The sequence below is a fragment of the Etheostoma spectabile genome, unplaced genomic scaffold (genome assembly GCF_008692095.1).
Source record: "Etheostoma spectabile isolate EspeVRDwgs_2016 unplaced genomic scaffold, UIUC_Espe_1.0 scaffold00018558, whole genome shotgun sequence".
NCBI lineage: Eukaryota > Metazoa > Chordata > Actinopteri > Perciformes > Percidae > Etheostoma > Etheostoma spectabile.
This window is the reverse complement of record NW_022604323.1, coordinates 23,661-95,749: the sequence shown is the minus strand read 5'-3', so window position 1 is coordinate 95,749 and position 72,089 is coordinate 23,661. Positions and strand designations below refer to the sequence as shown.

The 72,089-nt window shown below is 43.9% G+C and overlaps 5 non-coding genes and 2 pseudogenes across 5 annotated transcripts; 2 read left to right on the top strand and 5 right to left on the bottom strand.

The window, feature by feature from the left end:
* Nucleotides 1-30,243: 30,243 nt before the first annotated feature.
* Nucleotides 30,244-30,362, bottom strand: LOC116681082 (uncharacterized; annotated as a pseudogene).
* A 6,931-nt stretch (nucleotides 30,363-37,293) lies between these two features.
* Nucleotides 37,294-37,477, bottom strand: LOC116681084 (U2 spliceosomal RNA). The gene has a single exon (XR_004329958.1). It is a non-coding gene; the product is annotated as a U2 spliceosomal RNA (small nuclear RNA).
* Nucleotides 37,478-45,414: 7,937 nt separating this feature from the next.
* Nucleotides 45,415-45,530, bottom strand: LOC116681085 (U5 spliceosomal RNA). Its single transcript, XR_004329959.1, has one exon. It is a non-coding gene; the product is annotated as a U5 spliceosomal RNA (small nuclear RNA).
* Nucleotides 45,531-45,904: 374 nt separating this feature from the next.
* Nucleotides 45,905-46,083, bottom strand: LOC116681083 (uncharacterized; annotated as a pseudogene).
* A 12,007-nt stretch (nucleotides 46,084-58,090) lies between these two features.
* On the top strand, nucleotides 58,091-58,163 carry trnar-ccu (transfer RNA arginine (anticodon CCU)). Its single transcript has one exon. It is a non-coding gene; the product is annotated as a tRNA-Arg (tRNA).
* Nucleotides 58,164-59,924: 1,761 nt separating this feature from the next.
* Nucleotides 59,925-59,996, bottom strand: trnaq-uug (transfer RNA glutamine (anticodon UUG)). Its single transcript has one exon. It is a non-coding gene; the product is annotated as a tRNA-Gln (tRNA).
* Nucleotides 59,997-60,934: 938 nt separating this feature from the next.
* trnas-aga (transfer RNA serine (anticodon AGA)) lies at nucleotides 60,935-61,016 on the top strand. Its single transcript has one exon. It is a non-coding gene; the product is annotated as a tRNA-Ser (tRNA).
* The last annotated feature ends 11,073 nt before the right edge of the window (nucleotides 61,017-72,089 follow it).

Genomic DNA, 72,089 nt, shown 5'->3' with positions numbered 1-72,089 from the left:
GCCCCAATTGAACCTCTACCAAATATGGTCCCACAAATGGTAAACCAAGGTCACAAGATAGGATCTCCCCCTGACCCTGTATCTGTCGCAACCCGGTCTGTCGTAACATTCCCCCGCTCACGCCAAGTCACCCTGATGGACATTATCAAACTGGAAGAAGAAAAGGATAACCCGAATCAGACAGAAAACACCACACCGACGTCAGATACGCACAGATACATGAGTTTCCCCTCTCCCCCGATCTCCGACCAATTATTGAACCTCTGGTTTGGCATCCCAACCAAAAAGAGCCCATCCCCAAGCTCCAAGAGAGGATCCATCCAGACCAGTCCCCACACTCCTCAGACAAAACTTGCTGAGTCCAAAAATACCCCCAAAAAACCCTCCACAACTACAGATACCTTCGAAAGATGCCAAGAAATCGTTGACCTTACCATGTCGGACCAAACCCACAGCAAATCCCAGACCCACAACACACTCCCCAACCACTCACCATTCCCCAAAAAATTGTCCACTCCCCGAAAGAAAACTCTAGGACTACAGGCCAAACGTACCATCTTCCCCAAAGCGGTAATCACCCCTGAAGTCCAAACTAAACTACAAACTAAAATCTAACTGACGCCACGATCACACCTCAAAAAATCTACTGGAACCTCCCATCCCTTATTCATAAATCCCCCTTGGGATTATACACAGGACCTGCAAAGGATTCCAGGAAGGAAACCCATCCCCAAAAACCTCAACTAAAACAGGGACAACTAAAGAACCATAGAGCTCCGGAACATCTAACACCAAACCAACAAATATCCCCCACCACTCCTCCTGGCCCCTCCAGACCACTAACCATAGCCGATTTCGACCTCCCCCTCTCCCCTCCAAGTACAAAATTCACCCGCCATCCCCACAAAGGTAACAAGTACCAGTATTGGACGCTTAAACCAACTAGAAGAATTTTGATAATTGGGGATTCAAACCTCTCTAAACTCCCATTGATCCACAACAAGAAAGTCCAGGTAGACTGCTAGCCTGGTGCCAACTTCTCTCACGCCATAAATATCCTTAAGAACAAAACTCCAACAATTGACACGGTTGACAAGGTCATTCTGTCCTTCGGCATCAACGAAAGGTCACGTAGGGATACTTTCCTCATGGACCGGCCCCTTAACAACCTGATCCGGGCAGCAAAAGCAACCTTCCCTCATTCAAAAATACTTATCCCGGTCATCAACTTCTCCTACCTCTTACCCAAGGAAGAGAGAGACACAATCAAAAAACTGAATATACTGATCCGTCAACTCCCATACAACATCCCCTGCCTTCCAAGAGATTTACAAACAGAAAAGGATGGCATCCATTGGACAAGACCCACGGCCAACACCATGTGGCAACACTGGGCAACTTTTTTAGGGAGGATCAACTAAATCCACCTGATCCTTCCGAAAAAACAATCATTAAACTTTCAGAGACCTATGTTCTAACCAAAGCACAAAAACAACTGCTGCAAAAAGGCCTTTCCTTTGCCCCTACCCCATCCTCAACAAAAAACTACAGACAAAGTCTCTGGACGGACTTAACAACCTACCACCGTAGACTAAAACTCCATAGCTACTTTGGCCCAAACACCAGTGTCGTGCCAACACCATTTCAACCAAAGTCCAACCAGACCTGCAAACTCTCCCAGAAGAACTAATTTGATTAATATAAATGGATCAACAAACCATGGTAAATCTTGGCCCCTACCCCGAACGCCCTAATCTCACCAAAACAGAGGTGCAAGCCCTAAAAGATCTCCAGGAAACCACTTCTATCGTAATTAAACCAGCGGACAAAGGTAGTGCAATTGTGGTCATGGACCGTACACAATATGTTCAAGAAGCCCTGAGGCAGCTAAATGACATCAGGTATTACATCCCCTTAACAGAACCCATTCATGAAGAAACATCTTGTTGAATAAAAATTATCCTGGACACAATGACACAGACCGGACTCGTTACAAAAAAACAAAACGAGTACTTAAAAGGACAGAACCCACGGAGAAGACTCTTCTACCTCTTACCCAAGATACACAAACCCCCGGACAATTGGCCAATCCCTTACAAAATCCCACCAGGACGACCGATTGTCTCAGACTGCGAGAGTGAAAGCTACAAGATAGCCAAATTCATTGATTTCTACTTAACTCCCCTCTCCAACAGACATGTCAGCTACGTAAAGAACACTTATGATTTAATTCAAAAAGCCAGGAGTCAGACAGTTAAACGTGACTCAATCCTCTTTTCCATGGACGTGGAAAATCTTTATACGAATATTGAAACACATCAAGGCCTTAAAGCAGTGAGGGCCACAATGGATAATTACCCAGACCCATCAAGACCGGACTCTTACATTCTTGAACTCCTCCACCTTAGCCTGACAAAGTACGATTTCGACTTTGACAATAGACACTACCTCCAAATTAAAGGCACAGCCATGGGTAAAAAATTTGAACCAGCATATGCTAATATCTACATGGCCAATTGGGAGGAATCCATCCTCCCAAAATGTATCAAGCAACCAACTTGCTACTTCCGCTACCTGGATGACATTTGGGGCATTTGGCATCATATGCAGGAAGAAATCGGACAATTCATTGACAAGCTAAATTCACACCATTCTACAATTAGCCTTAAGAAAACCACCAGCCACACAAGTATGGACTTCCTGGACGTAACCACTTTTAAAGACCCGGACTTCGCCAATACAGGACACCTGGACACTAAGGTCTACTTCAAACCAACTGACTCCACCACACGTGCTTCCACCCAAGACATACATTCAAAGGCATTTTAAAATTGCAACTAATAAGATTCCGCTGAATCTGCTCCAGGAAGGAAGACTACAATGTGGCAAAAATGATACTTCTGAAGGCCCTCCAAAAACGGAATTACCCCAGATCACTGTTCCGAACAGTTCTTAAGGAAGTACAACAGCTACCACCAACACCCACTCAACCAGTAAACATCCCCCCAAAAGTGGTCCCTTTCTTTCACAACCTACTCCTCCTATACGGCCCGGGCCTCCAAATTGGCAAAACATAACTTCAATCACTAATTGAACAACACGGAACTCGGACAGCAACTCAGAATTATCTCAGCTCATCGTAAGAATCTCAACCTAAGGGACCTACTAACTTGTGCAAAGTTACCAAAACCCGGAAAACGACCTCCTTCCCCAGGCCGATACCGCACCGCAACCAACCCCACTACAAAACCATGTACTCCCTGCCAAGACACATTTCACTTAAACACAACAACTGTGTTTATTTGATACGTTGCAGGAAATGCGGCAAGATGTATGTTGGAGAAACTCGCAACTCTTTATCTTCCCGCCTTTCAACCCGCCACTACAATATCAGAACAAACAAGAAACCAAATACATACCTGGCGAAACTTTTTGGACCAAAAAACACGACCCCGGTTGGACAACACAAGAAAGACGGAAAGCTGAAAGACATTGGATGTGGAAATTAGAGACCCTGCATCCTAAGAAACTGAACAAAACCTACTATGGAGAGTAATGATAAATAATTGTAAATAGTTAATAACACCTTATGTAAATAGTTTTAATGTTCATCTTAAACTTCCTTCATTGTTCTTGCCGTTGTTGGCCTTGCAAATGATTGTATGTATTCACTTACCGATTCATTAAAGAAAAATAAATAAATAAAGAAAAATAAAAAAAGGAAAATATGGGACTCATGACGATCAAAAGCTATCTACTCATATAGACATGTGAGATGCTTACTCTGAATATCCCATCATCCCTTCAAAAACAAACATAATTTAACAGAGTTGCATGCTCCTACAACGGCAGGAACAAGTGAACAATTACTCTCCGAATAATTCATGGAAGATGGACTCAACCTTTTGCCAACCTTTTATGGACTTTCTTACACCTTCTCCCTCCCAACCCCCCGTTAAGGGTGGGCGGGGGGCTTGGGAAAAAAAAACCTCATGCGAATAAAGCTGGTGAAACTGTTGATGCTTCATTAAGATCAACGTGCAACCTAGCTAACAGGTGAAGAACACACCAAAACCACTAGCTAACTTACTGTGAGGCGCATGTCCGCACTGTTCTCCGACATGACAACCTCTTGTACAAAACTAAAGTAACAAGCCAATTTTGTAAAATGTAAGGAGTAGAAAGAGCCGATATTTGTGTTAAAATGTAAGGAGTAGACGTAAAATGTCGCCACAAAATAAATAGTAAAGTAAAAACATCAGAAAAATCTACTTGAGTACAATAAAGAAGTATTTGTACTTTGTTACTTCCCATCTCTGGTTACAACAGACTTATAGCTAGCTACCTACCTACGTTAGCCACGTTAGCTCTATTAGCCCCGCTGCTAAACTCTGGGTAATGTTAGCTAGCCAAGAAACGGTAGTAGCCTTAGCTTACCAACTTGACATTAGCTACATAACAACAAGAGGTAACGCACTCCGTTTCAGTCAGAGCTCAGTTGACTTTATTTGCTGAGCAAATTATAAATATACGTTAGCTACATACATTCATGTTGTGTTGCAAAGAAAATACCTTAGCATGCTAAATGTTCTGTATTTATATAGCGCTTTTCTAGTCTTAACGACTACTCAAAGCGCTTTTACATCATACATACATCATTCAAACACTGTGGCCGAGGCTGCCGTACAAGGTGCCACCTGCTCATCAGATAAACACTCACACTCCGAGGCGCAGCACCGGGGGTAACTCGGGGTTCAGTGTCCTGCCCAAGGACACTTTGACGTGGGACTGCAGGGCCAGAAATCGAACCACCAACCTTCCGATTGGCCGGCAACCGCTCCACCACTGAGCCACAGCCGCTAACAACGTCAATCAGCTGGCAAACAAACTTACTTTTAGTGCGGGCAAGAAGTCCTTCGATGTTTCTCTCTCTGTCTCTATATAATTAATTTATTTATTATTCTGTGCATTTTTCTGCTGATGCTGTCATCACTTGGCAACTTAACCCTTGTGTTGTCCTCGGGTCAAATTTGACCGGTTTACAAAAACGTTTTATGTCAGAAAGAATGTCTCAAAAAGTGACAAATTTTGAAAAACTACAAAAAAGCAGGGAAAAAAGTAACAAAAACATTCATTTTTCAAACGCTAAAGAAGTGACCAGAGAAAATCAGAAAAAGCGACAAAAACCCCCTCAAAAACAACGGAAAAAGGGGCAAAGAAATTATTAAAATAAATTGACTAAAACATAATTTAAAAAAAGTCAAAAAAGTGACAAAAAATAGGAATAAAATTGACAAAAACAGTGAGAAAAGCACACAAAAAAACAATGAGAAAAACACAATGTTCAACCCAGAAATACATAAAGTTGCAGGTCAATGGGAAGACAACACAAGGGTTAAAAGAAGAGAACAAAAGTTGATTCTTTACTGTGATGGGGAGAGAGCGCCCCCAAAATCTCTTTTGTGGAGAAAGATTGAATTACTCCCTTCTTTCATTTGGATGAACCGGACCGAACAGAAGTAAGTAAGCATGTCTAGGTATTACATTTTTAACAAATGTTATTTTTTTTCATTCTGGTGTTAAACATGTGGCTTAGCATTTGCTGGTGTAGTTGCAGCCTTTCAGAAAGACCATTATAGATAGCCTATAGGCCTATATAGTTATTTTTTTTATACATCAAGGTATGACTTAGCTAGCTAATCCAAACGCACATGGTAGGTTAGCATAATTGCTTTGAAAGTAGGCAATTTAGTGACTACCTTGGATGCCGTTCTGGTTCTAATTGTGATGTGCCTTGATTAGGCTAAATATTAGTGTAAATGTTGCATGCTGAAATGTATGATTTTTCTTTTTTGCTCAATTTGTTCAGATGGCATCACCAATGAAATTACCATCCGTCCAGGACCCAGATGTGGAGAGGGCGCGGCAGGCCCTGCAACTGTGTGCGGTAGGTTGAATGGTTTTAGTGTGCTTTGATTTTTAATAACGTCTGCATGCCATGAGCATGTCAGCTGCGTGGCGTGACCGTTTTATTTTGGCTCCCATGTGAAGAGCTTGTACACGTCCTGCGTGACACATGCATATTTTAGAAATAGCAACAATTCCAAAATTTGCAGTACAGTGAAAAGGTTCACAAATAATTGCAATTGACATAGTCTCTTTCAGTCAATTTATTTAGTACTTTTTCAAGAAATATAAAAGTTTAATTGAATCCCATCTTTAACTTACATTGCTGTCATGTAACACAGATAATGTAATAACACAGGTACACAGCAGCCTGACTTAAACCACACATCTTAATTATCATAACTCAATTATCACAATTATCATAACATTTGAAATAACAATACAAATATAATCACTTATATAAATGCATTTTTGCATGTCTAAACAAGGGGCATATAGTAAGATATGTGCAATGTAGTAGCAGTGATATATACTGGTAATAATAAGATATATATATATATATATCATATATAAGAATAGTAAGAAGTATGTGCAGGCTAAATAGTATGAAGAGCAGTAGAATATGGCTATGTATAGAGTTATCTCACCAGGTCTCTAAAAGTTCATTTACAATTTAAAAAAGGACATAGAATAATGACAAGTAAACCTCAATATAGCAAAAATATTTTAAGCTAAAGAATAAGAGGAAGGATGACAGTACTTTGATAATCAAATATTATAAAGATAACAAATCTGATTAAACCATAAAACAAACAAATATAAACACATCCAACGAAGAAAAATATAAATAATTCAATAAATTGTTCCATGTGTTAATCTTAATTGTATAAAGTGCTTGACCATGCAGTTGTATGACAAGCTTTTTTTTTTGGAATTATAGTACGCTTGCAACGACCCAGGTGTTCCCCGGTACTCCCCATTCCCCCAGTTGATGGATGCCATAACTGGGGTGATGACAGTGGTGTGCCGGGAACACCGTCAAAGGAAGGCGGCTGAAAGCCAGCAGAAATGGCTGCGGAGGAGGCTGGAGAGCCTCCAAAGGGACAAAGAAAAAGCTGAAACAAAGGTGCAACAACTCCAGCAGGAGCTGTTGCAAGTTATTGCAAATCACCTCTGCGTTCGATAGAGATGGTAAGTTTTTAGTTGCGCTGCATATTGTCACAGCTACAACTGTGATAGTATGGGTATACAGTACTATCTGTTAAAAAAAAAAAACTAGAGTAATGTAAGTGGGTGGCCAGACCAATAACAAAAAAATAAGATAATATAGACCATTAATACCACACTGGGAAAACATCCCTTGTTACAGTTGCTCAAAACAAAATCACGCACATCAAAATAATAATATGTAAAGTATTATAATACTTTTTTATTTAACCAGGTAGACCACTGTGAACGGTTTCTCATTTGCAGCGGCGACCTGGCTAAGGAAAATATGAGAGTGCAAGACAACATATAGTTTCACATACAATAAAATCCAATATTACAGATTACAATAGGACTCGTAAAGTAGAGATTTATTTGGTATTACAAGGCCAGAGCAAAGTGAAGTGTAAGAAAGTCAATGGATATGGAAAAGTTATAAAGTAATAACAGAATAAACATGAATAGACAATCTATATCACTAGTGACATAATACACTGTAGTAAGAGTCAGCGTACAGTTCATGTGCATTGTGGTCTGTAATTCATAAATAAACATGCATTTTGCTGCATGTTCTCAAGTGATAGCTCATGTTACATGGCTGTTACTCTTTTAATAAAAGGATAGGCTATTATGCTATGTTGCTCAAAATCAACTTAACAAATGTTTCTAGCAGCAATACAAACATTTACCGTCCAGAAACTGACATTATAAACACCACTAAACAGGATCTGGAACTCATCGACAATTTAGCACATGGATTGTGTGAAATATAATGTTTTGTTAATAGGGTTATTAGAAGATTATTGTGATACATAAAGCATACTTTTATATTTATCCTTTTTTTTGCAGATGCAGCAATGCAGGCAGAGGGAGAGCAAGGAGAGCAGGCAGAACCGGGAGACCAGATCCGGGAGAGTAATGAGACCTGGAGGACATCTACTTTTTTTTTTTTCTATTTCGTTTTTCCCTTCTTTTTTTTAAATAAAGGTTTTATTGATAATGAGTTTCACATGGTATTGCTTTGGTTGAAGTTGAGGTTTCCCAAACCTAGCATCATACTGTGTATTGAATTAACTACAAACCTTTTTCTTAGACAAAATACAAACACTTTTTTTATTATTAACAAATAAAATTACAAACATTCAGACATCGCAATTCAAAACATAAAGTTATAATAAGGGAAATTGCAACTTATATAACATAAGATCAGGTATCAACGGTAAAAAAAACAATATAAACAAAACCATGAGGTAGACAGCGCAGTAATAATAAAAAGAGATATAAAGGAAATAAATCATTTTAATATAATTATCTTTTAGAAATATCTCACTAATTTAAAAATATACAGCATAAATATATCAAACTGCACCATCTGTCTAGACCCTTTGGAAGTGACGTCACACTCTAACCGTAAGTACACACCGCCACCGACTTGAGCTTCAAAAAAGCTCTAGCCGCCCCGCCAAGGACGCTTGTCAAAAAGTATGTGGAAACGTTGGCCGCTCTGACGTGGCGGCGTTCTCTGTCCAACCGGGAGAAGCACACGCAGCCACGGCCAATACACTGACACTAGAAACCTTTATAAATTATATACTGACAGAAGTTGTATTGTTAATTGGTCACAGCGGGGTCTGTTAGCAGTTAGCTCGCAGAGTAGCCGCCAGACTAAGATAGTGACTCGTGCAGAATTCACTGTGAGCGGACCATTAGAGACGATGTGACCGGCAGGTAACGTTAACTGGTCCCTATGTACAAACAACATTATATCATAAACAATAGGTAACCCAGCAACGGAGATTAAGAGCTTGTCCTCGGATTGAATGTTTTGGTAGGAACAAAAGTTTACATCGTATGTTTCTCCGGGATCAGCCAGCGCGAAGGACGTCTATAATCCAACTGGCGGCTGGCGTTAGCCGCTGCTTGCCGCTGAAACGCGTCATAGCTCATTACCATAAAGTTGAAAAATTTCAATTTTTAGATTGACACTCAACACGCTCAAAACGCCCAAAACGCGACGCGGACAGATCTGCCGCTCCTTGCAGCCAAGAGAAGCCGGCTTCCATTGAAAATGAATGACTTCCGGTAACTTTAGACTCTCAAGTCGGTGGTGGTGTGTATGTACGGTAATCGCACAAATTATGAACGCAATGACGGGCTGCAGAAGAGCTACGCTGTGGGCAGACGGCAAGCCAAATGCATACATGTTGATTCATAAACTATCTGCAGAGCAAGCATGTGTATCGACTGCATTTCTGGTTTAAATGACTGATAAATAATAAAAACATCCACCAGACACCATTTAAAAAAAAAACAGTACTTTTGGCGTGTATAGAGTAAACATATGTTCATATGTAAATGAGTAACGCATGTGTTTATTTCCACTAACACTAGAGTTGTGATGGTTAGAAAAGTGTAGAGAAGACCAAAAACAGCTTTTCATAGTTTTATTTGGTTTCTGTCCAGTTTGAATGAAGTGTGTAATACGATGCTAAAATGAATGTTTATTACATGGAGTCTGGTGGGTTGGCGATGCAAGCCTTAGAATATATATATATATAACACCCCAGTTTTGCTAAATTTTAATTTTAGTTTAATGGTGATGTCACGTGCCGTGTTGTGTGTGTGTGTGTGTGATACTCTTCAGGTGTGTGTGTGATTCTCTGCAGGTGTGCTGCTGTGGGTCGCGCAGCTGAGGCGGGTCAGCTGATTGGTGCCCGAAGGGAGAGAAGGAGCGGCTGTGTGAACTGCTCAGAGGTCTTCCAAGGAGAGGGGAGGCGGCTGTGTGGGAGCTGTTCAGAGCTAGGCCTTGCTGCCATGTGCCAGTCGCCGTCATATATATAGCCTGTGGTTGCCTGTTGTGGTGTGGACACAAATAAATCTGCCGTATTAAACCGATTGCTTTCGTCCCGGGTTTTATATTATAAGCTGTCTACGACCCCCGCCTAGGCTACTTTGCTACTTCGGGTCGTAACAGATATGGGGCTCGCCCGGGATCCTTTTGGGCCAGTTATCACTGTCTGATGCGGTAAGTTGTTCTGTTTGATGTTTATGTAGCCCTGTGTGCTGTCGCTCCGTGGCTTTGCTGGTGTGTGATTGTGAAGCTGCTTCCTCAGTCTAGATAGGGTGGTGTCCAGCTGGGCCTCATCGGCCTTTCCTTCGGACACTTGTTTATTGTTTTGCCTTTTTTGTTTTCGGGGTCAATCCTAGGCGGGGACTGCATTCTCCAACGGGGGCTGGCGTTTCAGGGTTTCGGCCGCTGATGTGTTGCTGTAAGTCGCCTCGAGCCTAGCACGGCCTCAGAAGATATTCAGGGTTTAGTATTGGATAGGCAGGTTCTGGGGAAGATTTGTTTCCGTGTGTGCAAAGTTGGAGGCTTGTTGTATGGGCATATCATTAATATCAAACATTACTCTTACCGTGTTCGGCATGATTGTAGGCTATTAGTAGTGGTGATGGCCGCTTTTCAATTTGATGAGTTTGTGGCGGACCCTACTTTAGGTGCATTTGACAAGTGTACAAAAAAGGATTTGCATGTGATTGCTGTACATTATGGTATGTCTGTGTCCGTTTCCCTCTGTAAGGCTGAGCTGAAAGCGTTTGTGTTTGACGGTCTTGTTAGTCAGGGGGTTTCTCCGTGTCTACCTGTGTGCGTCTCTGGCCTGCAGGTGAATGCCCTGATGCGACGGATCTGCCCGTTACTCCTGTTAATGAACATGAGGGGGGCGGTCAACCGCCTGTTACTTTACCAAAATTCGATCCATGTCGGTGGAATCGTCTCCGGGTTCTAAGCTGGATGCCAGGTTGAGGGTGCGATTAATGCGTCTTCAGGTAGAGAGGGAGGAGAAAGAGAGGGATTTTCAGCTCCGCAGAGAGCTAGAGTTGAAGAAATTGGAATTGGAAGCGGAGACTGCTTTGAGGATGCGTCAGATGGAGATACATGCTGGGGTGGGGGTTTCCGTAACACATCCACTGCTGGCGCGCATTCTCGCAGTTCTGTCAGTTTTGACGTGAGTAAGCACATTTCGCTGGTCCCTGTTTTCCGTGAGTCCGAGGTGGAAGCGTACTTTGGTGCGTTTGAGCGTATTGCTGCTGCCTTACAGTGGCCTAAAGATGTGTGGGCTATCTTATTGCAGTGCAAGTTAGTGGGTAAAGCTCAAGAGGCCTGTTCCTCTTTGTCTGTAGAGGACGGGCTGGCTTATGAAAAGGTAAAGAGTACTATCCTGCAAGCATATGAGCTGGTGCCTGAGGCCTATAGACAGCGTTTTCGCAGTCTTAGGAGAAGCCAGAGCCAGTCATATGTTGACTTTGCTAGAGAGAAAGGGATTCTTTTTGACAGGTGGTGTGCGGCGTGTAAGGTCGCCGATCTGTCTGCGTTGCGGGAGCTGATGTTGTTAGAAGAGTTTAAGAACTGCCTACCGGAGCGCACTACCGTGTATTTAAATGAGCAGAAAGTGTCCACCCTGCAGCAAGCTGCCACCCTAGCTGATGAGTTTACACTTACTCATAAGGTTGTTTTCTAGCAAACGTGATACTTTCCAGCGTGAAGTTATCCATGGTGCAGATCTTCCAGTGCCTTATGACAGCGTTCCTTTACGTCCAAGGTCTGACAACTATGCTTCTTTTGTTGGACTCCAGTGTTGATTTTAATGTGTCTGTTCCTGTGCATTCTGCTGTGTTTGAGGAATTTAAGCCTGTTTCTCTGTCGCTGCTCACTGAGGTTGTACAACACTTGAAACCTACCAATTGTGCTTTAGACATCATTCCTGCCAGGATGGTGAAGGAGGTTTTAGCACCATTGGGTCGAGTCTACTTACCTTTTTTAACTGTTGTCTAAGTTCTGGTTCTGTCCCAGAAGCTTTTAAACATGCTTTGGTTAGGCCACTACTTAAAAAGCCTAATCTTGATCCCAATGTGTTGTCCAATTTTAGACCAGTCTCACATCTGCCCTTTCTTTCGAAGGTGTTGGAAAAAATTGTTTTTAATCAGTTACAGGTCTTTTTACAACAGAACTCAGTGTTAGAAAAATTTCAGTCTGGTTTTAAAACGCGCCATAGCACTGAGTCGGCGCTTCTAAGAGTTCACAGTGACATAGCTTTGTCTGTAGATGCTGGGGATCCTACTGTGCTAGTGATGTTGGACTTGACCGCAGCTTTTGATACGGTGGACCATGTAGTCCTTCTTGCACGCCTTGAGCATTTTGTAGGCATTCAAGGAACTGCACTTAAATGGTTTAGCTCTTATTTGACAAGTAGGACTTTCTCTGTCACAATGGGTGATTTCTCCTCCTCATGTGCTCCTCTTTATTGTGGGGTGCCCCAGGGTTCAATTCTTGGCCCTATCTTGTTCTCTTTATATATGTTGCCATTAGGAGCTATAATCGAAAAGCACAACCTGTCATATCATTGTTATGCAGATGACCTGCAAATTTATCTGCCTATACAACCCAATGACAGTGTTGCACTAAACTGCCTCCTAAATGGCATTAATGATATCAAGTTGTGGCTATCTCGCAATTTCCTGACCCTGAATGAGGACAAGACCGAATGTATTATCTTCAGTACTAAATACATGTCAAACAATCAAACTTTAAGTCTGGGAGCTCTGACTTCATGCGCCAAGCAAACTGTAAAAAATCTGGGTGTGACATTTGATTGTAGCATGAAATTTGACAAACAGATAAGCAATGTTGTCAAAACAAGCTTTTTCCAACTTCGTCTCCTGGCTAAAGTAAAGCCTTTTCTTAACAGGCACGATTTGGAAAAGGCTATTCATGCCTTTATTAGTTCACGTCTCGATTATTGCAACGCTCTTTATGGTGGCCTCAATCAAAAATCCAGTGCACACATCACTCCCGTTCTTTTTACTCTACACTGGCTTCCGGTGCGTTTTAGAATTGATTTTAAAATTGCATTGTTTGTTTTTAAAGCCCTAAATGGCCTTGCCCCAAAGTATTTGTCCGAGCTTTTAACTTTGGGTGGGCAAAATCGGTTGTTGCGGTCTTCCAATCTGCGGACTCTAGAAGTCCCGAGGTCGAGGTACAAGCAGTGGGGCGATCGGGCTTTCGCTGTTGCTGGCCCAAAACTCTGGAACAAGCTCCCGCCAGACATTCGCATTATAACGGATGTTGTTCATTTTAAATCAAAACTTAAAACTTATTTATTTAGAATGGCTTTTAATACACAGTAGTGGTGTAACAAATTCTTCTTCTGATGATTATAGGTTACTTAATCTGTCTGTTTTTTATGCTTTGTCTGTTTGTTTTGTTTGTTTGTGTCTCACGTGAATGTTGTGTTTGTTTTCTTGATGATGTAAAGCACTTTGGACACCTGCTGGTGCTGTAAAGTGCTATATAAATAAATGTTGATTGATTGATTGATTGATTGATTTTGTCGCAGGTCCGGTCATCTGGTTGCTAACTGCAACGCTTGGAAGCGGAAGCAGCAGGGGTCATATCAAAAACAGCCGAAGGGTGTGGGATTGATTAAATCTTCTCCCAGAGTCCAATCCTTGGAATCCGTGGCTCCTGTGATGCCTGATGACTGTTTTAAACCATTTATCTTTAACGGATTTGTGTCTCTTTCAGGAAAACCTGAGGATCAGCATCCGGTGAAAATATTGCGGGACACTGCTTGTTCACAGTCACTGATCCTGTCTGATGTTCTGCCGCTGGGACCCAGCTTAAGCGCGTGTGCAGTTGTGAGGGGCATTGAGATGGGGTTTGTGCCGGCACCGCTATATCAGGTTCATGTACAGTCTGACCTAGTGACAGGGTTTTTTACAGTAGGCGCTCGGTCAGGATTCCCTATAGAAGGTGTTGACTTTATCATGGGGAATGATATTGCAGGGGGGAAAGTTTATCCTGTTCCTGAGGTGGTGTGCACTCCACTACCTGAGTCAGAACACGATGAGCTAGTTCGGGAACATCCTCATGTGTTTGTAGCTAGTGTTACTACTAGAGCGCAGGCTCATAAGCAGACTCAGGAGGTCAGCTTGTCTGACTCCCTGTTTGCTTCTGTATTTTCTGGGGAAGGTATGACCTCTAGTGGTTCGTTTGGCAGTACTTCAGGTGAGCCTGGTGAAAAGGATGATGCCACTGCATCTTTACCGCTTACTCGGGAGGCTCTTGTTACAGCTCAGAAAAATGATCCCTCGCTGGATAAGTGTTGGAAATCAGTGGTCAATATGACTGAGTGTAGTGGTCAACTGCCTTTTTTTGTGGAAAATGGGGTGTTGATGCGGAGGTGGACCTCACGGAAAGGGTGGGTGTCGACAGATTCTGAGGAGGACTGGGGGGTGGTTTTTCAGGTAGTAATCCCTGTTGACTGTCGACAGCATGTTTTAGCACTGGCTCACGAGCACCTATGGTCAGGTCACTTGGGCATCAGCAAAACCTATGATCGTGTTCTTAGGCAGTTCTTTTGGCCAGGAATGAAGGCAGACGTAGTGCGCTTTTGTAAAACCTGTGGTACTTGCCAGATGGTAGGAAAGCCTAATCAGCCTGTGCCCCCCGCGCCGCTGCGGCCTATTCCGGCTGTTGGTGAACCTTTTGAGCATGTTTTAGTCGACTGCGTAGGCCCATTGCCAAAAGCTAAGTCCGGGAATCAATTTTTGTTCACCATGATGTGTGTCACTACCCGTTTCCCTGAGGCCATTCCTTTGCGCAAGATAACCGCTAAAGCAGTCACTACCGCCTTGCTTAAGTTTTTTACGACTTATGGTTTACCAAAGACCATACAATCAGATCAGGGACAAATTTCTTGTCCAGAATCTTTAAGGAGACCCTCCATTCCCTCGGTATTTCCCACTCAGTGTCCAGTGCTTATCATCCTGAGTCGCAGGGTGCGCTTGAGCGCTGGCACCAGACTTTTAAATCCATGCTGAGTAAGTACTGTTATGAGACTGGGAATGACTGGGACGAGGGTGTGCCTTTTGTTCTCTTTGCTGTGCGTGATGCAAAGCAGGAATCGCTAGGGTTTAGTCCTGCAGAGCTGGTGTTCGGTCACAATGTGCGTGGCCCATTGAAAGTATTAAGGGAGAAATTAGTGGGTGATAGCTCTGGTGGAAAGAATGTGCTGGATTTTGTATCTTGCTGTAGAGAACGTCTGCATCATGCTACACGTTTGGCCAAGGAGTCGCTTTTGTCATTTCAGGGTAACATGAAGAGACGTTTTGATAAGAAGGCGGTCGAGCGACAGTTTGCTGCCGGGGACCAGGTGTTGGTCTTGCTGCCTACCACAGGCTCTGCCCTTGCTGCCCGGTTTTCAGGTCCGTATGTGGTGGAGGCTAAAATCTCCTCTACCGACTATGTTATCCGTACGCCTGAGCGTAGACGGAAGACCCGCTTATGCCATATTAACATGCTGAAATCTTTTCACCACAGAGGGGCTGACCTGTCAGGGCCAGAGACGACCCAAAATGTGGCTGTGGTAGGGGTTTCATCTTTTGTTGGTAGTTCTCAACCGGGACTGGAGGCAGACCTGATGACCCCTGTGAAAGCCATCTGTGTGGTAGGCTAGCCAACTCGGAGTTCTTGTCCAATCTTGACCAGCAGCTGTCCTATCTCCCCATACCTCATAAACAGGATGTGATTGGCCTGCTCGGCAGGTATACTAGTATATTACAGGATGTACCCTCACGTACAGGTGTGCTGGAGCATGACATTAATGTGGGTAATGCTGCCCCCATTAAACAGCATGCATACCGCTGTCCGCTTGCTAAAAGGGAGGCCATGAGGAAAGAGGTTAGCTACTTGGTAGAGAATGGTCTTGCCAAGCCTAGCTGTAGTCCATGGAGTTCTCCCTGCTTGTTGGCGCCTAAACCCGATGGCAGTCCTCGCTTCTGTACAGATTTTCGTAAAGTGAACGCTGTTACTGTATCGGATTCTTTTCCTTTGCCCCTTATGGATGATTGTGTAGACAGGGTTGGGCCAGCTGTGTGTATAACAAAGCTTGATCTTCTCAAAGGATACTGGCAGGTTCCTTTGACGCGGCGGGCCTCTGAGATCTCGGCTTTTGTCACTCCTGATGCTTTTATGCAGTATACGGTGATGCCGTTTGGCATGAAAAACGCCCCTGCCACTTTTCAGCGCCTTATGCAACATGTGTTAGGGGATGTACCTAACTGCAGTGTGTATCTGGACGACGTGGTGGTCTACTCCAGTGAGTGGGGTAGTCACATGTCCAGTCTGGAAACTGTTTGCCAACGGTTGGCGGACGCCTCCCTTACTCTTAACTTGGCTAAGTGTGAGTTCGGTAAGGCCACTGTCACTTACCTTGGTAAGCAGGTTGGCCAGGGTCAGGTTCGGCCTGTGGATGCTAAGGTAGCCGCGGTTATCTCTCTACCAGTGCCTAGCACTAGGCGTGAGCTAAGGCGTTTCCTTGGGATGACAGGTTACTATCGCTGTTTCTGTAAGAACTTTTCGGTAGTGGTTGCTCCTCTGACCAGGTTGTGTAGTCCTGTGGTTCCGTTCGTGTGGAATGATGAGTGCAGCCATGCTTTTAACTCTGCTAAGTCTCTCCTCTGTAGTGCTCCAGTGCTGGCTGCTCCTGACCTGGTTCGACCTTTTCAGCTTGAGGTGGATGCCAGTGCCACGGGAGCTGGTGCTGTGCTGTTGCAGGAAGGTGATGGGGACGTGTGTCATCCTGTCTGTTTCTTTTCCACCAAGTTCAAGCGTCATCAGTTGAACTACTCAACTATTGAGAAGGAGACCCTGGCGATGCTCCTTGCCCTACAGCACTTTAATGTTTATGTAGGATGCAGTCCGTTTGCTGTCACTGTTTACACTGACCATAACCCCCTTGTCTTTCTGGCCCAGATGTATAACAGCAATCAGCGTCTAATGCGCTGGGCACTTATGGCCCAGGGTTACAACATCTGCATCAAACACAAGAAGGGTGCAGATAACATTGTCGCTGATGCACTGTCCCGTGGGTGAGACTGGGTTTTGGGGGTCTTAAGTGTGTTTTAACGGATTAGGGTGTATTTTGTGATGATGCTCCAGGGGTGTGAAGAGGGGGGGGTTCTCTCTTATGGGAGGGGGTGTCACGTGCCGTGTTGTGTGTGTGTGTGTGTGATACTCTGCAGGTGTGTGTGTGATTCTCTGCAGGTGTGCTGCTGTGGGTCGCGCAGCTGAGGCGGGTCAGCTGATTGGTGCCCGAAGGGAGAGAAGGAGCGGCTGTGTGAACTGCTCAGAGGGTCTTCCAAGGAGAGGGGAGGCGGCTGTGTGGGAGCTGTTCAGAGCTAGGCCTTGCTGCCCATGTGCCAGTCGCCGTCATATATATAGCCTGTGTTTGCCTGTTGTGGTGTGGACACAAATAAATCTGCCGTATTTAACCGATTGCTTTTCGTCCCGGGGTTTTATTATTATAAGCTGTCTACGACCCCCGCCCTAGGCTACTTTGCTACTTCGGGTCGTAACAGGTGAAGTGTTAAGTGTCTTATCCCTCCAGAGAAAGACCTATTTATAACCTATTTAAGACCTTTCTGTTTCCAAGAAACATCTATGACGAACCTAGCACTAAACCAACCAGACTCCATCTAAAAAAAACAGTACTTTTAGTGTGTATAAAGCCAACATATTTTCACGTAGAAATTGGTAAAGTGTGTGTTGATTTCTACCAACACTAGAGTTGTGATGGTTGGAAAGGTGTGATTTTGGAGAAACCGTGCTTGATATCTGAATAGATAGATAGATAAATATTTATTGCCCATTCAGCCCAATAAACACCAAAGTCTTGTCTTCGGTTTCAACTTGTAATTATGTTTCTACGTTATAGTATGGCGATGCAGCATGGCCCCAAAGAGGTCTTGTTTTAAGCGATGTTGCTAACGTTAATTTACTGCAAATCAAAGTTTACTTTTCTGAATTTAAATTAGCGTCAGCGAAATACAAAACGGGGATTGTCGTATGTTTATCATTACCTAAAACTAACTGTTAGCACATGTATAACGCCAATAATGTCGTGCTACTGTTTGGCCCGTCAGTTTATAGTGGGCACATTTAGCCTTGACATGCACGTTGAAGTGTTTCAACTGATTTTGTCTTTACTAGGGATGAGCGAGTACAGCATTATCTGTATCTGTATCTGTTTACCACATGAATTATCTGTATCTTTACTCGGCCTGGGCGGGGCTTTAACAGGTATGTTATTTTAAGCATGCAATTGATATGGGTTGATCAGATATTGTTATATTTATTGCCGATTAGAAAACTATTTACATGACAGCATCAGCATTGAGCTTTAGATCAGTGGTGTTGTCATGGTAACAAACGAACTATATACAGTACAAGTTTTGCAACAATGAATACAACACCCGCGGTTGCAATTAGGAAGTAAAATGTATTCTACGGATCAAATATTGAATAAATTGGAGTCAGCAGACGGTAAAAAAAATAATAATAATCTGCGACAGAGAGAGACGCAACGTTTTCTACCAAGCACCACGTCTGAACAAACCCCACGTTTACAAGAAGTCTACTGGTTACTAAGTAAGTACTACAAACCTAAGTAATAAACAAACCTGAAGCTGAAGAAACCCTAAACGGTAACGGAAAAGACCCGAGTGACTGAAGGAGAGGGAGAGAGATCACTGTTCTCAGTGTTCTGTGTGTGAGTGAGAGTGAGCAGAGCGGAGCAACACAAGAAATCTGTATGTGTGTAGGGGAGGGGCACTGAGACTAGCCTATCACAGGACGCAGACACAGTCGGCTAGCCAATTAGGAGTTTTATTCAATCCGAGCACAGATATTGACTGTTTTACTCGTATAATACTTCTACTCGGCAAAAGTGCTTTATCCGTACCAGATACTCGTTTCAGCCGAGTATCTGGCTCATCTCTAATGAGTGTACTGTTTTCTTGCCCATGTAGATAAAATATATAAGGTGTCGTACCAGAGGCCTGGTATAGTATCACAGATTGTTTATGGTCTGAATTTTGTGTATTATTTCCTTTCCGGGGTCTGAAGCCAGCTGACCGGAGAAAAGTTAAACTAAAAAGGAAACACAAGGAGAGTAAGTACATAGAATACACATGGGAACACGAGGAATTGCACCCATGTAGCTGAAACAATGATCAGGTGAAGAGTGGGTGAAGAGCCGGGGTAGACATACGGAGGTTGATGATGATGGCAGGCAGGTGTGGCTACGAGGATCCGTGATTGCAGATGGGAGGCAGGTGTGAGTAATCAGCTGGCTTCAGACCGGAGAAGGGAAAGAAAACCAAACAAAGGACAGGGCAGGACGACAGAAGTAAAATAATAAAACAAAAATTCACGGCCAGCTAGACCCCAACCATGACAGTGATCATCAGACCTGATGAAGTGTCTCATGCTATTGAGAAATTGGCTGTGAACAATGCCTGTGATCTAGACCTAATAACAGCTGAACATCTGAAGTATGCAAGCCATAGAATGTCAATGTTACTTGCTATATGTTTCTCTGGATTATTGGTGCATGGCATATTACCTGACTATCTGTACTATTAGTCCCTGTTATTAAAGACAAAACCTGTGGGGTTTCAAGTATAGAAAACTACAGGTTTATCGCTTTAGCAAGCATACTCTCTAAAGTGTTAGAACAAATTCTATTTGGTAGACTACAATAATATACTAATATAAGAATATCCTACTGACAATAAGTTTGGTTTTAAAAAGAAACATAGCACCGATTTGTGTATGTATGCACTGGAAGAAGTATTCACCAAGTGTAAAAGCCATGTTTTCATGTTTCCTTGATGGATCCAAAGCTGTGCTAAAGCCTTGTTAAAGCTTTCAGCCCTGTCAGGTTTCATAAAAGAAAGGGTTTAATATGTATTCTTTTTTAATTAAAATGTGTTTCGATTATATCCTTAATTAAATTAAACAACAAGCCCCGCTCTCCTATTCGTTGATGAATTTAACGTTACTGTATTCTTTTGTGAGAGAAAGGTGGCAGATTGAGAAGATGTTGGCTCCGGCGTGTCTCCAATTCTCTCCCCCACACCAGACCCTAGACACCGTGGACGCAGACTTCACCACCGTGGCCTCAGACAACACCAAAGAGGGAGGTTGCCAATCATAGAGACTATGGCCAATTCCTTCATGCCAATTTCCACCTGTCCATACACTGCACCAGCCTCACCAATCCCCACTGCCTTAGGTATATGTTTGACATTGATGGCGTCATGATTCAGATGCGTCACACGAGGGGCATAGCTGCAGAGATCTGCTATTTGAACCTGTCCCGTGTGGTTGCCAGCAGGCTCAAAAGGCAGTACAGCTACCTCAAAAAACAAGTGTGCCTGCCACGCTGAACCCCAGAAGGCGTGGCGGCACTTAGAAATTGCCTTGGCCACAAAATTTCAAACGTGGCAAATGGCTACGTTCTGACGCTCTGCGCTGTCCCAAGCAGCCGGACTTCAGGCTGAAATATCCAAGCTTCTATTGCACACTTGTGGTTGAACTGCTATATGAGGTAACGGAAGAGTTTTTCCAACTCCTCAACCACCCGCCAGAGAAGGACATGTCCCGCCCCATTGTCTAGAAGCAAGGTACCACCAACCCCGCGTCCTACCGAGTACTCAAGGTGGATCAAATATTTATCCTGGGCCTCCTGGACCGGGCTGTGGAGAAGGCCAACAGCTGCAATTTTTTGCAGGTCATTGCCACCCTCGGGCAGTTTAGCCAGTGGGATCCTGACGTCCTACAGCTCAGCAATTTGGTCCTCCCCGATTCCGTGGAGTCCACATCGGTCCACCTTGCCTCAAAGGTGCTGGCAGTGGGGGAGGACACGCACCTCCTCCTCTCACGTTACGGCCTGCCGTCCCTGATTGGTGTGAGGGGGTCGCTGTTTTCCACTCTTGAAATGTAAGAGACATACAATTTAACGAGCAGGTGGTGCGGTTCGAGGGCGACGACGTTCCCTTCAACTTTGACCCAAGAGACTTTTTTGACCTCTTTGCCGCGGTCTGCTGTCCACATTGCAACCACCTGGCTGGCGTCCTCGGAGAGTCCTTTTGAGACAGCAAGGGCATGGGCCGATTCGACCGCTCATGGAAGTTATTCCAGGCGGAGCTGGCTCTGGAAGAGCTTTTCTTTGGGCATTTGCACTCAACAACACCCTGAGAACCAGCACGGTGATTGAACGGAGCGTTACACATGAGAGGGGTTTCATCGGGATGTCACCCCACAACAGCGCCAGCCTATAAGAATCTCCACCACCCCTCCATCACTGGACCAGGGACCCACTGCAAAAAACACGCATCGAAAGGCTATGGCCACTCTGTCAGTGTTTGGAAGCTTGACCGTCCGGGCTCGGCGCTGCACTGATAAGGGTTTTAATGATAGACCACTATGTGGAATGATCAGCTTCCCTTTACGGCCCTAAAGTCAGACACACCCCCTGGCAGGCTGACCTGAGCGATTGACGTGAAGAAATTTGCTGCAGACCTGGCCACCACACACAGCTTCCCTGTTCCTCACACGTTTAGCAGAGCGCGCACACTGGTGAGAGACGGAGGCTGAGATGTGGAGGAATGCCTCGTCCAAAGCTTCACGGCAGAGGCCTTTGAGGTCACAGACCTCCGGAGTACCAGAAGGATCTGGTGGAATTTCAAGGACCGGGCACAGTTCAGCCATGGGGACCAATTCATCTAACAAATTTCTGACGTGGCCTCCAAGACTCTCCAAGTCATTTCCGAGATCAAGCGGCGCTCCCTCTGCCAAAAAGCAAACACCTGGAGGTGTACAGAGAGCACAGCATGCCTGGATGGCAACAGCCTTACAGAGGCTCTCAAAGGAGATGAAAGGAGGTTTACTCATCAACACGCTGTCCTTCATATCCTGTGTGGCCTTGATACAGAATGGAGCCTACATAGACTATGTGCACCTTAAAAATCTTTGCCACCAAATGTGCCCTGGGGGGGTGTCGCAAGCCAGACTGCAGCAGCTGCTAATCCAGGAGAGTTCACCCTGGACAAAGTGACGAATGCGAGGATTTGGAGACTGCATGCGACAGTCCCCTACAAGGTTTGTTTTTATATGTTCATGTATTTTATTTTTTTGTTGCTTTTTCCCAAGCACTCTTTGTGTTTTTTTAAAGGTGCTGTGCAAATTAAGCTTTTCTAATTACTATTGCTATGATAACAATAGCTATTGCTATTAATTTTCATCATTATTCTATTGGTATAAATTGCAGAAACAAGTGGCCGTCATCCCATCCCTGTTACCAGCACCCAGCAAGTCGAAGGACTTTTTCCAGCACCTGGAAGATGTCCAAGCTGTAGAAGGCAGTGTCCCACATTGTCCCTCAGGAACATACCCCTTGTCCCCCCTTGGGCTTATTAGCAGGTGGTCACCCTACCTGTATATGAAGCCAGAATCTTACTGGCTGGCCTGGATTACAACAACCATGTTCACAGACCCCCCAAGAGAAGGCCTGATGGCTCCATAGAGTATGTGTAACATAGTTAAAAAGGTTCAGTTTAAATCCTACTAAATGGGACTACTCTGCCACCTGCTGTTGAAAAGTTGTATCTGCAGCAAACTCTATTAATGACAAAGGATTATGGGTAGTCCTCAAAGCAACGGAGGATTTGCCCCTAGGTAACGTGTCTGTGAATGTCTGTGGACAAAACAATGCTAACTTATTTGAAAAGCATGTAAAAGTTCAGCTAGATGTTTTTAGGTGAATATTATATGTGTCTATTTAATTTCGCCATGTTTTTATGAAGTTAACTGTCCGTTTGTGTTTTATCGCCAGTTGAAAATCTCCAGTATAGCTAGCTAACTTTAACACAATGCCGTCTTTCCAAACAAAGCATGCGCTGTTTGTTCACGTGAGATGACATTCTACACTATTGTCCTTTGTCATGAAGGCAGGTATGTTACCGTATGTTGTTGTAATATTTAACTTAAGGTTGAGGTATTTTCTACTGTTAATTTGCCTCCTGTGTGTTGAAATGTAATGACGTTGCATTATTGTTTTCATATAATTGTTAATATAAATTGGAAAAATGTAAAGGTAACAGTAGGGAATTTTGTGTAATTACATTGTTACATGTTTTGTTTTACTTTCATGTTTTGTCTTACTTGCAAAAGTAAGAGGGACAAGTTGTTGTTTCATTTATTTAGTTTGAGTTTAAGTCCACTATACGATCAATGTGAGTTTCAAGAGTAGTGCATAGTGTATGGTCATCCTAAAAAAGCTACGGAGGATTTGCCCCTAGAGCATGCGCTGTTTGTCCACATGAGATGACATTCTACACTATTGTCCTTTGTCGTGAATGCAGATGAGGAATAAACCTGCGGTTACAACAAACCTGACGGGCTCCGAGAGATTCAGTTGGGGATAGGAGACATCAGAGGTTACATATGCATAATGTCTTATCAGGCGTGTTCAGTAGGAAATGTGATTTGCACGTTGTATTGCAGACGTCTGCATTACAATCACTATGTAATGTCAGAACATAATCTGGAGTTATTAGCCTAGATTTATAGCCTTCTATTATCATCTGTATTTTTAAATACTAATAGACTCACACCACTACATCAAAGTGTGTGTGGGGGGTGTCAAGTTAATATTTATTTTTCTTATTACTTTACCATATCACAAAAGGCATAGAATATAGATATTTTCATCTGTTGTCTGTCAAATATCTGATTTCAGATATCGCAAACTCTATAATCCGAAGTCCAGAAAGTGGAGTCTGTATGTCATAAAAGAGGAAAAGGACTACCATTACATACAGAAATTCAGAGGGCGACTGTAAGGAAACGGGTGTCATCAGGACGTGGACTCCCTTGACTTACAACCATGAGACCAAATTCCTCGTCAGCATGGTGTGCCAGCTCCCGCCACGCAAGAGCTTTTGGAGACCCAAGTCAGCAGGGGCCAAGGTAAGAAGTAAATGTTTTGTCTCAAACCATCACTGCTACCGGTTACCTTCCTAATGAAAACTGGAAATTTATTTAATTAAAATAAGCCAGGCCACGTTTGGCAAGGCAGGATTCTATTTTTGATTATTTTTAAACATACGTTTTCTTCCCCTCAGGATGTAATTTGGAAATCAAATGTCTGACACATCAAATTCTTTATGCTCCTCCAACAGGTCAGACATGGCCCCAGACATAGAGGCACATGAAGGAATCGTCTTTTAGTCCAAATCAAAATGTTCACATCTTTCCTTGTGCAGGAGCATTTTGCAAAAAAACCTGATTTATTTGACCCATATGCAAAATAAAATATTTGTAAGAAATATTTCTAAGATGTTGATATTCCTTGGCTTAGTGAGCTTCCTCAACATTGCATGGCTAGTATTGACCCAGTAATTCATCATCATCATCATCATCATCATCATCATCATCATCATCATCATCATCATCATACTGCAAGTTTAGTGTTTTAAATTGATCCAAAGGGGAATTCAGTAATGTACAGTGCTGTTTTTGTTCTCACAAATGAGCAATTATGTACAAGTTGTAAACCCTTTATTGAAAAATATTTTAAAAACCTTTAATAGAAATAAGTAAGCAAGTGTTTTACATAAAGTATTTAAAGTTTTAAAAGCACAGCACACAGTAGCTATAAGTGGATGGGTTGCAGCTGTGCAGCTGGGAGCAGGTGAATCAGCTTGGCAGCAATCAAGAGTTGGGAGAGTGACGTTTATCTCACTTATGGAATGGCTCTTCGCCTGACTTTAATAAAATAACATCTGTGAGAATAAACCTTGTGACATTCACTCTGAATAATGACGATCCACAGGTGAATATGGTCTGGTATTATCACATTACATCAAATGCTCTTTCACTGATTCACTAATTTCAAACATATCTGGTGTTTGGGATCTGCAGAGATGCAATTAGTTGACATGTCTTGTCCTCCACAAGGAAATCATATGGCAGCTGCCTCACCCCTCAACAGGACAGGAAAAAGTGTGCCAACTTAAACAGGAAATACCAGGTGAGATATTATTCATCAGGAGATCAGTTCACATGTAAAGTATGTAAAGGGCCTGTTGTGTTACGCCTTACCATGCATGACATGTCTAGTGGTTTAAGTGTTTTCACACCTTTACTATAAATTTGTATGTTTATATTTCCCAGGAGCTTAAGTATCTACCCACTGGGATGGGGACAGGCAGGGGGGGAGGCCACTACAGCAATGAAGTCACCCTGTCCTCTAAAGAAATAAAGCCCCCAGAAAGAAAGGCACAGACACCCTGGTGCAAGGACTGCTTCAGTCTGACTATGAGAGCTCTGTCTCCCAGCCTTCCTTTTGTACAGGAGGCGGGGCCACCCACTAATGGCTCAATCAGGAACACCTGAGATAGGCAGAGAGGGCGAAGAAGATCAAGGGGAGAGCATAACACTGCAAACTAGAAAATTCTAACAACGGTTTGATGTGGCAGGGCACCTTTAATTAATAATACCATGGATCACCTGTGGATCTTCATTATTCAGAGTGAATGTCATAAGGTTTATTCTCACAGATGTAATTTTATTAAAGTCAGGTGAAGAGCCCTTACTTAATAAAAGTTAGATACACGTCACTCTCCCGACTCCTGATTGCTGCCAAGCTGATTCACCTGCTCCCAGCAGCACAGCTGCAACTCATCCACTAATCAACTCTGCACCATAGCAGCCACTCTCTGCTGGCCACATCCTCAGCTCAGCTTAGTCACTTGAACTGTGCCTTCATGTTTATGTCCTCATGTATTTTGCTTCTAACCTGCTTTTCCTCTGCCGTAGATTCTGTCTGCTTGCTCATCATAACCTTTTTCCATCAGATAATTCAATTTCTTGGATGGAATAGTGAGAAAGTATGTGTGTGTATATATATATATATATATATATATATATATATATATATATACACACACACACACAGTACAGGCCAAAAGTTTGGAACCACCTTCTCATTCAATACATTTTTTTTTATTGTCATGACTATTTACATTGTAGATTATCACTGAAGGCATCAAAACTATGAATGAACACATGAATTATGTACTTTAACCACAGAGAAAAAAGTGTGAAATAACTGAAAACATGTCTTATATTCTAGTTTCTTAGCCAATAGATCACAATTGCATCCTCATCAGCTAGCTCAAAAACAAAAGGAGTAGCCATTGATGTCAAATGGAATCTCCCACTTAAAGGGTTGTCCTCTTGGTCAGATGATACAGGAAGGATTGGGATCTCTACAACAGAATTTCGTGGCAGAAAAATTGCATTTGTGTCAGCTTATGCGCCTAAGTTTTTGATGGCAATTCCTATAATACGCTCACCAATCAAATGCTGGAGTTAACAGACTGTTCTTGCTGTGTGAGACCCAAATATTGATCGGTCGAATGCAAAGGCTACTAGGAACCAGGATCAGAATACAAATGTTTTGAAATCATGGGCCAGCAGCGTGGGGCTTATAGATATTTGGTGTTCAGTTAATCTCACCTGTAAGGATTATTCCTTTTTCTCAGGTAGACAACTCTCAATTCTTTTCCAGGATAGATTTCCTTTCTTCTCTTGAACCTGAGTTTACCAGATTTGACTCATTGTTACAATCAAGTTTTACTGACCGGGTAGCTTTAGCCGCTTTAGCCTCATCCACAGAGAAAGTGTTGGAGCTCAAATCCTGCTCCGGTCTCAGGGTCCAGATAAATACACTCAGAAACTAAGATGTTGATGAATGATCATTTATTCAATTGAATATTCCAGAGACAAGTCATGAAACTCAGCATGCAACAGTCACAGAGTTGTCTGACCCTCCTCACTAAGTCTTACACTCTTTATGTACTCCAGGGGAAAGGCTCATTAAACCTTGTGCCTGTTCTCCTTGTCTCCAAAGATAAGATGTGGCCTTCACTCCCATCCTGCAATTATCTCTCCCTAGGACATCCTGACCTGCTTTAGCAACAATAGTTACACTAAGAATTCAATTAGTTGCACAAGCAGTGTCCACTTCTCACATGTCATTAATAAAGCATTGGAGCCTTATAAGCATACATAATTATTCATGGTAAATATGTGGTTAATCATACTTCAATATATGGTTTAAACAAATATATTTCCAACAGGGTCCAAGAGCCAAAGAGACAGACAAAGGAAGGGGAGAGCTGTGACAGCTTGATCCAGGTAACTTTGTCTCAGGATATCTTATGCAGAGGTGGGTAGAGTAGCCAAAAATTGTACTCAAGTAAAAGTACTGTTACTTCAGAATAATATGACTCAAGTAAAAGTAAAAGTAGTCGTCCAAATAATTACTTGAGTAAGAGTAAAAAAGTGCTTGATGAAAAAACTACTCAAGTAGTGAGTAACTGTTGAGTAACGTCTGATTTATTTCTCAACACAAGCATCAACCAGACCGACAAAATACAAAATAATCTTTAGGCAAAATATAGTTCATCCAATCAATAAAAATAAATTAAAATTAATTTATTAATTACAAAATAGCTTACTTGAGAGACTTGTCACATCAAATAGGATGGATACTGCATGTGGAAAACATACTTTATGTAACCTAAAAGACAAAGATCCACCTCTCCACAGCAAAAACTAAAACTACCGCTACATTTCCTCAGATCAGATGTTGAGTTGTTGAACGCTCACATGTCCGTTTGTTTTGGTCGACACTAAACGCCGCATAATGTAGCTGCTGTTTCACACTTTTCCTAAAAGGTAACCACGCTTTCACTATGAGGCGGGGGGTGTCCTCCTGGTCTGCGTTGCCTTGGCGACGTATGATTCTGACGTCTTTGCTTTGCTACGACTGTAAAGTTAACCTGTCGCGCTGCTGAAACGAGTACGGTCACGTGACTGAACAACAACGTGTGATTGGTTAAGCACAGTCACGTGGTAGAGCCTTCAGCGGAAGACTCTCTCTCTGTCAAAATAAAACATTAAAATGAGGCGTACGCAGGGGTAAAAACAATGAAGCGTAGTAACAAGTAACGAGCTCATTGTAGCCTAATGTAGCGGAGTAAGAGTACAGTTTATTTTTCACTAATCTACTCAAGTAAAAGTAAAAGTATAGTGAATTAAAACTACTCCTAGAAGTACAATTTTTCAAAAACGCACTCAAGTAAATGTAACGGAGTAAATGTAACTCGTTACTACCCACCTCTGATATTATGTAATAAAAAGGATTCACACATCAACAACATTTTGACTACTAATTGTCTGAACCCTGAGAATGGAGCAGGATTTAGCTCAAACATAGAAAAATGCGCCATGTGTCTCACGGCCAATGCGTGAGAGTTGGCAGCCCTGTTTTAAATTGTAAAAATCACAGGTAAGTAAGTAAATTGATTGCATGCATAAATACAAGGAGAAAATGATCTATAATCCATTTTTAGTCATAATTTAGAACTATGACAAAGGATCACATGCATTGCCTGCAGTATTAACACATCGCCATACCATAAAAAATATGTTAGAGTATTCATTAATAAAAAAGATAAATAAGGACATGTATCATACTGTAAAAAATATTAAGACTAAATAGTTCAATAAACAATTATTTCCTTAATGTTGAACAGTGCTAACCCCACTTCAGTGTACTCTGCATTGCATTTGAAAATGACACGTTTTCTAACGTTAGTGTTTCTCTACTATAATTCTGTTTCTAGTGACATGGACGAAGAAGCAGAAGACATGGACGAAATATCCAGCACTCTTCTGTTCTTCATGAACTCAGAGACCACTGAGGATCTTGCGGATCTTGATGAGCTGATGAAGTGTGATGGTGTTTTAGAGGACCGAGAGTCACCTGGCTGAGGACCCATTCAATCATATATGACACTTCTTCTTGGTGTTCCTCCCCTGATTCAGACATCTCACATACGATCACACCCTTTGATCAGAATACTGATGAGGAGATTAAACAAGCATGCCAAAACGTCTTTAACCTAGAGAACCTGGGGACAGAGGCCACTGATTTTGGAGAAAAAGAGGAAGTTGGCTATTGGCCAGTTGGGTGAGCACAACCTTGACAATATTATAATTGTTTTTATTTTATTTTAAATTATATGGGAAGAATTCCATTAATTTAGTATATTTTCATATTAAAACAAGTTATTATTTTTTGGGACACAAGGTTTTTGCTTTAAATTTTACTAAATTTCTTAAAATCTGAACCAAGATCAGCCCCATATCATTTAGTTGTGAATTATTAATCTGTTGTTGACATGTGCTCCATAGTTTATGAGCAGAAACATGAGCTGTTTCTCAATGTCTCCTCGGTAGGACTAGTCTTTCCAAGTCACGTCCTTCAGAGGCAGGTCAGAGTCCTCCGTAGCATTCGGAGAAAAAAAAGGAACAGGCTAGCAAGTCCACGTCATTGCGTTCTTGCGTCATCGATTTGTTTCTCCGCCTTCACCTCCGCCCTGCATTTCAAAACACTGGACGGCGAAATGGATGTGGAACTCTGAACTCTGCTGTTCAATTGATTATATTATATACATACACACACACACACACACACATACACACACGAACATAATGACACAGACCAGTTAATGTAATGCATCTAATAGTTCACGTATACATTTTTCCGTAGCTGCTACTTGTGAATTTTCAAGTGTTCTTTGCTAGACGTGAAAACCTGAAGGTTCTCAAAACTGTTGAATAAACAGCTTGGGGTTGAGGAATACTGAACTACATGTAATCACACTAATAGTTCACGTATACATTTTTCCGTAGCTGCTAGTAGTTCAACTACCTTCACCTTGGAATCAAGGAGTTGACTTGCTTTTTGCTCTTTTTTGCACTATAATTAACACTTCTGAATTTTCAAGAGTTCGTTGCTATGTTCTGTTTCACTCTGATTCATTTATTTAGCCTGTTGCTACACTTATAAACACTTTCATGTATTTCCAAGTTTCCATTTTTCATTACTGTAATTAATTCTCAATTTTCTTACCTCTGTCTTTACTTAGAATTGGTTGACATGTTGTCTTCCAGAACATATTATTTATTTATGCTGTGGTTAAACTGCAAGTATTTTAAACTTCTACTTGAATTGTTGAACACTGTGAGATTGTTTTTTTTAATTCTAAATAAGAATGGTGCCTCAAAAAAAAAAATGTACGTCCTCTATACAGTTTCCTTGTCAGCTCTGCCTCCAGCAAAGAAGCCACAGCGCCTTATGCTAATGAAAAAGCTTACAGCACCAGGTATTCTCAGGCGGTCTCCCATCCGAGCACTAAGCCGGCCCAACCCTGCTTGGCTTCCGAGATTAGATGAGAGTGGGCGCTTTCAGGGTCGTGTGGCCGTAAGCAAGTGCACGGGTTGAAATCCAGCTATTTCTAGACGTGAAAACCTGAAGGTTCTCAAAACTGTTGAATAAACAGCTTGGGGTTGAGGAATACTGAACTACATGTAATCACACTAATAGTTCACGTATACATTTTTCCGTAGCTGCTAGTAGTTCAACTACCTTCACCTTGGAATCAAGGAGTTGACTTGCTTTTTGCTCTTTTTTGCACTATAATTAACACTTCTGAATTTTCAAGAGTTCTTTGATTTGTTTTGTTCCACATTGATTCATTTATTTAGCCTGTTGCTACACTTATAAATACTTTCATGTATTTCCAAGTTTCTATTTTTCATTACTGTAATTAATTCTCAATTTTCTTACCTCTGTCTTTACTTAGACTTGGGTGACTTGTCGTCTTCCAGAGCATATTATTTATTTATGATATGGTCAAACTGCAAGTATTTTGAACTCCTACTTGAATTGTTGAACACTATGAGATTGTTTATTTTAATTCTGTTTAGATGTGTTGCAATGCTAACTGTAAAACTGGTTATTAGGTTGTTCCAATATGAACTGGACCCGGCAGTAACACCAAAGTCTCCAGCAACAGAGGCTGAAATTGTTGAGAAGTCAAATTTATTGATCAATAATTGATAAGATATAGATTTTGAGCTAAGTGTTGATTATGTAGGCTGGTGAAAGTTTTCTGATGTGTATATATACATGAGTGATTATGTTAACATGGTCCTGATGTATTATTAATTGCATTAATTAATTGGTGTATGTTAAGAAAGCGAAGGATACATTTATGAGATATTGGAGTTATTGATCAATGATTGGTTTGAGTTAGATAATCAGGGAAGAGTTAAGTAGGTGGGTAACTGTATATTGAGGTGGTTAAATATGTAAAGTAAGTGGGTGGGGTTAATTGGGTTTGTTAATTGATGATTGGTTGAGATTAGGGAGGAATTATATGGGTGGGTGGATGTATTTGGGGATGGAAGATAAAGGATTGAGTATACGGGTGTGGACTGGTTGGGGTTTTATGGTCGAAAATTGGTAAATTAATTTGTTTAGAGATTGTTTATAGAGAATGGTGTATATAGCCAATAAGTTGGTTTGAAATGGTGGGTAAGGTAGGGTTAGGGTAAGTTAAGGGTTAAAAGGAAAAATGGGTGTCTTAGAAGTTGTGTTAGGGTATTGGTTGATTGGTTATCGGTTAATAGATTAGGAGTTTAGAGTTTTGAATTAATTGGTTAGGGTTTAGAACTGATATATTTTTTTTGAAATAGGGGTTAAGGATAGTGGTAAGGAAATAGGATTGGGGGCTAGGGATAAAAAGGTATACAAAAGCAAAAGATTGAGGTTAGAGTTAAGGAGTTAGGGTTCGGAATAGGAGTTAAGGGTTAAGGGGCTAGGTTAGGGTTGGGATTTAAAGGTAGAGGTTAGGTAAAGGTTAGGTAAGGAGTAGGAGGCGAGGTTTAAGAAGTTAGGGATTAGGATTTAGGTTACAGATTTTAGATTAGAGGTTAAGGTTAGGTTTTTTTTTTTAAACGGGGGTAAATTAGTGTAAAAAGTTAGGAGGATGGAATAGGGTTAGGGGATTAAATTAGGGTTTTAATGGTCAGGATTAGGTGTTTAGGTTTGAGGTTAGGGTTAGGGTTTTATGATTAGGTTGGGGTTGGGGTTAGGGTTAGGTTTGTGATAGGGGTTTGGATTAGGGTTACGGGGGATTGGTTAGGGTTAAAGGTTGAGATTAGGGTCAAGTTGTATGATTAAGGTTAGGGGAGGGTTAAGGTTAGGGGTTAAGGTTGAGATTAGATTGAAGTTAGGGTTTAAAGTTAGAGGTTAGGGTTAGGTTTAGGAGTTAAGGTTATGATTAGGGTTAGGGGGAGAGAGATAGGTTAGGGTTAGGGGTTTGAGGTTGAGGTCAGGGTTTAGGGCTAGTGTCAGGGTTTAGGGGTTAGGGTTAGGTGTTTAAAAAAATTGAGGTTTGGATTATTAGTTTAGTATTAGGTTTTTAGAGGGTCAGGGTTTATTGTGTAGGGTTAAAAATGGGGGTAAGTTTTGGGTTAACATCGTTGAGAAAATCGTTGAGTTTAAGGGTTAAAGATAAGTGTTTGGGTTTAGTTCTGTTTGATTTTATATTAAGTGAAGATTTTTAGTAAAGAATATTGGTAGAGTCAGTTAGAGGCGTCAGTCCGGGTTTTGTTTTTGGTTCTCTATCTCCCCCTCGTCCCTATGAGGGAAGAGCGAGGAGAAGAGGTTTAGGTATTGAGTTCCTGTAAGGAAAAAAGGAAAGGGAGGAGGCAGAGTCAGAGAGAGAAGTTGGATCGGACTTTACTCTCCCCCGCCGGACCGGGCTGTTACTTTACCTCCCCCTACTCCCTCATTTGCATGAGGGAAGAGAGGGGAGAAGAGAGAAAGGAATAAAGTTTTTGTAGAGAAGAAGGAAGGAGGCAGAGTTAGGGAGAGAAGTCGGATCGGACTTTACTCCCCCCTGCCAGACCGGGCTGTTACTCTACTTCACCCTACTCCCTCATTTGCATGAGGGAAGAGAGGGGTGAAGGGTGAAAAGATTTTTTGAGCGGTTTCTTGTGTGAATTAATTATACGCAGGATTGGGGTTGTTTGAGTTTATACGGTCATTTTTTTCTTAAGTAAAGAGACTTCTTTTGGGGGGTAAAACTAGGATACATTTTATATTGAATCAAAAATTGAGTTAGGAAAACAATTTAGTTAAAAGTGAGGATTGGGAAGAAATCGGTTTGGGTGTATTCTGGCAAATTTGTCTTTGGAAACAAAGTGATTTGATTCCCGACATGTGCCTTGAATAATGTCCCAGGTTGTTGTCACTTTCCTAACCAGATCCTCAAAATGTATTTTTATTATTTTACAGAATAAAACGATTTACAATGAACAATAAAAGTTTAGAACAATTTAAAACAACAATATTATTTTACATTTACAACGTGGTTTTGATTTTCTGTTAAACTATATACAGTCATACTTTATGTAGTTCTATTGTTTGAAGTCTTTGTTCCTTTTCACTTCTTGTTTAGTCCGAAGGGGTGAATAGTTCAGAGTTTTCGGAGCCAATGTTTTTCTCTCCGTCGTCGTTGGAAAGTATTCCATCCTGGATCGTGTTCTAATCCTCTCATGGTTAGGTTTTGGAAGCCATGTTTAAGGAAGTGTTGTACAAGGTGCGTCTGTTTTTTGTGCCCATTGGTTATGTTAAATTTGTGATTTGACAGACGGGCTTTGAGCGATTTCCGTGTTTCTCCCACATATTTTTGTGGGCATTTTTTGCATTGTATTATGTATACACAGTTGGTTTGAGACATTGGAATTCCACTGGGTAAGGTTATTGTAGATACAGTGTTTTTGGTCTTGGCCGTTTGGTCCTTCAGGGGTTTTCTCTTGGGACCAGGGGGGTGGAGTTTGGCCCTCCCCAGAATATCTTAGAGGTTTGGGTTTTTCCGGTAGGCTGATATTATTTTGCATTTTGCCGGTATGGTGGTTTGTGAGAGTGTTTTTTTAAAATTCTCCTTGATTATCTTGTTTGCTCTGGTTGTATAGCTCAAGTAAGTGGAGATCAGAGGGATGATGTTTTCCTTGTCCTGTATCTCAGTTATCGGAGTGGGGTTCCCTTTTCTGGGTTCAAGGAATGTTTTCTGGGTTTCCCTGAGGACTGTTCTTGTTTAGCGCCTATCCCTTAGGGTTTTCATTAGCGTTTGTGTTGTTGTAACCCTTTCCGATGGGTTGCTGCAAATTCTGTGGATTCTGAGCAATTGTGATTTGAGTAACCCCTTAAAGACATGTGGTGGGTGGAAGCTTTTTTAATGTAAAATTGCGTGTGTATCAGTAGGTTTGAAATAAACCTTAGTGTCAAGGATGCCTGTTTTCTCGAAATTGGGGCCTTTGAACACAGTGGTGTCAAGGAAATTGACCTCGTTGTCGTGCAGGACCGGGTCGATTTCTATGGATTCATGGTGATTGTTAAGAACTTGTGTAAAGTCTTCAAAATCTTTGTCAGAGTGGGTCCAGACACCCCAAAAGTCATCGAGGTATCTGTAGTACTTTTTTGGAAGTTTTTTACATTGACATATTTTTATACATTCTTTACGAAGGCTGTTTCTTCCCACTCCGCCATATAGATGTTTGCATGACGGGTGCGAAGTGTTTGCCCATGGCTGTTCGTTTGTTTTGGAGGTAGTATTTACCATCAAATTCCAAGTCATTCCTAGTCAGGCTTAGGTGTAGTAACTCAAGGATTTCTTTGTCTGGTCTGTCAGGGTCAGGGTATTTTCTAAGCCATTTGGACATTGTTTCCATGCCTTTGGGGATATCAATGTTTGTATAAATACTTTTAACATCCATAGTGAAATGTTTAATTGGTTCTTTTATGACCGTTTGTTTTATTTTGTGGATAAAGTCCGTGGTGTCCTTGTGGTAGCTTGCATGTTTGTTAGATAATGGAGTCAGGAATGAGTCCAAGTACTCTGCTACACCGTAGCTTTTGCTGCCGCAGTCCGAGATGATGGGTCTCCCCGGTGGGATGTTGTCTAACCAGTTTTTTTGTGGTTTATGTATTTTAGGTAAAAAATAAAATAGTCTTGATCTATAGGGGCCTTGATCCTTGAGGTAGGTACACTGTTTTTTGGTTAGATAATGTTTTCTCTTCAGTGTCTCAAGAATTAAGGATATTTGGTCTTCTGTTTCATCTTTTATGGGGTTGTTTAGTGGTCGGTAATAATTCGTATCATGAAGTTGGCGTAGAGCTTCCTTCACATAATCTGTTCGATCCATTATCACTATGGCGCTGCCCTTGTCAGCCGGCTTTATGACTATGTTAGGGTTATTATTTAGGTCTTGTAGCGCTTTTTCTTTCTCTTTTGTAAGGTTGGGCCTATCTTTTGTTACCCTGAGATTGGCGATTGTTTGTTGGTCCCTTTTAATTAGTTCCAAAAGAGGTTGGGGCAATTTAGAGGGGTCTGGTTCCCAGTCCGAGGACATATGGAAGGGTTTTTTGTCAGCGGCTGGTGTTGGACCGAAGTAGGCAAATAATTTAAGACGCCTATGGTACTGCGTGAGGTCCGCATTTAGGGTATTTCTTTTGCTGGTTGGGTTTGATGGGGCAAACGAGAGGCCTTTTTTGAGGAGTTGGTTTTGAAAATGTGTTAAATGTGTTGATGAGAGGTTTAGGACTTCTTTGTCCTGAGTTTTAGGGACCTCCTTTGAGGTCCCCTTTAAACCAAAAAAGAGCTCCAGTTTTTCCACATTTCATTGGCAGTGTTGGCGGGCCAGTGGAGGTTATCCGGTTCTGTGGCAAATTATTCTTTTGGTAGCCTTGGGATCTGGCAAGTGGTTTCTTTGATTAGGTGGTTAAGAAGTTTAATGTTGTCCTTGAGGGACTGTGGCAAGTTGTTGGAGTAGTTAACTACAGGGATCATGAGTGTAGCCTGGGGGAATGTATCCCTGGCAGCTGGTAACATTGCGTGTAAATCCTTCTTTAGGTGGGTAGTATTGCCTATTTTACGATTGTTTAGGCCAAAGGAGAGGATTACAGTTTGGACATTGTCCGAGGTTGGGGTTTTATTCTTCAGCAGGTGTGCTGCATGGCTTAAGTTGGCTCCTGGATAGCAGTCAACCTGAATTCGGGGATCGTAAATAGGAGGTAGTCTTGAGATATTTGAGTTCCCCGTGATAAGGATTTGCCTTACTGGGCTCAGGGTCCAGTTTTTGTATTCGTTACCCAGATGTTCGTGGGTCCTGAATAGGGAGCAGGATTTTGTTGGTTCTGAGGTTTTGTTGATGCTGCTTGTTGGTGGGGGTAGCAAGGGTAGGATCGGGCTCATTATTGTATTTTGTTGGTTTGCTGGTATGAGTTTTTCGAGGGTATAGAGCGGCTGCGGAGACCAGAGTGGTTGTGAGGAGTTGAGACTCATTGGGGATCCAAAGTCTAAAGAGAATCTAGGTCTTTTGTTAGGTTGGGGGGTTGAGTGGAATTGTTTGAGTAGTTGGATAGGGTCTTCCTGTATCATGTTCTTCAGGGTTTGAGGGGTATTTTGGGGTATTAGTTCATTTTCCAGTGCCCTATCCTTTGGGGTTTGGGGGGTGTTTTGGGGGATTGGTTCAGCTTCATGTGTCACGTTCCTTGGGGTTTGAGGGGTGTGTCGGGGAATTGGTTAAGTAGGAGGTTCTGTGGGTTTCAGGATGCTAAGGATTTTTGCTTTTGCTTCAGCAATGGTTCGGTCTGTGATCCTTCTCAGATCCCTTTTGGTCCATCTTATAGCGACTGAAAACGCTTCCTCCCAGGTCTCTCTAGAGGTTGGAGCAAGGTTATTTATACAAGTTTCCATAGTTTTCCTGTAGTGGTTGTCAGGTTCATAACACTTTAACTTACTAAATAAACACGGTCAAGCAAGAAAAACGAGACGCAGACGGTAATGAGCAGTTAATAGACAATTGCAAGAGGGAAGAACACCCGAAGAGCAACCTATCTGCAGCGAGGCTCAAGGGGAAACTTCAACACTTTCTCTGCAACTCTGTCCCTTTATTCACATTTGTTGATACTGGGGGACATCTGTTATTTGGGTTATGCCTACGTTGAGAAAAACCAGGGCAAAGTGCAGGTCGCTTGGGTGAAGTGTACTCTGAGTGATCTCCAAAGCTAAGATATTTACTGCTTGTGATATACAACAGTGAGACATTTATGACCTCTTGTAAGAAACAGCAGCAACACAGAAAAAGAAACAGTTTTGTTAAATGTGCATATAATAAGCATTATAGATATATATAATAAGCATGAAAGTTATATTACTTTAAGACACTACTGCAGAGAAATAAGAAATAAAAGACTTTATAAAAATGAATTCTCTATCAACCACCACCTCTTTGCTGTCCGATGCAACCTCCACGGACGGTTCTCAGTTGTCACGGTCCAGTAACTTTAAAAGGACATAACAGCTGCTACTCTGCAATACCAGGTCGATGCGTGGAGTGAATGGAGCAAGCCCCTTTTTCAACTCCCATTGCTAAAAATCCATTTAATACATTGTCCCCTGATAGAGGACATATCAGATATTAAACTGATAAGAACAGATTTTTTTTTTTTTTTTTTTGAAAAAAATGTATTGACACTTATTTCATACTCTTGTCAAATAACAAATCACATCTAAGTTACCTTTTAAAGTACAAAAAGTCAAATAAATAATCCATAAAACATCCAAAACAACTGTTCCAAGACGTGCATTAAACACAAAATAATCCATAAAACGTCTAAAACAATTGCTTTAAAAATGCATTACAGATAACATTATCATAGATTAAAAGGCATAAAAGTTTTCAATGTAAATGAGTGTCTATGTCAAAATGTTCTCAGCAGGGAGTGTGTAAGTTACGAATAAAAAGGTAAATGAACAGTCCACTGTTGTGCAGGAGTGGGGTGAGTCCCTACCAAAGGGGAACTCATTCCGCTCCCCCAAACAGATTTGGTCTCTCGGGGTCCTGTCGAGGTGCTCAGAGGAGACCCTCACCCTGTAGCTCCTTCCCACCGACCTCACCCGGAGGGTCAGGCCGCCGCTGCTTTGAACTTTTAATGTGTGGCTCCGGCTCCTTCGTCCAAATGGGCACAGAGGTGATTCTTCTTTGTGGCTGCGTCATAGGCCCGCCGCCTGCAGCTCCCGCCGTTTGGACCGTCGCTGCGGCCATCCGGATCACAGCCACGGGGGGGATCTGCATGTGCTTTCTTGCCAGCAAGTTTCTGGAGGTCCATATGGTGTCTTTGATGGCGGCTAGGGTGAGCCACTGTTTGGCAAATGTTCGTGCTTGTATCTGTTTTCCTTGACCCACCCCGTACAGCACCAGCTGTGGTGTAAGGACCTCCCTTGTTGGCAAGTACGGGAATTGCAAGGAGCCGGCCGTTGCCCACTGTTCTACGGCAGCGCTGCACTGCCAGAGCAGGTGCCTCACCGACTCAGGTGCGCCACAACCTGGTCGGGGGCAAGTTAAGTGTGCCGACATGCCCCGGGAGTGCATTACGGACCTGACTGGGAGGACCTCGTGAGCCACCATCCATGACAGGTCCCGGAGTCTGTTTGGAAGAGCGGGATGGTTCACGTTGTGCCAAACTGTTGAGGGCTCGCCCAGTGCGAGCCCGCGCACTGGACTCACTAGTTCCCGCTCCTGCACAACAGAAATGAGAGAGCGGTGAGTAGTTAAAACCTGCAACTCCTCCTGCTCAAGGTTAAAATGCCTTAAAAATGATTCACTCTTGTTTTCATTTGACCTGCTCCATAGAGACGTTTGTGGCTATTGTCATATAAGGATGTTTATTTGCCTGTTCATTACTATGAGTTTTACGGTAGCACAGAACAAGTGAGATCTCGCTATAGCCTTGCATGTTATCGCGAGACGTGTGTGTGAGTTGACGGGCTACTACTGCATGCGTTCAAATAAAGATATAGCTCCGGCTAAAGAGTATTAAGCCTCCGGAATTATCATTTTACATGGTGTCAGAAGTGAACGGAAGGAGTTATGGCCAAATTTAACCCCCCGACAAGCTTCTCCTTTGACAAACCGGGAGAATGGCCGGATTGGAAGCAGCGTTTTGTGAGGTTTAGGACCGCCACCAAGCTCGACAAAGAAGATGGCGCTGTCCAGGTGAGCAGCCTCATATACGCCATGGGAAACGAGTCGGAAAACATTTACAGATCGTTTGCCTTTGGCGAGGAAGACAGCGCAGACGACTTTGACCTAGTGCTAGCAAAGTTCGATGAATATTTCGTGCCAAGACGGAATGTTATTCACGAACGAGCACTGTTCCACCAGCGCGTGCAGAGGGCGGGAGAGAAAGCGGAGACTTTCATTAGAGCTCTATACGAGCTGTCCGACCATTGCGACTTCGGCGCAACAAGGGAAGAGAATATCCGCGACAGGATCGTTGTCGGGATATTGGATAAGGATGTCTCACGTAAGCTGCAGTTAACGAAGGACTTAATGCTCGCGACAACCGTGGAGACGGTCCGGCAATCTGAAGAGGTGGCTTCACAAGTCAGCATGCAGGGAGAGGCAGCTGGGATGATAAACGAAATCACGAACAAGCACAATAAATTCACGAAACGCTATGGTAAGCCTAAAGGGGGTAATAATGGACAATGTGGGAAATGTGGAAAAGCCAGGCATAGTAAGGACGAAAACTGCCCCGCTAGAAAGTCCACACGCAACACATGCAATAAAGTTGGACATTGGAGCAGAGTGTGTAGGAGTAAAAAAACAGTGAGTGAGGTCACAGAGAAACCAGAAAAGTTGCAGCCTTATTTTCTTGAAGCTGTAAGCAAAACTGATGGCTCAGCTAAGCATTGGACTGTGGACTTGCATGTGGGTTCTACGCCAGCCCAGTTTAAAATTGACACAGGGGCCGATGTGAGCATCATCTGTGAGCAGACTTACAACACACTCAAACCCAAAAGTCCATTGGAGCCTGCAGATATGCCACTATATAGCCCAGGGGGGGAGCTGAAGTGCATTGGAAAAATTCAGAGCACTGTGACACATAAAGGAAAGAGCTACCCACTCCAAGCATATGTCATTCGTGGACGCACAGTGAACAATCTACTCAGTAGACCACTTTCTGTTGAAATGAAGCTAGTGAGGATAGTGGACGAAACCGTGAGCAGCCATGGGCATGCACAAGCTTATGGGGAACATGGGACATTAAAGACTGAACCTGTACGAATACAGCTTAAAGACAATATTCAACCACATGCTGTCTATACTGCACGGCGTGTACCACTTCCGATGCTGGAGAAGGTAAAAGAGGAGCTACAGAGGATGGAGAAAAATGGCATCATCGAGCGAGTAACACAACCTACAGACTGGTGTGCACCCATGATGCCAGTCCTGAAGAAGAGCACAGGTAAAGCTCGCATCTGCGTTGATCTCAAGAGGCTGAACGAGGCTGTTAAGAGAGAACAGTACATCTTGCCTACTACAGAGGAGATAACTGCAAAACTAAGCGGAGCCACCATCTTCTCATCACTCGACGCCGCAAGTGGCTTCTTCCAGATACCACTCCACCCGGATAGCTGTAAGCTCACTACATTCATCACGCTGTTTGGACGCTTCCACTTCAAGCGGCTACCGTTTGACATAACCAGTGCACCTGAAATCTTTCAGAGGAAAATGATGGAGACTCTTCAAGGACTGGAGGGTGTTGAGGTCTTTATGGACGATATTCTTGTGTATGGTGCCACAGAGGCAGAACATGACAACAGGCTGGAGAAGGTGATGCAGCGAATCGAGTCAGCTGGTCTAAAGCTCAACAGAGAAAAGTGCTCCATCAGGCAGAGTCAGCTGCGGTTCCTCGGCCACCTCATTGATAGGTCTGTGATTCGGCCTGACCCAGATAAGGTGGAGGCTATTCGCCAGCTGTCACCGCCGGCAGATGTGCAGGAGTTGAAAAGGATACTGGGAATGGTTAACTACTTGGGTAGATACATCCCCAATCTCTCAACTGTGGGACAACCGCTGTATGAACTCCTGAAGAACAAGAATACATGGAACTGGAGTCATGCTCAAGAAACAGCATTTGAACACATTAAAGAACTGTTAACAACTGCACCAGTACTTGCCTACTACGATGTATCTAAACTGACTGCTGTATCGGCCGATGCAAGCAGTTATGGGCTAGGGGGTGTGCTACTACAACTCCACGGGGAGCAGTGGAAACCTGTAGCATATTGCTCCAGACGTCTCACGACGCTGAATCCCGCTACGCCCAGATTGAAAAGGAAGCTCTGGCGGGCGTTTGGGCGTGCGAAAGGTTTGACAGGTACCTAAACGGACTAGAGCGGTTTAAACCTGTAACAGACCACAAGCCGCTTGTACCCCTCATCAACAGCCGCAGCCTGGATAACGTACCCTTGCGTTGTCAGCGTCTGCTAATGAGGCTCATGAGATTCAACCGGTTGCGGAGTACGCTCCAGGAAAAACCCTTATCGTCGCTGACACACTGTCACGCAGCCCACTGGCCAACACAGGTGTGGAGACTGACACGCACAAGGATGTGGCGTGCTACGTAGCTAGCGTGGTGGAAGGGATTCGGCATCTACTAGCAAAATGGAAGAAACCAGGACAGCTACAGCAGCGGACAAAGAACTGCAGTCCGTCATAACACTCGTAAGGAGAGGACGGCCTGAACACATAAGCAAAGTGGCTATGGATGCAAGAGCATATGTCCAAGTTAAATCAGAGCTGTCTGAATACAATGGGTTACTTTTAAGAGGTAGCAGGATCGTCGTGCCTAAGCCAATGAGAGACGAGATTCTTCTAAAAATCCATGAAGTACACCAGGGCCTGATTAAATGCAGAGAGAGAGCATCTTCATCGGTGTGGTGGCCTGGGCTTGCTTCCGAGATAAACAAACTTGTAACCTCATGTCAGCGGTGTGGTGAGCTGAAAAGAACACAACAAAAACAACCTCTCATCTCTACACCACTTACTGAGCGACCCTGGAAAAGAGTTGCAATGGATCTCTGTGAGCATGAACGTCAAAATTACCTGGTAATTTCAGATTACTACTCCAGATTCATTGAGATTTTGCATCTGTCCTCAACGACGGCTGGACAAGTCATCCAAAAGCTAAAAACAGTTTTTGCAAGATTTGGCATCCCAGATGAAGTGGTGAGTGATAATGGTCCCCAGTTCTCTGGTACAGAGTTTCAAGAATTAGCCAGGCGGTTGGACTTCAAACACTGCACTTCTAGTCCCCATCACCCGCAAGGTAACGGACACGCAGAGAGAGCGGTACAGATCGCAAAGAAAATCATCAAACAGGAAGATCCTGTGATGGCTCTAATGAGCTATAGGTCCACTCCGTGCTCCACTACAGGCTTCAGTCCAGCTGAGTTGTTAATGGGGAGGCGAATAAGGACCACACTCCCCTCCTTGGAGAAAAACCTTACTCCAAAATGGCCCGACCTAGCAGCAGTGAAAGAAAAGGACCGGCAGGAAAAGGCAAAACAGGCTCATTACTTCAACCGCCGTCATGGAGCCAGACTCTTGCCTGCCCTGCAGCCAGGAGATGCTGTATTCTTCAAGTTGGATCATGAAAAATCATGGTCTTCACCTGCGGTGATCCTGAGTAACAGTAGCACTCCAAGATCATTCGTCATCAAGACACAACAAGGGGCTGTGCTGCGGCGAAATCGCAGCCACCTTCAACCTAGGCCAGTTCCACAGTCAACGTCAGCATTGCCCTGTGAGTCGACAGAGACAGGCACCCACTCTGACAGTGCCGCCATGGTAGAGACTGCTCCTGTCAGTCAGAGTGAGGCAGCACCCTCAAACCCTCTTCTCAGTCAGACTGTGACCAGATCTGGACGAGTTTGCAAACCAGTCACCAGGCTTAACCTGTAGACCTGTGGCTGTTTGGGACAGTAGGGACAGGGGGAGAATGAGTATTGCCACTGATGTTGTTAATATTGCTCATGGTAAACTCAGGTTACTGAAATTAATGTGGCAATTTTGAGTTAAGAATCTGTTATTGATGACAGTACCACAACGTGAGTTTAGTATGTTTTTTGGTTAGTGTGCCTACAGTGGTAGGGTTGTCACGATAGTCAGTTGTCAGGTTTGACTTAATGTGTTAGGCAGAAAAAAAGAGGGGAGATGTCATATAAGGATGTTTATTTGCCTGTTCATTACTATGAGTTTTACGGTAGCACAGAACAAGTGAGATCTCGCTATAGCCTTGCATGTTATCGCGAGACGTGTGTGTGAGTTGACGGGCTACTATTGCATGCGTTCAAATAAAGATATAGCTCCGGCTAAAGAGTATTAAGCCTCCGGAATTATCATTTTACAGCTATAACTCCTCCCATTCCCTGTAATGCTTTAAAAATGGAAGGCCACATTCCTGTAATACAAACACATCTGACTTAAAAGAGTTAAGAAAGGATAAAACCGTCTGGGCTCTAACTCTCGACTTGACGCTTCTCACATTGATAGTTGAGAAGGTGAGTGCCATGAGTATGGTTAAGAATAACAAGTATGACATCTTAAAGACAGAAAGGGGGGGATTTCAAATTTTAAACAACAGTTATTGAATTTCTTGTGAATGGAGCTCTTCCTTCATTCTCACAGGTGAGAGAGGACGGGGTTGAGCTCCATTTCCCTTTCGGACTCTGGGAGTTGGCCTCTGGCGCAGGGCCGCATTGAACATAGAGCCCTTTGGGGTTGATTGCAGAGCTATGGTTAGGAAGGAGACTTCATTGGGTGAATTGGAGGGGAAGACTCTGGGCCCCTCCACAGATGAACTGTCTGAGTCAGTCCCAGCTCTTCCCCTCTTTTCCAAGACTCCAGGAGACTCAGAAGACTATTCTGAAATTAGTCTCTTGCCTGGCTGGGCATTGGGGAGGGGGACATCCTCACTATCACCCTGTGACTGGTCAGTTTCCTGTTCTGAGCCAGCCACTGGGCTAGCTCCGCCTTGTGCCTGCATTGCCACCACTTCCTTCCTGTTCACCAATGGTAGGGCAATTGCAGGCCCCTCCCCTTCTCCCGCCTCCCTGACCCTTCTCCTCCAATCACAGGATTTGGCGGGAGATTTGAATTTTCCAGCCCAAACAGCTCTCCAAACAATTCATTTTGTCCGCCATTTTGTTCCTTTTCCGTTCTTTTTGCTGCTGTCTTTAATTTGTTGGCAAATGACTTTGGGCAATCTCTGAAGAGGTAGTTTGTTTCTCCACAAAGATTGCACTTCCTGCCATTGGTGCATTCCATGAAGGTATGCCCAATTTCTCTACATTTGCCACAAATAATCTGCTGGCACGCTTCTGCCAGGTGCCCATTCTCACCACACTTGCGGCAGAGTTTGGGCTGGCCCTGGTAGTGAATGTAGCCCCTGTTGTTTCCCAGAACTATCATGGATGGCAGATGTTTCAGGCCTTGGAAGCCTTGGGGGTCCTGCCATTGTTGGATGGGGACCCTCCAAGCGCAATTCCAAATGCCATCCTCATCTCTCACCTTGGTAGCCTGGCCTTTCACAGTGCAAAATCTGCCCAGCCATAAACAAATGTCATCTGCATTTACGGTTTCATTGAACATTCTGACAATTACAGTTTTAGCTGCATTATCAGTCAGTTTCTCAACATTAAATGCAGAAAACTGGGGTTTTGCATTTTCATAAACGAATCCAGAATTCTCTCAACAAGGCAGCGGAACAAAAGATTATATCAAAACCTTTATTAAAAGGTAAAGTCAGGATACAGTTTACATCTTCTGGGGTGAATTTCAAGATTTTCTGGACTAGCCTCCTGGAGAAGTCCAGCCTTGATATCATAAGTGGTTCATTTTCTTTAAACGTAAATCGGACACTGTGGTGCCTCCACATGCCGGCATGGTTGGCCGACATGGTGGAGGCACCACACTATAAAAGGGATAAAAGAAGCTAAAATGCCTAAAACAGTCTACAAAAACAACAAGGAAGCTAAAAATAAGGTAAAACACTGATCTAAAATAACAAGATTAAGCCTGCTTAGTAAATACTAAAACACACTTACCTTTCTTGTTCGGTCTGGTCAATTTTGTAATCCGGCAGAGTAGTAAGCAGTTCTCTGGACCAATGAATTCCTGAGTGAAAGTATTTCAACTACAAACAAGATGAAATCTGTTCACAAGGAATGTGTACAATATCCTCCAAAAACCTGCTGCTACAAAACTAGGCCACAAACGGACATAAGTTTTTTGGAACTAGGAGGCGATCGCAGTCTTAGCCAAAAGGCCAAGAAGCGATGACCACCACCTCTTTGCTGTCCGATGCGACCTCCCCGGACGGTTCTCAGTTGTCACGGTCCAGTAATTTTAAAAGGACATAACAGCTGCTACTTAGCACCCCCGTCCAAGCGCTTCATGGTGAAGCACAAAAGTTTTAGTTAAAGAAGGCAATTTTGGTTTTCCCAATTGGTCAAGCTTCTGCCAACCTGCAATATTCCCATGCTGTCACATTTTGGCTGCATTTAAAAAACTGAGTTTCCTTTTGGAGAGCATATTTGTTTTTCACAAGTACAAAAGGCTTAGCCAAACAGCAAAGCCCACCAAAAATAATTTCAACTCATAGGTGTTCCTCTCCACGGAAGGTTTTAGTAAAGGCGAAAGACTTGTGCGTTATGAAGAGAAACCAGAGTAAGTACAGCCCACTCTCGAAAGCAGCCGAAAACCCCAGTCTTCCCAGTCCCAACCCTCACGGTAATTCTCACTTGGTGTGCCGCTTTCCAAATCCAAGGCCTCACCTATTCCCACATTGTCACAGGGCCAATATTTTGTCCTTGCTGTTTTTCTGCCAATCAAAAGTGCAAATCTTGCTACACTTTTGTATGGCTTTATCTTGTCAAGTATTATAACGTTTTTATACCAGGAACCCAACAAGGTTTCACAGATAATTCAGTTTTTGCGACAACTTCTGGCGGTAAAATCTGCCAGCCATGTCTCTTCAGGTCCATTGACAGTTTGGGCAACGGGCAGCTCCACGTGCATCGTTAATTGTTTTTCCACAAGACAGAAGATGGGTGCACCGTTCCCAGCGACGCTGCAATACCGGGTCAATGCTTGGAGTGAATGGAGCAAGCCCCTTTTTCAAATCCCATTGCTAAAAATCCATTTAATACGTTGTCCCCTGATAGAGGACATATCAGATATTAAACTGATAAGAACAGATTTTTTTTTTATTTTAGAAAAGTTTATTAACAATCAAAACAAAAGATTCAACAAAACATACAATTTACAATCAACAATACAATGCACAACCTACCCTAGACCCCACACAAAAAACTGCATGATGTTACCATTCCAACCCTAACCCTACTTTCCACCTCTCCAAGGCAGCATGCTTCCCCCACTTCTCAATGTCCCTTTTGATTCTCCCTTCAAATCAAACTCCATCCGCCTTGTCACCCCCACCACACCATCATCCCTGTTCTTCCTAACGAGATCTTGCCTAGCCCACCTCAAGCTCCTCTTCACAATAATAACAATCAACCATGGAAGGAAATTTGCACTCCCCGAACCCACCCTACGGTCCACCATATCCCATGTCAGCCGAAGACCAGAACTCAATTGTTCCCACATTGCACCAGCCCTGCCCCAAACCTTACCCGCAAATGGACAGCCCCACATGACATGTCTGACTGTCTCCACCTCTGTGCACCCCAACCTAGGACAGACCGGAGACCTCGCCAAACCATGCCTGTACATTACATCACGCACCGGCAGGCACTTGAGAAAGCACAACCAATTTAGATCCTTAAGACCATTGTCAAGCCCCCTTGGCTGGATACCCCTCCAAATCGGAAATGGGGTACCAACCACAGGTGGCGCAATCACTCTCTGACTAACCTCTCCGAAGAGAACCCGGTGATCCAGCCTCAATGCCGGATCTGAAACCTCAGGATGAGTCCTCAACCACCTGGCCGCATGGAGGTAGTGCCATGGCAACTGCTCCACCCGGGGTGCCAGATTGCTCCAGACCATCAGACCTCTAGTCTAATAAGCGAAATAGAGCCTCAGGAAGTAACCTGACGAATGCACCACCGGAGCAGACAACTCCTGAGTCAAAAAATGACACAACTATGCAATCCAGTTTCAGCTGGAGGTGCGGCACACCTCTCCCCCAGTGTCTACACCAGCCATCATACGTGCCCTCGCCACATACTCTAAACTCCCACCCCAAAGGAAACGGAAAACAAGCCGATGAGTGGCCTCCTCATACCAACCGGCAGCGGGTAGATGTACGTCAAAAACAAAAGAGAATACATCCTCCTTCTTATACAGAAGGGAAATCACCCCGTGGCCACCGACCTTCCCATCACACCTGTTCGGAACATTTCAGCCAACACCTCCAAAACAACCAGTCCGAGTAAATCCCAAAACTTGAGATAAAACTCCACCGGAAGTCCATCAATACCCGGCACCTTCCGCTTGTTCATTCCCCTCAAAACCCCTTCAAGTTCCACAAGGGTGATGTGAGCCCCCATAGCCTGCGCAATGTCAGAACGAACCCTTTGGGTCAGCGCATCCAAAAAGATCTCACCCCCCTCCATCTCTGTCTCCCGTTCCCGAAAATGCGTGCGGAAATAGTCAGTGGCCACTCGCACCATCTCAACATCACCGTCCACAACCCTGCCCTGCTCGTCCCTCACCCCAATAACCACTTTTTTTCACCCTGTCAGCCCTCATAGAGTAGAAGAACGCTGCAGAACATGTCTCGGCACCCTCAAGGTAGGCACTACGAGCACGCAATAAGTATGCTCGTGCCCTACCTTCATAAACCACCCTCAATCGCTCCTTCAGGGAGCCACAAACCCCCTGATTCATGATGCCCCCACAGTTCCCCGTGGCATACTCAAGCTCGAGAAGGTACTGCAGGCGAAGCAGCTCCCTCCTCGCCACCCTCACCTTTTGTTTACAATACCGCATACAAAACAACTTCATGCGCTCCTTGACTACCTCGCATACCATTTGCTGTCCGATGCGACCTCCCCGGACGGTTCTCAGTTGTCACGGTCCAGTAATTTTAAAAGGACATAACAGCTGCTGCTTAGCACCCCCGTCCAAGCGCTTCATGGTGAAGCAAAAAAGTTTCAGTTAAAGACAGCAATTTTAGTTTTCACAATTGGTCAAGCTTCTGCCAACCTGCAATATTTCCATGCTGTCACATATTAGCTATGTATAAAATCTGAGTTTCCTTTTGGAGAGCACATTTGTTTTTCACAAGTACAAAAGGTGATGATATAATGAAAAGAAAGTTGATGTGTATATGCATGAATCCAAAAGAAAGTTGATGCGTATATGCATTTATTAAAAAGAAAGTTGATGTGTTTATGCATTAATCAAAAAAAAATTTGATCTGTATATGCATTAATATAAAAGAAAGTTGATGTGTATATGCATTAATATAAAAGAAAGTTGATTTGTATATGCATTAATCTAAAAGGAAGTTGATGTGTATATGCATTAATATCAAAGAAAGTTGATGTGTATATGCATTAATATAAAAGAAAGTTGATGTGTATGTGCATTAATCTAAAAGGAAGTTGATGTGTATATCCATCCATCCATCCATCTTCATCCGCTTATCCGGTATCGGGTCGCGGGGGCAGCAGCTCCAGTAGGGGACCCCAAACTTCCCTTTCCCGAGCCACATCAACCAGCTCCGACTGGGGGATCCCGAGGCGTTCCCAGGCCAGGTTGGAGATATAATCGCTCCACCTAGTCCTAGGTCTTCCCCGGGCCTCCTCCCAGCTGGACGTGCCTGGAACACCTCCCTAGGGAGGCGCCCAGGAGGCATCCTTACCAGATGCCCGAACCACCTCAACTGGCTCCTTTTGACGCGAAGGAGCAGCGGCTCTACTCCGAGCTCCTCTCGGATGACTGTGCTTCTCACCCTATCTCTAAGGGAGACGCCAGCCACCCTCCTGAGGAAACCCATTTCGGCTGCTTGTACCCTGGATCTCGTTCTTTCGGTCATGACCCAGCCTTCATGACCATAGGTGAGGGTAGGAACGAAAATTGCCCGGTAGATCGAGAGCTTTGCCTTCTGGCTCAGCTCTCTTTTCGTCACAACGGTGCGATAAACAGAATGTAATACCGCACCAGCTGCTCCGATTCTCCGACCAATCTCACGCTCCATAGTCCCTCACTCGCGAACAAGACCCCAAGGTACTTAAACTCCTTCACTTGGGGTAAGGACTCACTCCCTACCCGAAGAAAGCACTCCATCGGTTTCCTGCTGAGAACCATGGCCTCAGATTTAGAGGTCCTCGTCCAAGCCGCTTCACACTCGGCTGCGAACCGATCCAGAGAGTGCTGAAGGTCACAGACCGATGACGCCATCAGGACCACATCATCTGCAAAAAGCAGCGATGAGATCCTAAGCCCACCGAACTGCAACCCCTCCCCGCCCCGACTACGCCTCGATATCCTGTCCATAAATATTATAAACAGGATTGGTGACAAAGCGCAGCCCTGGCGGAGGCCAACCCTCACCTGGAACGAGTCCGACTTACTGCCAAGAACCCGGACACAGCTCTCGCTTTGGTCATACAGAGACTGGATGGCCCTAAGAAGGGACCCCCTCACTCCATACTCCCGCAGCACCTCCCACAGTTTCTCCCGGGGGACCCGGTCATACGCCTTCTCCAGATCCACAAAACACATGTAGACTGGTTGGGCATACTCCCAGGCTCCCTCCAGGATCCTTGCGAGAGTAAAGATCTGGTCCGTTGTTCCACGACCAGGACGGAATCCGCATTGTTCCTCTTCAATCAGAGGTTCGAATATCGGCCGAACCCTCCTTTCCAGCACCTTGGAGTAGACTTTACCAGGGAGGCTGAGAAGTGTGATACCCCTGTAATTGGCACACACCCTCTGGTCCCCCTTTTTGAAGAGGGGAACCACCACCCCAGTCTGCCACTCCTTCGGCACTGTCCCAGACTTCCACGCAATGTTAAAGAGGCGTGTCAACCAAGACAGCCCCTCCACACCCAGAGCCTTCAGCATTTCTGGACGGATCTCATCAATCCCTGGGGCTTTGCCGCTGTGGAGTTGTTTGACTACCTCAGCGACCTCCACCAGGGAAATTGACGATAATCCCCCATCATCCTCCAGCTCTGCCTCCACCACAGAGGACGTGTCAGCTGGATTTAGGAGTTCCTCAAAGTGCTCCTTCCACCGCTCAATTACCTCCCCAGTTGAGGTCAACAACGTCCCATCCTTACTGTATACAGCTTGGATGAGTCCCCGCTTCCCCCTCCTGAGGTGGCGAACGGTTTTCCAGAAGCACCTTGGTGCCGACCGAAAGTCCTTCTCCATGTCTTCTCCGAACTTCTCCCACACCCGCTGCTTTGCCTCTGTCACGGCAGAGGCTGCAGCCCTTCGGGCCCGTCGGTACCTTGCAACTGCGTCCGGAGTCCTCTGGGATAACATATCCCGAAAGGACTCCTTCTTCAGTCGGACGGCTTCCCTGACCACCGGTGTCCACCAGGGTGTTCGTGGGTTACCGCCCCTTGAAGCACCTAAGGTCTGTCCAGAGTCCTCCCCCACCCCCTGACCCAACTCACCACCAGATGGTGATCAGTTGACAGCTCTGCCCCTCTCTTCACCCGAGTGTCCAAAACATACGGCCTCAGATCAGATGAAACGATTATAAAATCGATCATTGACCTTTGGCCTAGGGTGCTCTGGTACCACGTACACTTATGAGCATCCCTATGTTCGAACATGGTGTTTGTTATGGACAATCCATGACTAGCACAGAAGTCCAACAACAAACAACCACTCTGATTCAGATCAGGGAGGCCGTTCCTCCCAATCACGCCTCTCCAAGTATCTCCATCATTGCCCACGTGTGCGTTGAAGTCACCCAGCAGAACTATGGAGTCCCCTACTGGAGCCCCATACAGGACTCCATTCAAGGTCTCCAAGAAGGCCGAATACTCTGAACTCTTGTTTGGTGCATATGCACAAACAACAGTCAGAGTTTTCCCCCCCATCACCCGCAGGCGTTTGGGAGGCGACCCTCTCGTCCACCGGGGTAAACTCCAACGCAGCGGCGCTCAGCCGGGGCTTGTGAGTATCCCCACACCCGCCCGGCGCCTCACACCCTGGGCAACTCCGGAGTAGGACAGAGTCCAACCCCTATCCAGAAGTACGGTTCCAGAACCGAGACTGTGCGTAGAGGTAAGCCCCACCAGATCTAACTGGTAACGCTCCACCTCCCGCACAATTTCCGGCTCCTTCCCCCACAGAGAGGTGACGTTCCACGTCCCCAGAGCCAGCCTCTGCCGCCCGGGTCTGGTCCGTCGAGGCCCCTGACCTTCGCCGCCACCCATGTGGCAGCGCACCCGACCCCAGCGGTTCCTCCCACAGGTGGTGAGCCCATGGGATGGAGATGAGGGTGCCACGTAGCTTCTTCGGGCTGTGCCCGACCGGGCTCCGTGGCAAACCCGGCCACCAGGCGCTCGCTGACAAGCCCGCCGTCTGGGCCTGGCTCCAGACGGGGGCCCCGGGCCTCCTCCGGGCAGGGTCACTCCCTCTCTTCCTCGGTCTCTCATAGGGTTTTTGAACCATTCTTCGTCTGGCCCTCACCTGAGACCACTTTGCCATGGGAGACCCTACCAGGAGCACAAAGCTCCAGACAACACAGCCCTCAGGTTCATAGGGACACACAAACCTCTCCACCACGATAAGGTGATGGTTCCCCGGAGAGGTGCTGTATATATGCATTTATTAAAAAGAAAGTTGATGTGTTTATGCATAATTAAAAAAGAAATTTATATGTATATGCATTAATCTAAAAGAAAGTTGATGTGTATATGCATTAATCTAAAAGAAAGTTGATGTCATAATGGATTGTGATGATGACATAATGAATAGTGATGAGGACATAATGAATGTGTATATGCATTTATTAAAAAGAAAGTTGATGTGTATATGCATTAATCTACACAAAAGGTGATGTGCACTCTTAAAAAAAATTATAGTGGCTTAACTTAAAAGAATTAAGGTAACAATTTGCATGGACTTTTGTAAGTAGTTCCAACTCAGCCATTTTTGAGTAAATGCGGCGATTCTTTTATAGTAAGACTAACTAATTTATTTAAGTACAACCAACATGACCTACAAGTTTATTTAAAGTAAATCTACTTAAATTGCATGAAAATGTTAAGGTAATATTATGTTGTCAAATTATTTAATTTAAGCTATTTTAACTTATTTATTTTACTTCCATTCTACTCAGAATTGTTAATGCAAATTGTTATCTTAACTTTGTGTTAATAACTTAATTCACTTTAACAAGAATAAAGTACACAGCAATTCCTTTTTAGAAAACATTTTATTGTAAAAACAATGTTAACGTATAAACTATATTATAGTAATATTTATAACATAAACAAAATAAACATGCCTACTTAGACAAAAAATAAATACATACATTTTTACCCAAATCAGTTTTAAGAGAAAGTGTCATTATTTTTTTTTAACCTGGACCCTAATTCCCCATGCCTGTGTGACTGATGAGGAGAAGAAATATTTAATTAGTCCAGTATTGATGGAGAGCGCATCCTTCTGGTGGCTACAAAATGAGCTGAAATGTAGTTCTATAAGGCAAATGTGCTGCGTCAAATTGTGTTCACAAATAGTTCTCTTTTTCACCCTCTAACAGGTACAGGTGGTTACTGTAAGTCCTGACAACAGTACGGAAGCCTTTCCCTTCACTTGTTGTGGCTGTGTAAAACCAAGTCTCCTAAAAAGTATTTTTTAGCTCATTTTGCAGCTGCCAGCTGATGCGCTCTCTGTCAATACTGGGCCAATTAAAGATAGTCTTCCCTCAGTCAGTCAGTCAGTCAGACAGACAGAGACAGGTTGAAAAATAACAAAGCTTCCCTTTAATAAAATTATTAGTGTATTTGGGAGCTTCTAAGTTGCCCTTAAAAATGGAACATGTTCAAATTACTAACGTAAATTTTGGAGGCCCAATCCACTGAGTCCAGTGCGGTGCATGTTAAAAAATACAATAAAAAACAGCATGCACCATGTTGTTGAATTTGAGGACAGTCTAATTCTTCACATTTTTAGCCTAGCAGTTTACTTTTTAAAGACATAACCTTCAGACTGGCTTTCAGCCCATCCAGCTAAAGGCATATCTTTTGAAATACCTCAAAAGTGTTTTTCCGTTCTTTTGGGTAGCTGAGGTTGAGTCCGTATATCAGCCCCATTAGCAAGGCACATGCTCTGGGTACGTCCAGGTCTTACAGGACTTCTGTTCCCTCAATGAAGATCCTGGAGCTGGTTGGATCAGACATGGTGGCACCTCTGGAAATGACCATCTCCATCACTTCACTGACAATATCCCCACCATCCTGGCATAAGTAGGTCAGAATCAATGTCAGTGTTTTACTCCTCATGTTTAAAATCAAGAGTAACACAAAGTACAGAGTGTATGTGAACTTAAGTGTCGGATTTACCTACCAACTGCTCTTTGAAGAGATCCTCCTCCTTTTCTCTGAGATACACCATTAGACCACAGATAGCAACCTCTCCTTCTCCACAGACTCATCCTGTGAACAAAAAAACATATGCTAAACTGCTCTTCTATGAATTTAAGTTTTTAATAATTAGATCACTTGGAAAACAGACCAAAGAATGAGGTTGATAAGACTTAGACTGTACAAATTACCAATCTGTATTGTTTTAAATTAAAATCAAATAATGAATTATTTTAAAAAGGCCTTGTAAGTATTACATCTGTTATTCAATATATTAACAATTATTCATGATTCAGTTTCCTTGTTCTGTTGTACTGGTGCAAGTGTTGAATGATGACCAATGATGAAACTGTTAAGGCTTTTGAATTCAACTTTGTTATTACATTTACTATGCCTGTCTTGTTACCTTTCACTACTAATATAGTTTTGGTTGTAATTGATATTTTTTTTTAGCAACTTCAGAGCAGAGATATATTATTACCTTATAAGTGTTTGGATTGCAACCAGCTACTTTTTAATACATCCAGCGGACAAGGAGCACTGATAGTTTTCATGTGAAATTGTGTTTCTGCCCACCTGTCAAATTTGTCAAAAGTCTACTAAACACTCTCCAGTGAAAGTGAACCAACACAACATCACCCATACCAAAAGATAATGTTCAAATCAAGATTACTTACCTCTAGCAGCAAGTTTCTTATGTGCTGAATATTCATTTTTGAAGCCCCTCCTCTTAAGGACACCAAGGACTATATTTTTGTTGTGTGCTGCTCCAGTTTTGCCATGAGCATTGCCTCAAGGTTAATAGTGGTGATCCTCCTGAATTCTTCATTTATCTGTATAAATATAAGACACAAATGACAAAAGCACATTTGGTAATGTAAAAAATAGAACGTACTGTGAACCAAAAATATTTACATGAGCTGCATCAAAAGAGCAGACCATCGGTGTTTTAGGTTTGTGACTGGTGGTGCTTCATTCACAACCTCCTGCCTGCAAATGGAGAATGTCTAAGATAGGGCAATTTTCCAATTCCTTCATCTTCAGGATCTTCACTCATTGCACCCTCCATATCCTCCTCAACAACAGAACTGTCCCCTACATTTAAAGGATTGACAAACCTCTGCAAAAGCTCAGGCTTGAAGTCATTCAGTGAATAAGGAGTGTGTTTCCGGCTCCTATGAGAAGCAAATGTTCCATGAATGTTTGTTTTGAAAGGACAATTTTCAAAAACACAACAGACAGTTTCCTGTTTTTTTTAAATGACGGCAAATGTGCTCAAAGTATTCTCTTTCTGTTGAGATAGGGTTTAGAGAACAAGACAACACTTCTCTATGTGTCACTGTCTCACAGGTTGAATGGCCTCTTGAAAGACGGGTACGCAGACTGACCCATGTTTTAAAAGAGCAATAACACTCCCAATAAAGACAAGGGAGAAATTGTCCACCATGGGCATGTCTAAGTCTATAATGTTTTAACAGCTCAGTCCTTCTTGGTGTTTCAAATTTGCAAATTTTACAACTCCAATTCATTTTAAAACTATGAAATCTACTTGCAAAAAACTGCACAGAATTGGGCTTATGTCTTACACCATGCTTTTTCAGAATGCTAACATTAATGGCAGTTCAGTGCCGTTAAGCTACCACTGGATACAAAAGATACAAAAAACTGCTCTGAAGCATGGTGCTGTTAAGACTAGCTTGCTAATGTATGCTAACTCAACAGTTGGTGAATTAGCTTAGGAAAAGCTACAACTTCAATTTGAGCACGTGAAAACAAATTATGTCTGTTAATACAGTTACTACATGCAAATGAAACAAGAAAGAGACTCACCAAGTATTTTCTTGCAAACTCAGTCGAGCTGGGGGTGTCCTGAACAAGCCCGCTGTGTTTACCGGTAACGAGTTTATCCAGCGTTTTTTTTTTTGCCAGCCTCCAGGTTTATTTAGAAACTGATTTGCTTTCTGGCTGTGGCAAAAAAAAAAACTTTCTGTGTGTGTGTTGCGTTGGGTTGCTGCCGTTTTCTGCTATGATGACCGGCCACGGCTTGCCTCGCAGTGGAAAACGGACGCACAGTAACACGATTCGAGTAGAGATATTGGAAACACGCCAAGTTTCTCCCGCTCTTCTTAGAAGGCGTGGTATATCAGCAAAGCATGTCCGGGCAAGTTCAGTACTGAACTCAGCTTTTGAAAAATGCTCAGTAGAATGACAAGTAGCACTAACTCAATCCTTTTCTATTGTTAAGAAAAGGTAAAAGTGTTTATTCATAATCAATATATATTTAAGTTCAGACACTTTTTATTATTTTCATTTTGATCTACTTCTTAAAATAAGTTATCAACTTACTAAAACATGTATTCGTAACAAATTCAATTTTTATGCTTAAAATGCTCAAGATTTTAAGCTTTAATTATTTTTTAGAGTGTAAGACTGTTATTCAACTGGCAGAATTCTAGAAATTTATTTGGAAAAACTCATTTAGAAATTATTTGTCCTGTATAGCAAGTCATCTGGTGGATTTTTCCTTCCATGGCAACAGTTAATCTTCTTCATTTACTTGAACCTCAATTTGTAGTTCAGGAGATTGTTTTTTCCACAGACCTCTGTTTTCAATGTTGGTGGTACGTCTAAATGAACAATGGGCAACCTACATCCATCTCGCTAGCACCCAAATCTCTGTGCTGATCTCCCTGCTTGGATGGCAAGTCATCTGGTGGATTTTTCCCGTCAAGAGGAAGCTGATCAAGAGGGAGAGTTTTTTTATTGTACCCACTAGCAATAAAGTTTATTTGTCTGTAGCCATAAATTGCATTATGGCTATCAACGTTTTGAGCGAAGAAGAATACCACAGCTCAAGTCCCTGGTAAGGCAACAGCTTGATTCTGGGATATGTATGAAGTGCTCGCCATCATCATCTGTCCTGCAGGTTTACTGGATGTTCACAATCTGCTAGTGGCCATGATGAGTTGTGACTTTGAGCTTTTTAACCATTTTGGCCAATTTAGCCAATTTTCACCCAGTTTGTGCAATAACATTTGGTGTTCTCAGGCATTGTGCAAATTATGGTCTACCCTCCTGCTGTCCAGAAGATTGTGATCATGGCAACAGCTTAATGGTCTTCATTTACTTTAATTTGTAGTTCAGCAGATTGTTTTTTCCACAGCCAGCTGCATTAGACTTTTAATCTGAGGGTCCAGTGTTCAAGTCCCTGTTCATGTGTAAAGTTGCACATTCTGCTAGATGAGTTGTCCATTTGACATGCCTGAACACTTCAGACACTGCCATATCATTTGTGTTCCATGCACAAGTCTTTAAACAGAATTGTGGCTGTTTTTCAAGCAGGTTTGTATCATAACAATGTTGCTGGTAAGTCTAAATGAACAATGGGCAACCTACATCCATCTTGCTTGCACCCAAATCTCTGTACTCATCTCCCTGCTTGGATAGTATGTCTAAGAACATAACACATATGTTCTATAACCCTTTTCATTGGTTTGCTAACACTCTTAAAAAATTCCTTTCATTGTATCAATCTCAGAAATAACCAAAGAATGACAAATTCCATTTATGTTCTAGTACCAGTGTTCAACCACCTGAATGTCACTGTTTCCGCATTAGTTGTGTTTTTCTTGTTTTTAAAACACCTGCCCCGTGTGAGGGTTGAACTCACGACCTTCAGATTATGAGACTGACGCGCTGCCTACTGTGCCAACGAGGCCTTGAAAGCTATTGCAATGGTTGGGAAAATTTCAGAAAAACTAACAATTTGGTCTTTAATCTCAATAAAAACAATGTTTCTGGAAACCTATGTACTCACACAAAGGCTAAAATTGACCCTAGATGCTTTGTCATGACCCCATGAAAAGGCCAGGACAAAAGACGTGTGCAAAGGTTGAAGGAAATGCGAGAATATGACCACAACAAAAGAAATTATAATTCAATGATGGTGGTAGTCAGTTTAGTCAGTGGTGAATGTATATGCATGGATGAGTGTGAGGTATGGTGTCAGCGATTTATGCTGGACAGTGTAAAACTAACAAAGATGAGCGGGAGAGGTGCTGGACTGAGAGCACCTCTAGGGCAATCACAGATGCACAACCAATAATAAACACTACTGAGTGAATGCGTTCAGAAAATGAAGAACATTGTTCAGAAAGCTTAATGAAGCTTCATTTGACCATAACTATTAACCACCTGAACCTGGTAAAAGATATGAGGTACTCCTGCATAGCTAGCCAGTGATTTACCTCCTGTAGATGGTGGTCGGCGTGCCAACGAGGCTTGAAAATTTGCAGTTGGTGATTCAGAGGAGATGTAACAGTTTTAAGTGTAAAGTAACTTAATTTTCAAAATTGTCCACCTACAGTGCCAACGAGAGCTCTACTCTAATATGGTATTCAACTTTAGAAGGTATTGTTGATCTCAGAAACAACGATAGACAGCACCATCTTATCACAATGCCCATGTATGTGTTTGCAAAAACATTCACATGAACTCGCAAATCAATTGATGAGATTTTGGCGGTCAAAGCGTCAATGTCAAGGTGACTGTGTCTTCATGTCTGTCCATCCAATTCTTGTGAATGCAATATCTCTGAACGCCTAGAGGGAAGCACTTCAAAATCTAGAGGTCAAGGTTACTGTTTCATTATGTCTCCAGAACTGTATATGTATTTCTCCTGAACTGTTGAGTTAGGTGACGTAAAGCCCCAGTGGCCTAATGGATAAGGCACTGGCCTCCTAAGCCAGGGATTGTGGGTTCAAGTCCCATCTGGGGTGGTTTTCAGCAGAGTGATGCAGACATCCACTACCCTGTCAGGACCCTGTAGTAATGCTGACTTTCCAGTGATGTGATTGGTAAGTGGTTGGACTGTATACAGGTTTTAATCATATCCATCGGTTGCATGGACGGGACATCAATACCCTGGTTCTACCGCCTGATCGCTGTCTTTGTCGTTCAACGACTATTTTGGCTCACACCTAAACGCACCCGAAGCATCTCAGCCGAAAATCACACTGCACCTCAGAGTGCTCTCAAGCACTCCCAGCTGTGCTTTTGCAGAAGAGTGCCTTGTTTTCTTTTAGCTTAGAAAAAGGCTTTAGCTTGACAAGGTAAACAGATTGATCCATAGTGATATTCATTAGTATGTCCACTTCAGTTATGTATTGAAGCACATCCTTAGAGCTAATGGCCCTCATTTATTAACCTAATGTAGAAATCCTCTTACGACAGGCTTTAAGTGAGATTCATGAAACGTTGTATCACACCAATCAGAGCGTAAGAATGATCGTACATTGATAAATGCAGCGGCTGGAAACGATCATAATAAAATTATCACACCCCATTATATTCTCGGTTTTGAGGCTTCGCCGCTACTATTTACGACATGGACAGACGTAATCCGGCTAAGAAGAGGCATTTTTTAGAGGTGGAGATTGCAAACCCTGACATCTCAGGTGCTCTGGTGCAGCCAGCTACCACCAGGACCAGGAGCAGCCGGCTACCACCAGCCCAGGAGAATATGCCACCTAAGAAAAATGCAATCCTACCCGATGAGGTTGAGGAGATAAAGAAATCTCTGGACTTCTTGTCGGCGGAGATTTCTTCTGTTGCAGTGCAGTGCAACAGAAGAAAATCATAGATCTGATGAGTAAAATACAAACGCTAAACGGGCAAAACGTGGAGAAGATTGCTTTTCTGAAACTTGAGTTGCTGACCTCGAGCAATGCAATGTGATTATCAGCGGCCTGAGAACCAAACGGAACCATGCCAGGGTGGCCGCAGACGCTGGATACACCACTGCTAGGCTGAGGGAAGCTCTCGAGGAGGAGAAGGAGACGCTGGAACAACAGGTGATTTGCTTTTTGGACAGCAAAGGCATTTATGTTGATAGCAGGGACATTGAGGATTGTCATACTCTTCCGAGCAAAACAAACGGCCACTCCATTGGTAATAATCCGGTTCACCAACAGAAAGAAAAAGTCCGCACTTCTCAGACAAGGAAGGAAATTAAAAGGCATCCAAGTTTACATCAACAAACACCTCACCAAGAAAATGCTGATATTGCCAAGAAAGCACTCATACTCAGAAAACAAAACAAGATCCAGGCAACATGGGCAAGAATTAATAAAATATACATCAAACTTCACGGGTCGACGCCTGAGGCAACAAAGAGATTGAAGTGATTCTCATCAGGGACATCACCGAGCTGGATAAGTTTGAAGAAGGAATGAATCAAGAGCAACATAGGCCTACATAAGGTAACTGCATACAAACTGAATTGGACGTATCAAACACAATGATCATGGCAAACTTGGACAGAAACTTCTCTGTTACATATGATCAACTGAACTTGGAAACTTTCAAATACACAGAACTTAAACCACAAGACATTGAAACACATTGACCAAGATAATAATTTCTACATTGGTTCTCACTGCCAGTGTGAATATTACACAGTTAAACCTGTAAGCTTACTGTAAACTAGATGTGGAAAGTTGAAAGGTTGATCTTTTTTACCTGTGGTGTGGCTTAAAACCAGGTTCCACCGAGATTTGAACTCAGATCGCTGGATTCAAAGTCCATAGTGCTAACCATTACACCATGGAACCTTTAAAAGTGTTGCAAGGGTTTGTTAACTAAAATGGACTAGTCCATACACACACAATATACTATACACACTCTAAACAGAACAATACAGAGGCCGTCAGAGATGGCAAAAGTACTCACTGCCCGTGCTCAAGTAGAAGAACAGATAATTGTGTTAACAAATACTCTGGTAAAAGTAGAAGTACTGATTTAACTTCTTTACTCAAGTAAAAGTACCAAAGTACAGGCTTAGCAATATAATTAAAATATAAAAGTAAAAGTAGCCTTATGAATGACAAAGCTCCCTGGACCAGACACATGTTACTAGAGAGCACACTGAGAAACTACAGTAGACATGGAGAAAAGACTCTTTATTCTTTATTCTTTATATGCCATTGCCTACATTTTAAATGACTGTCTCCCAATAGGCCTAAAACATATATAAACATATATCCTATTTATATTGACAGAGACTGGGACTCCAGGTTAATAAGATTCTGACCGAGTAGCAAGATATGAATTCAAGTGTGATTTTGTGAGAAGTCTGTGTATGTTCCAATTTAATTAGATTAAATTTTGTAATGGTAACTCCAGGGAAATTATTTGAAATGTAGTGAGGACTAGATTAGAACTGGATTTAAAGCTAATTCTGGTTTCCAACTTCGGCCCAGGTGTGTCTGTTAAAACACAGACGGAGACAACTCTCTGTTACTGCTTTATTACAATCAATCATCAGTATAAACATAGGGGGGTGGGGGGCCGCTCTGCTATGAATGTGTGTGTGGTAATAAAAGAAATAAACAACATTGTAAAGGCTACCATACACAATGTATAGGAATCTTACAGTGAGGAAAATAAGTATTGAACACCCTGCTATTTTGCAAGTGCAGCTTAGGCATTATATGGTGTGTTGAGGTGCTACACGAACATTTCTGCAAACAGTCATAGCTCAGCATATCATGTTGTTGTGGCCGAGTGGTTAAGGCGATGGACTAGAAATCCATTGGGGTCTCCCCGCGTAGGTTCAAATCCTGCCGACAACGAGCGCTGTTTTTTAAGACTGGTACCAAACCAATGACACATCAGAGTATACCAAATCGCAGATGTGCTTTCATAAACAATATTGTCTTATCTCATAGGTACTGGAAGCAACCAGTCTCCACCAATGTATTTCTTATCAATCTGTCTTACAAGATTTGCAGTGAACGTTGTATTGTCCAGCAGAAAGGCAACAGGTTTGTTACTTTTTGACTATGATTTATACCATAGCAGTGCAAGCATTTTGCCAATGTTTGATTTCCAGCCACCGCAGTTACATTTACAGGTTTTAAAGCCTACACAACATATTTCAATTTCCTTGCAAGAGTCATCCCAAAAGCATTAATAAAGATAAATCTAAGTCTATCTCAGAAAAAAGTCAAAGAATTTCAAAATCTTCAGGGATGTAGCTCAGTGGTAGAGCACATGCTTTACATGTATGAGGACCTGGCATCTCCAGCAGGTATTATGGTAGAGTCTTTAAAAGAGCTGCACAGATATTACCTCCTGTGGTAATCTGACTGGTAAACAACACAACAAGCACTTTGAACGTACATATTTCACAGTTTCCATCTACAGTATTTATTACCTGTAGTGCAGTATATTTACTGTATTACACTCCAGTTTTTATGGGTGTTATAGCAGGAATAAAAGTGTATGAGCACTGTCTTTATTATGGATGAAATAATCTCAACATGACATTAAATTTATTCTTCAGCAGGTGGAGAGACATTTCACTTCAGACACTTGCAACATCAGAGGCTTTGTTAAACATCAACAGACGGAAATATACTGCTGATACAAAGCACAGGAATTAGCAGAGGATGGTTTTGATCCATCGACCTCTGGTTATGGGCCCAGCACGCTTCCGCTGCGCCACTCTGCTCTGCTGATAACAACAGCTTACGGGTTGTAAAGTTAAACATTTGGGAGACCTTGCAACTATCTTTTATTTGAGCTCCCTGATTACTCACACATTGATTATTCACATGTAACACTTGTGATTGGCTGGTGTTTTAAAAAAAAAGGGCATTGTGAGCACAGATATAAACATCAGTAAGGAGTCTACCAAGTTGCCTCTTATCATTTTAGTTTGGACACCCAGTGAGGCTTACAATGTAAAGAGAGGAGCCTGGTCGGGCTAGAACTCTCCTCTGCTGGATCGGGCTGTACTGCACCGCCTAATGAAAATATACACCCTTGACATATGGATAGTCCTAATATTAATATACAGGCTTATATTGCAATCTCGTCACCCTACATGTAGGTGTACCTATATTTAAATAACACACTGTAGCAAAGTTTATGTAGTGTTTTTTAATTTTACCTGTGTTTTTTTCTGTGAGGACAACTCTGTCCGGCTTATTTATGTAGCATGGAAGCTAGCGTTAGCTAACTAGCAGCCAGCCTGCTTCCAAACAAATACTTTTAATTATCTCAACACTTTTTAACAGTCAAACTGAAACACTGGCGGTGAGCTCCAGGTCCTGCAGCTGCAGACGGACATGGATAGCTTCAGACCCGCTCACCACTAGTGTTGGTGGATTAGCAAGCTAGCGTTAGCAAACTAACCCCGCTTATAATAAATACATTTTAATTATCCTAACACTTTAAACAGTCAAACTCAAACACTGGCGGTGAGCTCCAGGTCTTGCAGCCACGGACGGACCGCCATCAATGGGTATAATGCGTGCCTTTTAAATTACATTTTTATTTTTTTTAAACGGGCTGGTTGGTTAGTTTGCTAACGCTAGCTTGCTATTCCCCCAACACTGGCGGTGGGCTCATGGGGGTTGTGCCGCTGCTATCGGGTCTGGAGCTTTCCATGTCTCGCTGGAGATCAGATCCCGTTGAGGTCGGCAGCGGAGATTTCTAGCAATGTTTTCCCCGCTGACCGAGCCCCACTGACGGCGGACCGTCTGCGTCTGCAGCACCTGGAGCTCAGCGCCAGTGTTTTCAGTTTAACTGTTAAAAAGTGTTGAGCTAATTAAAAGTATTTACAGTATTTAGAAGCGGGCTGGATGCTAGTAAGCTTATGCTAGCTTTCATGCAACATAAATAAGCCGGACAGAGTTGTCCCTCATCTGGGGATAAATAAATCTGCTGCCCCCTCCCCCCCATCCTGTTGGCTCAGAGCTCCACAGACTAAGTCCACAGGTACAACTTAGTTTTGCACCAAATGTATCGCAAGAAGTGTTGCAAAAGTCGAGGGTGCAGACTCGCCGCAGTGAAAAAAAACATGAAATAAAGTACAAGTACAGAATTGTTTTCTACAAGCTCTCAAATCATATTCTATAAGTGCTCACATCACATCTACGTGCTCTCACATTTGCACCATATTTACCTTCATATTCTTTGTTGAACTTTATTGCTTTACAAACACCAGAGCAGTAAGCGCAGGGCTGCCAACTCTCACGCATTGGCCGTGAGACACACGCATTTGACTGGTTTCACACGCTCACACGCCACACCCCCGATTTCTCACGCTGAAGTGTCAACCCGGTCGGTCAAATTTCTGATAGATGAGTTTATCTATAGATTTATCTGTTTAGCCACTAGTTGTGCTTTCAGAGACTGTGAGGGTTCAAGAGCGCTCCCTATCTGTGAAAGTTTCGAATTGTCGCAAACTGAGAATATTTTTTTACGATCCATCCCATTTCCCCGGCTTAGGTATGAGCTCTGAGTATCACAGACCCGTCCGTCGCTTCGTGTCCACTCTCTCTGTAACAATAGAGGTGAGCAGCGTGGCTGGTAGCGTAGCAACTTCAGTTCATGTTAGTGGACCTGCTCTGCTGTGGACAGGACGCGTTGCATCCGTGTAGTCCTCCGATAATGCGCAGCGTACAGCCTCCTCTAAACTTTGTCAGAGACCAGAGACCCGAATGGGCGTCTGTGTCTGTCAGACGGTCTGAATGAGATCCACCATATCAGCGGAGCAATGACATGCACAGCAGACTATATTACAACTCTCCACATCTCGGACAACAGAGATGGGAGGATTTATATTTTGAATGTGCACAAGTTGTAAACATGGGCAGAAATCTGGTGAAACACATCTGAGCTATACTATATATACTATACTATATATACTATACTATATATACTACATATATACACTATACTATATATACTATACTGCAACATTGGCCACTATTGTGCTTCTCTAACCTCGGTGCATCTCTAAATGTAACTGTAAATATTAATTTGATGTTTTATGAAATGAACAAATAGTCTTTTTTTCCCCCAAAAAGTAAATCCAGTAAGTGGGCCCAGAGGATGAGGGCCAAACATTACTGAACCTTGGCACAAAGGTTAAAGGATAAGAATTTATGTAGATCAGTGTTCTTATTCTTTAGAATTTCAGTGGTCTTAGTTGATCCCTCAACATTAATTTAACTTTGGTCCCTTGTCCCAACACCAGGGACCCCTGGACCTGTTCCCCACAGACCCAAATCTTCTCAGCTGTTGCTGACATATGCTCCTGTCTCTTCATGTTGTTCATTAGTTTTGGCACGTTGTCTGGGTCAGTTCTTATATCATAAGAAGTTAATAATGTATATAATGTAAATGCTGAAGCCGTAAAACCTGTTGATACTACAACATGCAAGGTTCTTAACCCTACAGTTTTGCACATATCATGTAAGACTTGATTTCTCCATTTTTTTGCAAAAAAACTCTCCAGAAAGTGCCCTTTAATGGTTTATTTTTCAATTTTTTTCCTGGGGGGGCATACCCCCAGACCCCCCTAGGGAGAACCCCACCCCCCCACATCACAAATCACAATTTAAACCCTGAAGGATAACCCCCAAAAAATTGCTTTGTACGTGGCAAAATATGGGTTGCCCCCCCAAATCTCACTCCAGGTTTGGGGAAAGTTGGCAGCCCTGTAAGCGCTGTGACTAACATTACTCTTCTGAAGTGATTTTGGAGAGGGACATCAGGTAGAAATACTCTGGTTGACTAGCATGACACCATTGTATTCATATAATAATCAATCCAAGCTAACGTGAATGACAGTGACTGCATGTTGCTTCCTCTAAATGTCAGGTTGTGGTCAACTAGTGGGACCAGCTCGTTAGTTTGATAAACTGATCAGACCTGCACGTTGCGCGCACTAGCAACACTCTGTGTCTCCAAGAACAGTTCAGTCAGTGGAAATGACGTTAGATCAGACACAGACTTCTATAGTAGATTAGCGTTACGTTTCCAGTGTCGCGGCTCCGAACCGTAACGTTAGTTGGGACAGACGGACCCCTTGTTTCTTTGGCTTTAGCCTGGCTGGTAGCAGCTTTCTGCTTTTTCTTTAAGCTAATTATTTTAGCTTTAGCCTGGCTGTAGCAGCTTTCTGCATGTTTCTTTAAGCTAACTATATTAGCTTTAGCCTGGCTGGTAGCGCCTTTCTGCTCGTTTCTTTAAGCTAACTATTTTAGCTTTAGCCTGGCTGGTAGCGCCTTTCTGCTCGTTTCTTTAAGCTAACTATTTTAGCTTTAGCCTGGCTGATAGCCTTTCTGCTTGTTTCTTTAAGCTAACTATATTAGCTTTAGCCTGACTGGTTGCAGCTTTCTGCGGTGGGAAATGCCTGGGAGACGTTGTGATTATGTTGCATTAATCAGGGGGTTTAGTTTGTATTTGAGGAGAACATAAAACCCCAACTACTGTAGCGTCACTCACTACCCATCAAAACTATGACATCACTGTGTCAGAGGCAGCTGTTGCCAACGGTAGGCTACTTTTCTACACACGGAGAGCCTCACTTCCCATACCAAACCTCGTCGGACTAACGTCACATCCACACGTTGCCCACATGCTACCTGTCTTGAAGGGGAACGGTCGATGGTAATAATCATGTAAGGAGAAACGTGAAATTTTCTTTCCTATCAAGCAGCAAAAAAGTATTAACGTCAACATCGTAACGTCCTGCAATGTGACTTTCGCGCATGCGCACATCGCGATGTCAATGCTAAAACACAATATTGTTCAGCCCTAACTGACGGTATACTTCAGTAAGCTAGTTTGCCACTTTTATCTTGGGTAATGCCACATGTAAGTATATCTTAGTTTATTTAGATACCCAACATCACAATCTCGTCCATCTACACAGAATACTCCCCTGTGGTGATCAAACAACACCTGTGAAGAGGCTTGTGAAGCAGTGTGTCTGAGGAGGCAAGTGATAGGCTCAGGGACTGCTTTGAAATTACAGACTGGGAAGCACTCTGCACCCCCACGGCACCGACATTGACAGCATGACACAATGCATCACAGACTATATCAACTTCTGTGTGGAGAACACTGTGCCCTCCAAGTTGGTCCAGTGTTTTCCCAACAACAAACCCTGGGTGACTTCTGAGATAAAAGCTCTGCTAAATGAGAAGAAGAGGGTTTTTGCATCAGGGGACAGAGAGGAGCTGCGCAGAGTCCAGAAGGAACTCAGACTCAGGATCAGGAGGGGGAAGGTCATCTACGGGAGGAAATTAGAAAAGAGTTTGGAGCAGAACAATGCTAGGGACGTCTGGAGAGGGCTGCAGAACATCTCCGGCCACGGCAAAGCTGTGGGAAGAAGCCAAGCCGGAGGAGACAAGGACTGGGCAGATGAGCTGAATCTGTTTTTTAACAGATTTGACTCTGCCTCCTCGCCTCCCTCTTCACACCCCCCAGCCCCCTCTTTCACACCTCCCCTGGCCTTCTCCTCCTCCCCCCCCTCCCCTCCTCAGCCTGCCACCTTCAACGACCCGCATCAGCAATGAACCCACCAGCCCGTTCCTCCCCCCTCTCCCCGCTCATCAGTTCACCACCCCCCTCTCCCCCTCCCTGAGACCCTCACCTCCTACCATCCACACACCCCAGTCATCCTCCACCCACTTCTCCATAACAGATGATCAGGTGAGAAGTCAACTGAAGAAGCTCAAGGCAAGGAAGGCCCCGGGCCCGGACGGCATCAGCCCAAGTCTCCTCAGGGACTGTGCTGACCAGCTCTGTGGTGTGTTCAGGCACTTATTCAACCTGAGCCTGAGCCTGGAGAAGGTCCCAGCCCTGTGGAAGACCTCCTGTGTGGTCCCGGTACCAAAGTCACCGCGACCCAAGGAGCCAAACCACTTCAGGCCTGTTGCCCTGACTTCTCACCTGATGAAGACCATGGAGAGGATCATCCTGCGTCACCTGCGACCCCTGGTGGGCACACAGCTGGACCCCCTGCAGTTTGCTTACCAGCCTGGGATTGGAGTGGACGACGCAGTGATCTACCTGCTGCACAGATCGCTGCTTCACCTGGAGGACAGCGGGAGCACTGTGAGAGTCATGTTCTTCGACTTCTCCAGTGCTTTTAACACCATCCAGCCTTCGCTCCTCAGAGTGAAGATGGAGAGTGCCGGAGTGGACCAACATCTGGCTGCATGGACTACGGACTACCTCACCAACAGACCACAGTATGTGAGGCTCCATCACTGTGTGTCTGACGTGGTGCACTGCAGCACAGGTGCCCCTCAGGGTACGGTGCTCTCCCCCTTCCTTTTCACCCTCTACACCTCGGACTTCACACACAACACCACCCACTGCCACATCCAGAAGTTCTCTGATGACACAGCCGTTGTTGGTTGTGTCTCTGAGGGGAACGATCTGGAATACAGGTCGGTTATCAAGGACTTTGTCAGCTGGTGTGAGCTCAACCAGCTTCAGCTTAACACCAGCAAGACAAAGGAGATGATAGTCGACTTCAGGAGGAAACATCCCCCTTCTCAACCGGTGAGCATCCAGGGATTGGACATTGATGTAGTGGAGAGCTACAAATTCCTGGGTGTTCACCTAAACAATAAACTGAACTGGACTGATAACACCCAAGCACTCTACAAGAAGGGCCAGAGTCGCCTCCATCTGCTGAGGAGACTCAGGTCCTTTGGAGTGTGTAGGACTCTCCTCAGGACCTTCTATGACTCTGTGGTGGCCTCTGCCATCCTCTACGCTGTGGTCTGCTGGAGGGGGGGCAGCTCGGACCGGGACAGGAGCAGACTCAATAGACTGATCCGGAGAGCGAGCTCTGTCCTGGACTGTCCTCTGGACCCCATAGAGGAAGTAGGGGAGAGGAGGATGTTAGCCAAGCTGACATCCATCATGGACAACACCTCTCACCCCCTACATGACACTGTGGGGTCCCTGAGCAGCTCCTTCAGCAGCAGACTGATACACCCACGGTGTAAGAAGGAGAGGTACCGCAGGTCCTTCATCCCGGCCGCTGTCAGACTCTACAAACACCTGCTCTACCTGATAGTGTTGTAGTTTCTGTTCCTGTTTTTCTCCCATCTACATCACACACTTTCTGTTTATCTTTAATATTGGTATTATATTATTTTATTACAAGTACTTACTTTTCAATATTTATGGTCTCAGGTTAATATAATTTAAATTATGCTACCGACTCTTGCTTCTTTGCTCTAATTACACATTCAACTTAACTTAATTTTTAACGTCACTTACACCGCAATATTGTTTCTCTTATCATGGCAACCGCACTTTAAAATTCCTTTTGTTTGACGGCATTTTACTTACTCAGTCTACCATATTTTCATTGTCTATTTCTTGCCTGTATTTCTTGCCTTGTATTTCTTGCCTTGTATTTCTTTCGTGCTTACTTGTTTGTGTGTTATTGTTTTGTTTTTCTGTTTTTTGCTGTTGCTGCTATGCTGCTACTTGTAACGACAGAATTTCCCCGTCGTGGGATAAATAAAGTATAATCTAATCTAATCTAATCTAATGACCTCCAGGCTGGGTTGACACCCTCCAGCACCCCCATGCTCCCTCCCAAGGCCCTGTAAGTGGGTGTCAGTCTGGCTGATGACCCCCAGGCCTACAGGCCTCAACTCTAAGTCCCAGTTTCATGCACTGTGGCTGGGTTAACATAGTCTTGCACCATCACACTCACTCCCAAGGCCCAGTGATTGGCTTTGATGCTGGCCTTTGACCTCCAAGGCTACAGCCCTCAACTCTAAGCCCCAAACCTATGCACTGAGGCTGGGTAAACATGGTCCAGCAACCTCATATTCACTCCCAAGGCCCAGTAAGAAGTTCTTATTCTTGCTGATAACCTCCAGGCAGGGTTAACACCCTCCAGCATCACCATGCACCCTCCCAAGGCCCAGTAAGTGGCTGTCAGTCTGGCTTTTGACCTCCAAGGATACAGGCCTCCACTCTTAGTCCGAGTTATATGCACAGAGGCTGGGTCAAAATCTTCTAGCACCCTCATGCTCCCTCCCAAGGCCCAGTAATTGGCTTTGATGCTGGCCTTTGAACTCCAGGGCTACAGGCCTCAACTCTAAGCCCCAAAACTGTGCACTGAGGCTGGGTAAACATGTCCCAGCACCCTCACACTCACTTCCAAGGCCCAGTAAGTGGCTCTAATTCTGGTTGATGACCTCCTGGCTGGGTTAACACCCTCCCACACCCACATGCTCCCTCCCAAGGCCCAGTAAGTGGCTTTCAGTCTGGCCTTCGACCTACAGGGATACAGGCCTCCACTTCAAGTCCCAGTTATATTCACTGAGGCTGGGTTAACACCCTCCAGCTCCCTCATTCTCCCTCCCAAGGACCAGAAAGTGGATATAAGTCTGGCTGAAGACCTCCAGGGCTAAAGGTCTCCACTCTAAGTCCCAGACACATGCACTGAGGCTGGGTTAACATGCTCCAGCACCCTCACCCTCACTCCCAAGGCCCAGTTAGTGGCTGTGAGGCTGGCCTTTGAACTCCAGGGCTACAGGTCTCCACTCTAAGCCCCATAACGATGCACTGAGGCTGGGTTAAAATACCCCAGAACCCTCACACTCCCTCCCAAGGCCCAGTAAGGTGCTCTAAGTCTGGCTGATGACCTCCAGGGCTACAGGCCTACACTCTAAGTCCAAGGTACATGCACTGAGGCTGGGTTAACATGCTCCATTACCCTCACACTTACTCCCAAGGCCCAGTGATTGGCTGTGAGAGTTGCCTTTGACCTCCAAGGCTACCGGCCTCCACTCTAAGCCCCAAAACAATGCACTGAGGCTGGGTTAACATGGCCCAGCATCCTCACATTCCCGTCCAAGGCCCAGTGAGTTTCCCTGAAGCTGGCCGTTGACCTCCAGGGCTACAGCTCTCCACTCTAAGCCCCAAAACGATGTACTGAGGCTGCGGTAACATACCCCAGAACCCTCAAAATCCCTCCCAAGAAAAGTAAGTGGCTTTAGGTCTGGCTGATGACCTCCAGGCTGGGTTGACCCCCTCCAGCACCCCCTTGCTCCCTCCCAAGGCCCTGTAAAAGGGTGTCAGTCTGGCTGATGACCCCCAGGCCTACAGGCCTCAACTCTAAGTCCCAGTTTCATGCACAGTGGCTGGGTTAACATAGTCTTGCACTATCACACTCACTCCCAAGGCGCAGTGATTGAATTTGATGCTGGACTTTGACCTTCAAGGCTACAGCCCTCAACTCTAAGACCCAAACCTATGCACTGAGGCTGGGTAAACATGGTCCAGCAACCTCACACTCACTCCCAAGGCCCAGTAAGTGGCTCTGATTCTGGCTGATGACCACCAGGCAGGGTTAACACCATTAAGCACCACCATGCACCCTCCCAAGGCACAGTAAGTTGCTATCAGTCTGGCTTTTGACCTCCAAGGATACAGGTCTCCACTCTTAGTCCGAGTTCTATGCACTGAGGCTGGGTTAAAATCTTCTAGCACACTCATGCTCCCTCCCAAGGCCCAGTAATTGGCTTTGATGCTGGCCTTTGAACTCCAGGGCTACAGGCCTCAACTCTAAGCCCCAAAACTATTCACTGAGGCTGGGTAAACATGGCCCAGCACCCTCACACTCACTCCCAAGGCCCAGTAAGTGGCTCTGATTCTGGCTGATGACCTCCAGGCTGGGTTAACACCCTCCCGCACCCACATGCTCCCTCCCAAGGCCCAGTAAGTGCCTTTCAGTCTGGCCTTCGACCTACAGGGATACAGGCCTCCACTCAAAGTCCCGGTTATATTCACTGAGGCTGGGTTAACACCCTCCAGCACCCTCATTCTCCCTCCCAAGGACCAGAAAGTGGATATAAGTCTGGCTGAAGACCTCCAGGGCTAAAGGTCTCCACTCTAAGTCCCAGATACATGCACTGAGGCTGGGTTAACATGCTCCAGCACCCTCACCCTCACTCCCAAGGCCCAGTTAGTGGCTGTGAGGCTGGCCTTTGAACTCCAGGGCTACAGGTCTCCACTCTAAGCCCCATAACTATGCACTGAGGCTGGGTTAAAATACCCCAGAACCCTCACACTCCCACCCAAGACCCAGTAAGGTGCTCTAAGTCTGGCTGATGACCTCCAGGGCTACAAGCCTACACTCTAAGTCCAAGGTACATGCACTGAGGCTGGGTAAACATACTCCATTACCCTCACACTTACTCCCAAGGCCCAGTGATTGGCTCTGAGAGTTGCCTTTGACCTCCAAGGCTACCGGCCTCCACTCTAAGCCCCAAAACAATGCACTGAGGCTGGGTTAACATGGCCCAGCATCCTCACACTCCCGTCCAAGGCCCAGTGAGTTTCTCTGAAGCTGGCCGTTGACCTCCAGGGCTACAGCCCTCCACTCTGAGCCGCAAAACGATGCACTGAGACTGCGTTAACATACCCCAGAACCCTCACAATCCCTCCCAAGAAGACGTAAGTGGCTCTAAGTCTGGCTGATGACCTCCAGGCTGGGTTGACACCCTCCAGCACCCCCATGCTCCCTCCCAAGGCCCAGTAAGTGGCTTTCAGTCTGGCCTTCGACCTACAGGGATACAGGCCTCCACTCAAAGTCCCAGTTATATTCACTGAGGCTGGGTTAACACCCTCCAGCACCCTCATTCTCAAGGCCCAGTAAGTGGCTGTCAGTCTGGCTTTTGACCTCCAAGGATACAGGCCTCCACTCTTAGTCCGAGTTATATGCACAGAGGCTGGGTCAAAATCTTCTAGCACCCTCATGCTCCCTCCCAAGGCCCAGTAATTGGCTTTGATGCTGGCCTTTGAACTCCAGGGCTACAGGCCTCAACTCTAAGCCCCAAAACTGTGCACTGAGGCTGGGTAAACAT